This window comes from Arachis hypogaea, chromosome 17 (genome assembly GCF_003086295.3).
Source record: "Arachis hypogaea cultivar Tifrunner chromosome 17, arahy.Tifrunner.gnm2.J5K5, whole genome shotgun sequence".
NCBI classification, from domain to species: Eukaryota; Viridiplantae; Streptophyta; class Magnoliopsida; order Fabales; family Fabaceae; genus Arachis; species Arachis hypogaea.
Window position 1 is genome coordinate 80,151,543 of NC_092052.1, and position 72,089 is coordinate 80,223,631.

Sequence of the window (72,089 nt, forward strand, 5' to 3'; positions counted from 1 at the left end):
TATTTCTTGTGCTCTTTCTATTTTTTCAAGCTTCCTCTCCATCCTCTAAGCCATTCCTCCCCTATATAGCCTGTAAATACTTAACGCACAGATCATGGCATCGAATGGTATAAAGGGGATTTAAAATACACAATTTAAAGGCTTAGAAAGCAAGTTTTCAATTATGGAACAAAACTAGGAAGGAATTGTAAAACCATGCAATTTGTATGAATAAGTGTGTAAAGACTTGATAAAAACCACTCAAATTAGCACAAGATAAGCAATAAAATAGTTGTTTATCAAACTCCCTACACTTAAACATTAGCATGTTCTCAGGCTAAGCTCAAGGAGATAAAAGGAATGAATGGGGGAAAGTAAGACTTATGAGATGCGACCTATGAATGCAACTATATGCTAAGATGCTTCTGTCCACTTAGTTAAAAGTAAACAAGTTCTCCAAGACAAACATAAACCAGATTTCACTAATTCAAATCATGCAATAAAAGACAAGTAAACTTGTAGGAGGATAGCTCATGAAAGCAGGAAACATAAAATCAAGCATTGAACCCTCAGTGGTAGTGTATATGCACTATAATCTCTCAAGTGTCTAGGGTTAATTACTCTACTCTTCTCTGGTCATGCTTTCTAGATTTTGTTCTTCATCTAACCAATCAACTAAAATTTAATATACCAATGCAAACATCATGAGGTCTTTTCAAGGTTGTAATGGGGCTAAGGTAAGGGTGAGGATATATGTATGGGCAAGTGAGCTTAAATATGAATCTTTGACTAGCCTAAGTTCTCACCTAACATACACACACACTCTATATAATTCCAAAATTCATGCCTAGCTACCCATAATTCCCACTTTTGTATCACATACTCATGTATCAAATATTTCTTTAGTTTCACCACATATGCAATGATCTTTTATTAAACTTAGCATTGGGGTAATTTTATCCCCTATTTATTTATTTATATTATATATATATATATTGATTTTTTTAATATAGAAGTAAACATAACATATCAATGCACATAGATTTTTAATTTTTCTGGTCTCACATGAGTAGGTACTCAAATTCCCAATATTTTATCAATAAAATACTGTACACTTTCATCAACCCAAGTTTCCACAGTTCCCCACTCTTAATTGGCACACAATATCTTTCTTAAGCTAACCAAAGATTCAATTGGGGTAATTAATTATTTTTTTGCTTAAGGCTAGTGATGTGGTAAAATACAGAACAAATGGGGATTAAAAAGCTCAAAGTGGCTAACAAAGGTGATTGAAAGGGTAGGCTATTTGGGATAAGTGAGCTGATAATAAATGATGGCCTCAATCATATGTATGCATGCAAATACACTAAATAATGGACATATAGAATGGAACAAAATATAGATTACAATCATAGAGAAGGAAACACAAAAGAATACAATATTATGGTTAAATAGTATAACCATGTAATTAAACTCAAATCTCACAGGTTGTGCGTTCTTAGCTATAATTCATGTTCCAAATTACAGTCTTCAAATAAGTTTAACACAAATTTTCAATTTAAATTAGTTAAATGCTATAAAAGGTTTCTTGAAAAAGAACTTATCACTCCAACCAAGTAGTGGTAGAAGAACATGCAAAAAATCTAACAAACATGCAAATGTAACAACTAATTTAAGAAGGAAAATTAGACATTGGTGTTGAAATAGGAAATACTAACCCACGGAAGTCGGTATCGACCTCCCCACACTTAAAGATTACACCATCCTCGGTGCATGCTAAGATGTGCAGGTGGACGGCTTGCTCTAACTAATGCTATTCTCCAAACGCTGTGCAGATGGACTTGTCTGTCGTCCCATTGAGAAGCTTTTCCTTTTCCTTCTCGGTGGCCATCCTGAAAGAAAAGGAAAAAGGAGAAAAATAACCCAAAAATAAAGATAGAAAACAATTAATGTATGGGTGCGTTAATGCCAAATAATGAGGGTCTCAATTACATGGTAGCTACAACATGTGAGTGAGAAAACAGTAGAGGCAAATGGCATATCAATAGTGCAAAAATTGCAACAATGGGGAAGAGATAGTAGGTAATGAAAGACAAGAAAAACTCATGTCAATGAAAAAGGAACACAAGTATCATAAAAGATTGGCATTGATAGATAAATAATATCACCCAACAATATAAAACAAGTCACGAAGCACCAAAATAAAGGAAGAAGAGATGCAACAGTTGAATAAGAACAATTTAACACTAATAGTAAAATAGGAAATTAGAAAAGGGGGTAAAAATATGAATAAAATTAAAATGCAAAGAAAGAAAGTATGCAAATGCAGTATGTAAAAGAGAATGAAAGAGAACAAGGATGAGAAGAAAGTGAGAAAAGAAGAAGAGGGAGTAAGAGAGGGGAAAGAAGCAAAGAATGAAAAACAGGGCGCTACGCGCACGCGGACATCACGCGTACGCGTGAAAACTGAGTTGGCTATTCGACGCGTAAGCATCGCCCACGCGTACGCGTGGGTGGTCTGAAAGTGAAACGACCCGCACGCATCAGGGACGCGTACGCGTGGGGTAATTTTGTGCTTCTAGTACAGTTCCAGCGCGAGGGCAGCATAACTCTCGGGTCAAACACCCATTTACACCGATTTGCAAGGTCACACGTACGCGTGGACTGGTGAAATCGCAAGCGACGCATACGCGTCAGGGACGCATACGCGTGGGCTTGTTTGTGCCTAAAGCACGCTTCTAGCCCTGCTCCCGCGCAACTCTCTGTTCAAGTCTTCTTTGTCTCGCACGCACATATGACGCGTACGCGTCAGCGACACTTGCGCGTCGTGTGTTTTTTTTATATGCAAAATGCAGAATGCAGATGCTGATGTAGACATTATGAATGAACACTAATAAAAATAGAATAAAATAAAACTAAGAATAAAACAAAGAAAAATAAAACTGAGACTGAAAAAGAACGATCATACCATGGTGGGTTGTCTTCCACCTAGCACTTTTAGTTATTGTCCTTAAGTTGGACATTTGGTGAGCTCCTTGTCTTAGTGGCTTGTGCTTGAACTCATCTTGAAACTCCCACCAATGCTTGGACTTCCAATAAGCTCTAACATCTCCAAGTAAATTCCCCAAGCTTTGATGGAGTTCTTCACAAGCTTTGAGCTCCCAAAATTGATCTTCTTGTATGCCGGGATCCCAAATCTTGTTTCTACACCCATCTTCATGTTGATTATCATGATTCCATCCAGGTGGTTCAGCCTTAGAATTCTCATTTAAGCATCCAAATAGTTTTCTAGACCCATTCAATCGAGCTTGACACCAATCTTTGCACTTCAACTTGGAGCATACAATCATATTGAACCTTGCTTGACAACTCCTACCACTAACCATCTCCCTTTTACTCTTATAGCCACAAAGAGCTCTAAGTTACCCATCTGTCTCCAGCAAAGCATATTCAAGTAGGCTAATTAAGCTTAGAGATGAAAGATTTACCCACTTGAATGAAGGAATAGATGGTGATGGCTTTGGAGGAGAGGTCTCCAACAACTTTGGCAAGGTGATTTCCAGCTCCATTCCCTTGAGCTTTTCCTTGACAACTTCCACCTCTTTGCAAGCCTCTTCAACTTTAACCGTAACCGCATCAAATTCTTCTAATTCTTCCCCATCACTCAAGTCATAAGTTAGAGGTTGAGAAAAGTCTACCTCCACATCATTTTCAGAGTCACTTGGGGAAGGTTCTTCAAACTCAAAGGGTTCAATTGTGGATGCAAGTTCATTACTAGGATGGCTTGATTCATGCTCATCATCACCAAGGGAACTTGCCTCTTGATTTATTCCGTCCAATTCTTCATAAGGAACATGCCTTCGAGGTTGTGCACTATCCTCCTCAACATAAATTTCGATCTTCTTGGAAGAATATTGTACAATTCTTGATTCCTATGGAGGTTCAGCATATCCTAAGTCTTCAACCATGATATGCCTTGGAGGTTCCACATCTCCCAAGTCTTCAACCACTTCCTCTTCTGTGATAATTTCAGCTTTCTCCACTTGCCCTAATACAAAATCAAACTCTTTCTTGATGTCTTCCTTCACTAATTCTTCAACCACTCCTTCGCCTTCAAGGGTTTCTACTACCTCCACCTTTAGGGCCTCCTCTAGCTTCTTATGATGTATGGATTTATGAAGACGATCCATTCACTCTTGTTCCATGTCAATAGCATAATTGGGATCACGTTGCTCTTGGATTGATGGATATGGGTATTCTTGCATGGAGGATGGTGGTGCGCTAAAGCTTGAGGGTTGAATATTAGAGGTAGAGGGTTGGTCCCTGCGAGATATAAGATATTGGAGTTTAGAGGTAAGAACAATGAGAGTAGAGATAAGTGTGGTTTGAAGCTCTCCTTGCCCCTGGTGAATAACACTAAGAGTGTTGTTATCCAATGGAGGTTGGGGTGGATAGGAGGGTTCATGTGTTAGGAGAAAGGGTTCATAATATGGAGGTAGTTCTTCTTGACGAGGATATAGAGATGGTGTATATTGAGGTGGTGGTTCTAAGTATGACTCATAAGGCTCTTGGTATGGTGGGTAAGGATTAGGGTCATATGGGGTGTTTGGTGGTAAGGTTCTTGTGAGTATGGTAGTTCAAAGCTATGTTGAGGAGGGGGTTCATAGACGTGTTGTGGCGGGTATTGAGAGTCACAAAAAGGTCCACCATAACCATTGTCTTGGTATGCATCATGGAATGGCTCTTGGTCATAGTATGTTGGTGGAGGTTGTTGCCAAGAGGGTTGATCAAATCCTTGTGTCTCCTCCCATCTTTGATTTCTCCCATCCTTGATGCATGTTCTCATTGTAATCTCCTCTTCCTGCAACATAATTGTAACCAAACTCATAGCCAAAGGGGTGAGAGTTCATAGTAGCTAAAAGAAATAAAAACAAAAACTAGTAAGAACGAGCAACTAATTCCTAAACTAAAAAACTAGAAAACAAGTAAAAAGCAAATATTTACAATAACTAATAATAAGGCACACGTTTGCAATCCCCCAACAACGGCGCCATTTTGACGAACGGATATTTGACGGTTTAGAATTCCACAAATGAATTCTCGTTGTAAGTATAGTTTCTAAACCAACAAAGAATTCTTTCATACAAAAACTTGTTTGTCACTAAAGAAAACCCAATAAAATTAAACTGAAGTATTTAAACCTCGGGTTGTCTCTAAAGGAATTGCAGGGAGGTGTAATTATTATTGGTTATGAGATAGTATATTTTTGGGTTTTTGAAATAAGGAACAAGGAAATAAAATGGCAAGAAATTAAATTAATAACTAAGAAAAGACTCTTGGCAATGTATGAGAACCAGAGGTCCTATCATAGTTATCCTTATCAATTGTGATGAGAATTATCCGTTGCTCCCATTTAGTTAACCCTTACCAAATAAAGGAAAGTCAAGTGGACTAATCAATTTGATTCCTCAAGTACTAGTCAACTCCTAAGGAAAGACTAGCTTTAGAGGGATCCAGCAACCTTCAATTAACAATCAACAAGGGAGTTTGATAAATCAAGAGTCTCTGATCACTCAACCAAAGCCAAGAGGAGAGAAATCTAAATTAAATTGAAAGCATCAATAATATAAATTGAAGAAAGCAATCATAAATCTGAAATACCTCAAATTGCATTAAATAGAGAAATCAAATCTAACAAGAGAATTCATGAAACAAATAGCAACATAAAGTAATCAACAAAGGGAATAAACAATGCTAGAACAATTAAAAGTAGAAGAGAAACTAAATTAAAGGAAAGTAGAAATCTAAAATTGAAAATAGCTAAACCTAAGAATCCTAAAACCTAAGAGAGAGGAGAGAGCCTCTCTCTAGAAACTACATTTAAAACCTAAAATTATGAATAATCAGAAGTTGTGTCAATCCATCTTGAGTCTTTACTTGTCCCCTAGTTTTAGTCTGCGTTTCTGGGCCAAAAACTAGGTCCAAACTCAGCCCAAAATCGCCCCTAGCATTTTCTGCAGGTGGCGCACGTCATGCGTACGCGCCTTTGGAAAAATTCCTTGTCACGCGTACACGTCAGTCACGCATATGCGTCACTTGTCCTCTGCGTTAGTCACGCGTACGCGTCAGGTACACGCACGCGTGAGCCATGCGTGCGCATCGCTTTTCACTGGTTGTCTCCTTTATTTCTTGTGCTCCTTCCATTTTTGTAAGCTTCCTTTCCATCCTCTAAGCCATTCCTGCCCTATATTGCCTGTAAACACTTAACGCACAGATCACGACATCGAATGGTATAAAGGGGATTTAAAATACACAATTTAAAGGCATAGGAAGCAAGTTTTCAATTATGGAGCAAAACTCGAAGGAATTGTAAAACCATGCAATTTGTATGAATAAGTGTGCAAAGACTTGATAAAAATCACTCAAATTAGCACTAGATAAACCATAAAATAGTGGTTTATCATTGATCCCTCACATTATTCAAGAGAAGTGTCTTGATCCGATGAGCGAAGAAGGATTAAGCGGTTTACCACTTCGCCTATGGTAGCCATGAGTTGCCCTTGAGTCCTTCGGAATCCTTCTTGCTCTTGGAGAAAGGCTTGAAGGTCTTGATGGTCTTGGGCCAAGGGTGAGAAAGCTTCACATTGGGGTGATGAATGAGGTTCACAAACTGGGAGGAAGGTTGTATGTGTGGGAGGTGCCTCATGTTGGCAAGTGTTTGAGGGTTGTGGTATGTAGGAAGGTGTATGGTGGTGGTGGTGTGGTATTTGAAAGTATGGGGATTGAGAGTTGTATTGAGGGTAGGGGTCATAGGTATATGGTGGTTGTTCCGAGGGTTACCTGAAACTGTAGGTTGATCTCAGACGAGATCTTCCATGCTGGTCGGCGCTAATGTGTCCAACTCGTGGGTGGTGGCCAGAGTTATTGCGTCCGACTTGTTGGGACTACCAGTGTTGCTGATCCTTCGTCACCGGAGGGTGCCGGTACCTTCAAGGGACTCTGATGCTTAAGTTAGCAAGGGTATTAAGCAGGTTTTTTGTGTAGAATCAGAGTATGAGTTATACCTGGGTGCTCCAGTGTATTTATAATGGTGTGGAGTGACCTTTTTGGAGATAAGATAGTTATCTTATCTTATCTTTGAGTGGAGTTATCTTATCTTTAAGGGGAACCGTCCTTATCTTTCTAGGCTTTGGCTGCCTTTAGATTTGGGCCGTGTTCCTTTGCCTTGGCCTTCTTGGGCCTCTGTAGCGGTTTGGTCGACCTCTTTTTTAAAGAGGTCGGGTCATCCTGGTCAGAACAGTTAAGTCGACTTGTCTGCAGTCAGCCCGGGTTGTACACCTCGACCCAGGACATGAACAGTTCCCCTGCCCAAGCTCGGTCTTTCTTTTGATGTCGTGTCTTTGCTAAACTCCGACCCCTTTTTGGGAAAGTTGAGCTCGAGCATTTTGGTTATTTTTGCTGAAGCTTCTTGAATGTGAAGCGTTTTTTCTTTTACTCCCTTTGGTTGCAATGCGTGTTTTTTTGTTTATATTCTTCTTGGTAATGTGCGAGGGTTCTTAATACCCATTAACTCCTCTTTTTTGCCGTTTCCCTCTTTCGCATTTCATTTTGAACTTCCAAAAGACTTTGCTTCAGTTTCTTCTTCTCTTTGCTTACTGTAACTCCATCTTTACCCTTTCTTATTCTTGCGTGCTTCCTTTTTCTTTCGCTTGAGAGGTGACTTGCTGGTGTCGTTCTGGTTTGCTTGCTTCATTGTTGCTTCAATCTCTCAACATTTATTGTCTCCTCCCTGCTGCAGGTGGGTCTTCTTTCTCTCTTCTTTTTTACGTCGTTCTTTTTTATGCTTGGATATCGTGAAAGTTTTGATCTTTTGCTTGGGAAAAGTTGGAAAGTTTGAATCTTTCTTTGCTTGCTGTGTCTGATCATTTCTGCCATGTGCGCTATTTTAGGGCTTCTTCAATTTGTAGGACCCTTCGTTGTTTCTTGGTAGTTGATGCATTTAGGGTTTTCAAATGTTGTTACTGTTTCTGATTGTATCATTTGATTTTGAGGCTTATGAACTTCTTGATTCTGAAAAAGATTGCGCCTTTGATGATTTTCACTTGACCTGTTTGATGTTGATAGTTTCCTTTGCTAATAGATTTGTAAAAATATGGCTATTTTTGATTACTTTTTGATTCGTGACTTTCTTCTCGGAGTGTCGTTCGTTGAAAGAAGGTTATTTTTCTTGCTGAGTGATGTTGGGATGTAGTCTTGTAGATTTTTTCTAAGTCCTCACTCTGTTACTGCCTCCAAAGGATGCCCCTGGACTTGGTGTGAGTCCTTGGGGTCTCCTTTTACTGTTGTACGATTTAGTCTAAGTTGTATCCATATTTGTCCGAGCTGATTTCTTGATTTGCCTGAGCTACTTTGGTTAGCAATCTATTTTTCTTTTTCATGCTGTAGGACTAGTTGACCATGTCTTCTCGCAAAAATATTGTCGAGACATCCTCCAAAGTCCCCGAGGGCATGTCTGACTGGATGGACTCCCTCGTCCTGATGTGCGTTTCCGTAGTTAACTCTGAATACTGCGTGGAGCTTAGAAAACATCACTGAATCTGTTGTAGTAGGGATCAGGAGAAGAACTACGAGTTGGTAGCGCCAGACTCTGACGAGAGGGTTTGCTTCCCTTCTCTGACCCAGGGGGAACGCCCCTTCTTTTATGCTTACGACTACTTTTTTAGCCAAATGAACATTACCCTTCCTTTTACCTCTTTCAAGACTGATTTGCTGTGGTCATGTAATGTAGCTCCGTCCCAGCTCCATCCGAACTCCTGGGACTTTATTAAGATTTTTTAGTTTCTTTGCCAAGAATTGGATGTCAAGCCTTCTCAAACTCTCTTTCTTTACCTCTTTGTTTTGACTAAGCCTGGGATCTCTTCAAAAAAGAAAACTTCTTGGATTTCCTTTCGATCTGCCCAGGGGAAGAATGTTTTTTCCATGTATGATGAGTCCTTTAGGGACTTTAAGAATTATTACTTTAAGGTCCGAGCTGTTGAAGGAGCTCGGCCGTTTTTCTTGGAGTCGAATAAAGAACCTGCGTTCCCCTTATGTTGGCAAAAGAATGTTGTAGTCTCTAGATATTTGTGGGAGATGCTGGATGAGGTCGAACATGCCTTTGTGAATGTGTTGGAGGAGAATTAGGGGCAACCTCCTCATCTTGATACTAAGTGGTTTTTCGGGGAACCCTCACTTCTCCGAGCTGAGCTAGGAAGTGGTCAACTTCTTTTTACTTGTTTGTCTTTGTTAATTTTGTTCCTTTTCCTACAATTTGTAACTTGTCTATTGCTGATCCCCTTTTGTTTTTTTAGAGATGACAAAGACTAATGATTCCATGAAGGCCTTTAAGAAGGCGAGGAAAGCTACAGCTGTCCAGAACATCTCGGCTAAGGCTGCTGGGGAAGGATCTTCTCAGGTTCCTCCTAAGAAACCGACCTTGAGCACTTCTAGGCCGAGGAGGGTGATTCTTACTCCTCAGGTTCATTTGGTTGATCCTCCCTAAACTTCTGCTGCTACTTCTTCTCCCACTGTCGGCCCTCCTCCAAAAAGACAAAGGACTGTTGAGCCTTTCAATTTGGACGCCCCTGATTTTGATGTTGTGGGGTTTGTCAATCATCAAATTGCTCCTTATGGTGTTGTTTCTATTGATGACGTATCTATTCTTCATTATCTAGACTTCATTACCCAAAGCAGTATTAAGATGGGACACATGGGAGCAGCCTTGTTTCGAACTGCCCAGGATCTTCCTATTCATATGACAAAGGCTTTTATAGAGGAGGCCAAATCGGAATTCGACCGGATCAAGGGGTTGAAGGAGGAGCTTGAGGTGAAGGTGGCAAAGCTGGAAAAAGAGTTGGAAGGTGAGATGACTCGGGCTACTGCTGCGCTGGCTTCTGCAAACCTGGCTGAGGAGATGGCGCAGAAGTATAAGGATAGCTATGTCCGGGCTTATGGTGAGGTGATAGAGCTCAGGGAGAGGTTGGAATCTGCTCGGGTTGATTATGCTGAGCTTTAGGGCCATCTCGTGGGCAGTGTGACTTCTGCTAATGAGAATTTGAAGGATCAGGTCCGAGTTCTTGCTCCCGAGCTCGAGCTGTCTCTCTTCAGTTTGGACAATATTGTGGAAAATGGGAAGATCGTCCCTGCCCCGGATGAAGATGATGATGATGCAGATCCACCTCCTGTCCATCCACCAAGGCTTTTGTTGCCCCAACTTTTCCAACTCCTGCAGCTGAGGTCAGCCACCCTGAGTCGGATCCTGTTGTTCAAATCCTGAACTGGCCAGATGGGAGTGTCGATGCTGTCCCCATTGCGACTCTTCGTCCTTTGCATCGAGATGCTGCCACTGGAGAATCTTTTAATCCTTTGTAGTTTTTGCTTCTTTATCTTAATGGCCCGGTTTGTGGGTCTTTGAACTCTATTTTCTGTAGCTTGTAGTTTGTTTGACTGTGACTTTGTAGTTGCTTTTTTCTGAGCAACTTTATTTAGAAAAACAAATGCCTTTGAACTCTGGAGGTCGACCTTCGAGTGGCCTTCTGAGTGTTGATTATAGTAGCTTTGCATTTCTTCTTGATGTGTTTTGTTTGTAATCTTTTTAGGGCTTCCAGGAATCTTAAGAGTGTTGGAGCTTTTTGCTGTCTGACCTCTTATTTGATTTCCTTTGTGTTGGTTTATTTCCTGCTTGGTCGAAGTGACCTTTTGAGGCTAGCCTTGTTTGACTGTTCTTTTTAGAATTCTCATAGAGCACTTGTGAATCGATTTTGGGAGAGGTCGTGGCTTTCTTTGGGTCGAGCTGTGTCCCTTCTAGCGCACGCCTTCTGCCGGTCGACTTCTTTCGTTGAGTCTTGCGAGTTATTTTTAGTAATCCATTTTTAGTTGGACCTCGCGGGTCTCTTCCTATGGATTTACTTTTTATAACTCTGTCACTTTTGATCGGCCTGGGCCGACTTCTTCATGTCGGTCCCTTCTAAGTTATTTCTAGTAATCCACTTTTGATAAGGACTGATCAGGACTCTTTCTATGGATTACCTTTTATAACTTTTTGTCATTTTGATTAGTCTGGTCCGACTTCTTCATGTCGGTCTATCCCAAGTTATAGCAATCCATTTTTTCTCAGACCTCGTCAGGCCTCTTTCTATGGATTGCTTTTTATAACTTTTTGTTGCTTTGGTCGATTGGTCCGACTTCTTTATGTCGGTTCGTTCTTAAGTTATCAGTAATCCATTTTTTAGTCAGAGCTGGCCAGGCCTCAGCTTATGGATTACTTTTTTATAACTTTGTCGATTTTATCGTGATCGAACGATGAGTTTGATCATCACCTTGCTGACCTATAGATTTGTCTTGATCGAGCAGTGAATTTGGTTTTCACTTTGTCGACCTTTATCAAAATTAAGCGATGAATTCGATTTTCATCGTGGTCGGGCGATGAATTTATTTCTCATCTTTTCGACCTGTAGAGAGGCTTTGTAGAAGAAATCTGAAAAGTTTTATTCCAAATAGAAAGTAGACAAATAGGAAAAATATATACATGTGGGTGTTTACCCTTTTAAGTCAGGTAGTTTATAGATCTTGGCTTGGTGCCTCATTAAAAAACCTTCTCAGGAAAAAGAGTGCACCTTGACCTAAGATCTTTATTACCTCCTAACTATAATACCTTCTTAGATTGTAGGCGTGCCATGACCTTGGTAGCTCTCACCCCTCGAGTTCGGACAGCCTGTAGTAGTCTTTTCCGAGTACCTCTATGACTTGGTAGGGTCCTTTCCAGTTAGATGCTAGCTTCCCATCTCCTGGTTGACTTGTTCCAATATCATTTCGGATTAGGATGAGGTCGTTGTTGGCAAAATATCGCTGTACTACCTCCTGGTTGTATCTTGAGGCCATTCAACATTTTAACGCTTCCTCCCTGATCCGAGCTCTTTCTCAGATTTCTGGAAGTAGGTCGAGCTCTTCCTTTTGAAGTTGGGAGTTGGCCTCTTCACTGTAGTGGATCGTTCTGGGGATCCTTCTTCGACCTCCATTGGGATCATTGCCTCCATTCCGTAAGCCAGTCGGAAAGGTGATTCCCTAGTGGTGGAGTGTGGAGTTGTCCGATATGCCCATAGGACTTGTGGGAGTTCTTCAGCCCAGGCTCCCTTCGCATCTTGTAATCTCCGTTTTAGCCCGGCTAATATGACTTTATTGGCGGCTTCTGCCTATCCATTAGCCTGGGGGTTTTCTACAGAAGTGAATTGGTGCTTTATTTTCAAGTCGGCCACCAATTTTCTAAAGCATGCGTCTGTGAATTGAGTGCCATTGTCTGTGGTAATGGAGTAAGGAAACCAAAACCTTGGGATAATGTTCCTATATAGGAATTTTTGACTTCTTTGAGCAGTGGCGTTAGCTAGGGGCTCTGCCTCAATCCATTTTGTGAAATAGTCTACCCCTACGATGAGGAACTTGACCTGTCCTAATCCTTGAGAGAAGGGCCCAAGGAGGTCGAGTCTCTATTTTGCAAATGGCCAGGGTGAGGTTATGCAGATGAGTTTCTCTGGTGGGGCGATGTGGAAATTAGCATGTTTCTGACATGGTGGACATGTCTTTACGAACTCTGTTGCTTCCTTTTGCATAGTCGGCCAATAGAATCCGGCTCGGAGTACTTTTTTGGTGAGAGCCCGTGCTCTGAGATGGTTGCCACAGATGCCACTATTGTGTACTTCTTCTAAAACTTCCTTTGTGTTCACACATTTTAATAGTGGTGTTGAAATCTTTCTCTTGTATAGAGTATTATTTATGATGGTGTCGTATTGTGCCTCCCGTTTTAATCTCTTCGCCTCCTTCTTATCTGTAGGGAGAGTTTCTGTTTTGAGGTAGTTAATTATGGGAGTCATCCATCCTTGATCCAGACCTGTTATGGCTGGGACCTTGTCTTCTTCCGAGATTGACGGGTTCTGCAGTATTTTCTGGATGAGGCTTCTATTGTTGCCCCCTGGTTTGGTGCTGGCTAGTTTTGAGAGTGCATCAGCTCGAGCATTCGGTTCCCGAGGTATATGGCGGACCTCATATTCCCTGAGTTGTCCGAGCTATTCCCTGGTTTTGTCCAAGTACTTTTTCGTGGTGGGGTCCTTGGCTTGGGAGCTCCCTGATATTTGTGAGGTGACTACTTATGAGTCACTGAAGATGATAAGCTTTTGAGCTCCAACCTCCTTAGCCAGCTTCAAACCAGCTAGTAGTACCGCATATTCAGCCTAGTTGTTCGAAGCAAGGAAGCCAAGTTTGAGGAAGAGTTCGATTTGGGTTCACTTTCTATTATCACGCCCACGTCACTTCCAGTTTTGTTTGAAGAGCCGTCTACGTAGAGATTCCATTCTGTGGGAATTCCCGGAGTGTTAGTGTACTCAGCAATAAAATCGGCCAAATATTGGGACTTGATGGCCATCCGAGCTTCATATTGAAGGTCGAACTCAGATAGCTCGACTGCCCACTATAAAATTCTTCCAGCTAAATCTGTTTTCTATAGAATGCCTTTTATGGGCTGGTTAGTCCGGACTTTGATTGTGTGAGATTGAAAATATGGTCGAAGTCGTCGAGAAGTTAGTATAAGAGCGTAGGCGAACTTTTCTATCTTTTGATAGTTTATTTTGGCCCCTTGCAGGGCTTTGCTGATGAAGTAGATGAGTTGTTGTCCACTCTCATCTTCTCTGACTAGCGCTGAGGCCATTGCTCGATTTCCTACTGTGACGTAGAGTATGAGTGGTTCTCCTTCCCATGGTCGAGTTAGAATAGGTGGTCGTCCCAAGAACCTTTTGAAATCATGGAAAGCCTGTTCGCACTCCGTTGTCCATTCAAACTTCTTTCCTTTCCTTAGAGTGGCATAGAATGGGAGGGATCTTATGGCTGATCCAGCTAAAAATTTGAACAAGGCTGCCGGTCTTCCGTTGAGTTGTTGTACCTCTTTGACACAGGTTGGACTTTTCATATTGAGTATAGCCCGGCATTTATCCGGATTCGCCTCAATTCCTCGTTGTGTTAGTATGAAACCCAGGAATTTGCCAGCTTCTACTGCAAAGGTGCACTTTGCAGGGTTAAGTCGCATGTCATGCTTTCTGAGGGTATCGAACACTTGGGCAAGGTCGGACAGTAATGTCTCCTCGCCTTGTGTTTTCACTAACATGTCATCCACGTATACCTCCATGAGTTTCCCGATATGGTCTGCGAAGACTTTGTTCATCAATCTCTGGTAGGTAGCTCTTGTATTTTTGCGTCCGAATGGCATGACAACATAGCAGTAGTTTTCTTTAGGAGTTAGGAATGAGGTTTTTTCCTGATTAGGTGGATACATTGGGATTTGATTGTATCCTGAATAAGCGTCCATGAACATGAGGTATTTGTATCTGGAGGAGGCATCCACTAGAGTGTCGATATTTGTGTGTAGTGAGATGTATCCAAGTGGTTGTATTGGAGTGTCTCCTAGTCCAAACAAGCTGTTCGGATATGCTCTAAGTTCTTTTTCCTGCAGGCCGAGTTTATCGAAGGCGGGTTTAAACAAGATATCCGCCAAGCTTCCTTGGTCTACCAGTGTGCGGTGGAGATTTGCATTGGCAAAATGATAGAGATGACCATAGGATCGTCATGTCCCGGGATGATGCCTGCGGCGTCTTCTTGGGTGAAAGTAATTGTAGGGAGGTCAGATGATCCTTCTCCTCCCTCGACATGATATATTTCTTTGAGGTACCTTTTGCGAGATGATTTTGAGATCCCCCTCCTGTGAATCCTCCATTTATCATGTGAACGTGTCTTTCTAGGGTGTGAGGTGGTCGTTCTCTTCGTCCGACCTCTTCGTCTCTTCTTCTTTTTCGAGGATCATCCGATTTGTTGGCTAAATACCGATCTAGTCGTCATTCTCTTACCAATTTCTCAATAACATTTTTCAAGTCGAAGCACTCATTGGTAGGATCTCCGTAGATTCGGTGATATTCACAGTATTCTGTCCGGTTTCCTCCTTCTTTCTTACTTTTGAGTGGACGAGGTGGTGGGATCTTTTCAGTATGGCATACTTCTCGGTAGACATCCACAAGAGACACCCAGAGAGGAGTATAGTTGTTGTATTTTTTAGGCTTTTTGCCGTATTGATCTTCTTTTTTCTTGGACTCTTTCTCCTTGTCCCGGGAGGAGTAAGAGAATCTAAATTTTGAGGTTTCTCCTAGCCGAGAGTTTTCCTCCATGTTGATGTACTTCTCAGCTCGTTCTTGCACTTCATTCAGAGATGTTGGATGTTTCTTTGATATGGAGTGACTAAAAGGACCTTCTCGCAGGCCATTGATGAGACCCATAATGGCTACTTCCGTTGGTAGGCTTTGTATGTCCAGGCATGCTTTGTTAAACCTCTCCATGTAGCTGCGAAGACTCTCCCGATCTCCTTGCTTGATCCCTAGAAGGCTTGGGGCATGTTTGGCTTTGTCGTTCTGGATGGATAATCTGGTAAGAAATTTCTTAGCCAGGTCGTCGAAACTTGTGATGGATCTAGGGGGCAGAGTGTCGAACTATTTAATTGTTGTCTTTGTTAGGGTTGTTGGGAAGGCTTTGCATCGAATAGCATCTGAGGCATCCGTGAGATACATTGTACTTTTAAAATTACTAAGATGATGGCTGGGATCCGATGTGCCGTCGTACGGAGTCATATCGGGAGCTTTGAAGTCTTTTGGGATTTTGGCCTTCATGATCTCTTTGGTGAATGGATCTTGATCTTTGTGAGAGCTGTATTCGGGATCAGGTTGATGGTTTTTATTTTAAGGTCGGCTTCGAGCTTTTGGAGCTTGTCCTCTAACTCTCGACGTCTCCTAGTTTCTCTCCGAAGGTCCCTCTCTGCTTCCCTTTGATGTTCGGCCTCTTTTTCGAGCTGCTTGAGGATATCTTGTTGGGCTTGAAGTGCCTCCATGATTTCTGAACTGGGCAAATTCTTGTCTTTGTTTGGTTGAGAAGTATCTTTTGGTGTGGTGTCTGCGTTCTTACGCGATGTCCTATTTTCTAAATCAGAGTCGTGGTCGTTGTCAAGGTTGTCCGCCATGATGATGGGATGACTTCCAGGTCCCTGGCAACGGCGCCAATATTCCGAGGGTTACCTGAAACTGTAGGTCGATCTCGAACGAGATCTTCCATGCTGGTCGGTGCTGATGTGTCTTACTTGTGGGTGGTGGCCGGAGCTGTTGCGTCTGACTTGTTGGGACTGCGAGTGCTGCTGATCCTTTGTTACCGGAAGGTGGTGGTACCTGAAAGGGACGCCGATCCTTAAGTTAGCAAGGGTACTAAGCAGGTTTTTTGTGTAGAATCAGAGTATGAGTTATACCTGAGTGCTCCAGTGTATTTATAATGGTATGGAGTAACCTTTCTCGAGATAAGATAGTTATCTTATCTTTGAGTAGACTTATCTTATCTTTAAGGGGAACTGTCCTTATCTTTCTAGGCTTTGGCTGCCTTTAGATTTGGGCCGTGTTCCTTTGTCTGGGCCTTCTTGGGCCTCTGTAGCAGTTTAGTCGACCTCTTTTATAAAGAGGTCGGGTGATCCTGGTCGGAACAGTTAAGTTGACTTGTCTTCAGTTAGCCCGGGTCGTACACCTTGACCCAGGACATGAACAGTGGTGGAGGTGCATAATCAAAGTGGAATCCACCATATCCTAGGTTTGGGTATGTATATTGGGGAGGGTTAGGCTCAATGTGGTATAGAGAAGGTGGCTCCTCCCAAAATTGATGCTCCAATCCCATGATGCAATCCAAAATTTAAGTTATCAAGCCCTACAAAATAATCACAACCAAACTCCAAACCAAGAGGGTGATAACTCATAGAGAAAATAGAAAATAAAAACTAAAGACATCAAGCAACAAAAAGAAAAAAAAATCCTAATTACCAACAAAAACAAGCAAACAACTTAAAGGTATCTATTCACACTATGGACATATTTACAACAACTAAAATATAGCACTCATGACGCTAGTCCACGACAACGGTGTCAAAATTTGATGTAAGCCTAGAGCGGGTTAGGAATTTTCACAAAATAGATTTTCGTTGCTAGTATAGTTCCAAACCCAACAATTGACCAATATCAAATTCAAATCTAAAAGTGTCACAATCCCAAGCAAATGTAAACCGAGAGTATTTAGACTCCCAAGTTATCTTCTCTAGGAACTAATGCCAATGAGTGCACAATTTTGGTTGTGAGGAAGCAAAAGGGGGGGTTTCAATAATAAGGAAGCAATAGAGAGATAAAAGAACAAGGCAAAATTGTAATTAATAAAGTAATAAAAGAAACAAAGAACTATGTATGTAATATAGACAAGTAATGCAATAAAGTGAAGGAAAATGTGGGTCAAAACATAAATGAAACCTTGACTTGGGATGAGTTATTGAGTCCCTTCCTTACCATAACCACAACTATGATAATTGTGATGGATTAATCTCACTAAGTCAACCCTTAACATCAAAGAGTAAGTCAAGTGAGCATAATTATCATTAATCCACAAATCTTAGCTAACTTACTAATTACCTTAGCAAAAAGCTAGCGTTAGTGGAAACAACAACAACTAACAACCCAAGAATTGTCACTAAATGTTGGACATTATGGCTCTAGTAATCCATAAACTCATTTTCCCCAAGCCAAGGAGTGGAAATTACCCCATAACTATAATTGGCATTTCATCAAACACAGAGTGGGCATTAACATAAAATATGGCAAAATTGGGAAATTAAGAAAGGCTATGAACCACAAATGCTTAAAATCAATAAAGGTAACTCAAACAAACATAAAACAAGCATCAAAAATCAAATTAAACAACTAGAATTCCAAAATTGCAAGACTATGTAAATTAACAAGAGAAATGAAAATGAAAGAAAATGTAGAACAAGTAATATATTAAAAGAGACAATTAAAGGAATACTTACATTGAAAGTTGCTAGAATCCAAAATCAAACTTGAAGTATAAAATGCTACAAACCCTAACTAAAACCCTAAGAGAGAATTTTCTAATCTACACTACTCCTACTCCTACTCCTAATATGTGTTTCTACCCTACAAGTGAGCTCTAAGCCTCCCCCTTCATATATGTTGATTCTCCCTTGATATAGACTCAAAATTCAGCCTTCCAGCCTTCCAAAATGGGCCAAGAGGCCTCCAAATTCGTGCAGCATGTGTTTGATTAATGAAATCACGTGAAGGTACCTATGCGGATGCACAGTCATGTGCGTCCGCACACTCGGCTGAAAGTTGACCTGTGCGTACGCATAGGTGCTTGTGCGCACGCACACTTTGCTGTGTGTGCTTTTCCTTTTTTTCTTCATGTTTTCTCCCTTGTTCATGCTTTCTTCTACTTTTGGCCATCCATTCTTACCTCCAAGGTCTGAAATCAGTCACAAACCATATCAGGGCATCGAATGACATAAAAGTAGAATTAAAAAATCAATAATCTAAGCATTAAAATGCATGTTTTCACATTTAGGAATTAGGGATCAAACACAAAAGTATGCTATTTTGGTGCTTAAGTGTGAGTTCATATGCTAGAATCCATCCAAATCATGCCAAAATATATCGGAAAATATGGACTCATCAGTCGCTTGTCACCACTTTATGATGTTGCCTGCACGTGCATCTTAAACCCTTCAATAATGCATCGTAGTAATTCCAAATGGTTTATTAGGTTCAAGTATCGTGAGTACTGTACCGAGATTAATCTTCCTCTTAAGATTTGAAAGTTTTCTTTGCATTCAGGCATCCACACACACGGTACATCCTGGCATGCCAATGTAATTTCAGGCAATACGGTTGGCAAGAATTAAGGCCCCAACACTCTTCTTGGTGTTGCATATTTACACGGTTCATCTTCTGCATCCAGAGGTCCTGCTCTAAGCAACTAACGTCTTAATGTGTCATATCTAGTAATTGTATCAAATGCTAAACTAAACTCGAGTTGTTTTTCGAAAAGGTATTAGGCTCAAGTGGCAATTAAACAACATAAATGGTGGTCATTAGAAATATAAAGATGTCTTGCACGGTGTTCAGGCTAACGGTGCGCAAAATTAGAAATCACACAACTTAACCGGCAAGTGCACCAGGTCATCCAAGTAATATCTTAGGTAAGTGAGGGTCGATCCCATGAGGATTGTCAGACTGAGCAAGCAATAGCTATCCTGTTGGACTTAGTCAGGCAAACAGTAAAAGATGGTTGTTGTTGAAAACGCATAAAACAAGATAATAAAGAAAAGTAATTAAAGGTTTGGTGTAAAAACAATATGGGAAAACAGTTAAGGTCTCGGAGATATTTATCTTTCCAGATTAAAAATTCTTACTGACTATTTTAGCAATGAATGATTCATTCTATGGCAAAATGTAAGTGATTAAACCCTAATCCCTTAATGATTTAAACTCCTCTGATCCTCATCAAACGCCACTCCCGCGGTCATTCAATTCGGATTGGAGGGTGAAGTTCAGAAAGCTAGTTTATACCACAAAGGCCCTAATCACCCCAGATCCCGGCTGAACAGATGTTGCTTATCCCTGCCAGGTTGTGGATTAGCCGTCTAGGAGGTGTGTTCTCAAGCTGTAGTTCAAGCGACCTCTCCCGAGAATCACAAGGACTCATGTAGAAAAAGGGTCAAACTCCCGTTCTACCCAGTTTCATTATATTAAGAACGAAAACACACCTTAGAATTGAATCAAACATATATTAAAATAGAAGAATAATAATCTTAATCCATAGAAATAAACAAAACTCCTAACCTTAACCAGGAGGTTTAGTTGATCATAACTTACAGAGAAAACAGGGTTCTGAAAAAGTGCGGAAGGCAGAAGATCCTAAACCTAATTGATCTATTCCTTTAAATAATAACCTAATAATAAATGCTAAACCTAAGAGATATTCTTTTAAAATAAAAATTACAAAGATAAAATAAGATAAAACTAATCAATGCTAAATCCACTTGGAGGCCGAATAGTGTGTAACTCGGACTACTTGCTAGTGTTCAGCACCAGGATTGGGCGTTGAATGCCAGAGAGGGAAGCTTGCATTTTGGTCTTTGCCCCCTGCTGGCGTTGAATGCCAGGTTGGCGTTCAGCGCCCAGGGAGGGTGCTGCCAGCATTTTCCTCTCTTGCTCTAGGCTTTTCCAAACTACTCCGAATTTCACCTAAAACCATAAAAACACAAGAAAAACTCAAAGTAGCATCCAAAGGTAAATTTTGCACTAAAATCAAGTAAAAGTAATTAAAATCTAACTAAAAACAATATAAAAATAGCTAGAAAAAGAGTATAAGATGCTCACGCATAAGCTAATTCTTAGAGAATAACAAAATGCACAAGAAAAAAAAAAACTAAAGTGCATCTCAAGAAAGGAAGCCAGACCGGAAACCTTTGATAGCAAGGATAAGGCATGTTGAATCAAGTAAGTTTCAGCTAACCATGAAAGATACAAGGTTGTGAAGAGAGCACCCAACCTTCAGCAAATTTCCAAGACTTAAGAATCATTTGTCTATACCAAAACAAGCTCAGGCTAACCTCAAGATGGACAGATTCAAATATAAATATATGTACGTAAGGGGTTAGAATTTTAGAGGATAAACCATTCGTTATTCGAGGAAAAAAATCTGAAATAAAATTCCAATGTAGGTTACAAAAGGAAAACTAGATCGAGTCACGAAGATTTGCTGGTACTCTCCCTCTCGCATACTATGGTCTTCCTTATCTATTGAGAAAAAAGGTGTTCTCCACAGTGGAGCACTCAGTCAAACAAATTTTTCTTTCATTACTCCCTTCAATCAGATCTTAAGCTTAGCACTAAGCATGACACTTTCAGTCTTACATCCTCACCCCTGACACATGCTATAAATAAATACGGTGTTTCAAAATCAATACTGCAATTTAAATTTTGGTTATCAATTTCCCAATTACCTTAGCCTTGCTGATTCGATCGTCCCCCATCTTGAGTCATTCCCTGCAGACAATTCCTGGATACGTGCCCTGGTAAACCACACTTGTAAGATACGCCAAGCCAAAATGGCACGACCTATCTAGATGGTAGCCACCACACTTCTGACATATCAGCTCCTCTGAAGTAGCCCTTGTTTGTTTTCCTCTACCATTTCTTTGGTGACCGTCATTCGTTCTAACTTGGTCTCGACCTTGGGAAAATTGTTGCTTATTTCCTCTTCGCTTGAATTCTTGATCCCTTTGTGTAAAATTCTAGTTTGCTCCTTTCAGTGGAATTCTTGGCAATCATTTTCTACCACAATAGCCTATCACAAACATTCTTCTGCCACTCTACTCTTGTTCACAAGTTCAGAGAAAACCCTAATCTCCTTCGGCCCAACGGACCTCAGAATGTCACTTCGAGGTCCTCCCTCGTACTTAATAAATTTCCATTCTACAAAATCTTTCGAAGGACCTTGGGAAATTCTGGAAAACTGGCACAATTCTTTAAATTTATTTGTTTCTTCAATAATAGACATCTGACCCTGCTTTAACAGCAGCAGCTCAGGCTCCTTAGCATTTGTGACTGAATTAGGGAAGTATTTTCTGTAGAAATCAGTTCGGAACACCACCCAGGATAACACAGCGCCGTTTGGTTGTAGAATACGCCGTGTTCCCTGCTACCAGTATTGAGCTTCACCCTATAACTCGGTTCTCCTCTCCAACACATAAGGAGCACTTTTATGAGGTGGTGAGCAAGAAGAAAGTGATTCCCGAGTCTGTTCAATCTAAAGGATGACGAGTACCCATAGATCCTATATCAGATTCTGAGATGGGGTTGGAAAGTTCTGACTAATCCCGTGACCTAGGTTGGAGTATTGATGGTACGAGAGTTCTACGTTAATTCTTGGGTGACGTACAAGCATGTTAGAAGCGTGAACCCAGAGCTGAAGAATTGGCGCACCATGATCAGAGGGCACATCTTGGATTTTAGCCCGGAGAGTGTGAGGGTGGCGCTACAGTTACCACCATCCAGAGAGGACTCTCATTTATACACTTGAAGGGTCAACACTAACCAATGGGTGGATTAGGTCCTTGAGGACATTTGCCTCTTCAGAGCTCAGTAGAGGATAGATTCTAAAGGTCAGCCATACCAGCTGGGTAGGCATGACCTTAAGCCAGTAGCTAGAGGATGGTGGGGATCATCCAACATTCCATCATCCCTATGAATAACCGATTTGAGGTTACAGTCGAGTGAGCAGTGATGATTGACTGTATCTTGCTCAACAATGAGGTTGAGGTGCACGAGGTGATACCACAATAGTTTTACAAGATAACTGAAAAATCCTCCACCGCTATGAGGCTGGCTTTCCCTCATCTCATCTACCGCCTATGTGCAGCAATTGGAGCTCATAATGAAGGCGATATCCCAATTGGCATTGAGAGCCAATCACAAAGAAGGGTATGGAACACGCTAGAGAGCATGGGAATGAATCGCAGCAAGAGCCAGTTCCACCGCCTCAACAAGATATTCTGGAGATGCCTCGGGGGATGTACTTTCCTCTCCGTTACTACTGGGATCAGTTGACCACATCTATAAGGGAGCTGACATCATCAGTTGATTAGCTGAGGCTAGAGCACCAGGATCACGCGGCACTCCTCCATCAGATGATGGAAGAGTAGAGGAGGCAACGACATGATATAGAGGAGCTTAAATGCTCCAGAGGATTCCACGGAGGGAGTAGCAGACACCATCACTGAGGTGGTTGAGTTTCATTTTCCCTTCCTTTATCATATTTCCTATTTTTTAGTATCCCCTTCTATTTTGTGTTTTCTTTTCTAAGTTTGCATGATCACTATTCAAATTTTCTTGCTTTCTAGTTTAGATATTTATTTCAGTATTCTATGTTTATTTTAAAAGGATGTCTCATGTATCCTACATCGACCATAAAGAATTAACAAAAGAGAAAGAAGTAGTAAGATGCATGAGATTTTGAGTTATATATTGAGTTGTTCTGATTACTTTGATGTGGTTGCAGGTGCACGAAACTGGCTCCGCACGTTTCGCACAAATAGACTGGCAAGTATACTGGGTCGTCCATGTAATACCTCAGGTGAGTGAGGGTCAATCCCACGGAGATTGTTGGTTTGAGCAAGCAGTGGTTACCTTACAAATCTTAGTTAGGCGGATAGCAATTATAGTTTGTCACAGAAAATGCATAAAATAGAATAAATAAATAAAACGTTACTAGATAGATGGGAAATCAATGGTATGAGAACGGTTGAGGCTTCAGAGATACTTTTACTTTTCGGATTAACTTTTCTTATTGTCTACTTCAATAACTTTCTGATTCATTCAATGGTAGCCGTAAGTGATTAACTCATGTCATCTTATCAAGTTAACCTCCTCTTCTGCAGCAATTCACCATGTTGCATGTGACTCATGTCCTCTCATCAAGCCACCTCTAGGTTTCTCACTGTAGCAGAAGATGAAGCTCTAAGCAATCTAGTCCCCTTCATGATACTACTCAAGGTGCCATAGACAAGGCAGATCTTCTAGATTAGGGAATGTTGCTTCTCAAACTCTAGCCTTAGCACCACAGAGACCTCAGTTACCTACGGTAAACTGGATTTTATGTCACATATCCAAAGTTGCCCAGGTACTCTATTGAAATCCGCAATTCAATCTCAAGCTTTGGTTTAATGCTATCTGGGTCATGACTCATCGGAACCCATGTAGAACAAGGGTGAATGTCACGGGTAACCCTCAATTCATGAGATGAAGAACGAGAATGCATAAGAGAATAGAATCAGACATATTGAACTAGAATAGTAATATTATTAATCCATGAAACTCAGCAGAGTTTCTAACCTTAACCTTAGGAGGTTAGTGACTCATGCTTATAGAAAATAAGCAAGAAAGGTTCGAATGGGCAAGAGTCCAGGTAGAAGATCCTAAACAAGGGTGATATTCTCCTAAATATACTAATCTGCTAATTAAGGATTACAGAAATAAGAAAAACTAGTATTGTAGTGCGAAAATCCACTTCTGGGTCCTACTTGCTGAGTGTTTGGGCTGCGCTTGAGTGTCTTCTACAAACTAGTACCCTTTAGGGGCATTGAGTGCTGGCTGGGGATTCCCTTTTGGGCGTTGGACGCCAGCTACCCTCTCTTGGGCGTTGGACGCCAGGAATGGGGCTGATGGCTGGTGTTGAATGCCAGTTTTCGGCCTCCATTTACCTAGAAAAAGTATGGACTATCATGTGTTTCTGAAAAAGCCCTGGATGTTAGCTTTCAATAGCCATTGAGATTGTGCCATTTGGACTTCTGTAGCTCCAGAAATGATCTTTCAAATGCACGGAGGTCAGATCCTGACAGCATCTGCAGTCCTTTCTCTATCTCTGAATTAGACTTCTTCTCAAACTCCTCAATTTCAGCCAAAAAATACCTGAAATTACCATAAAACACACAAACTCAAAGTAGAATCCAAATATATGAATTTTGCACTAAAACCTATGAAAATATCATAAAACTTAAACAAAACATAATGAAAACTATATGAAAATGATGCCAAAAAGCGTATAAAATATATGCTCATCAGAACACCAAATTTAAACTGTTGCTTTTCCCCAAGAAACCAAAAACAAAGTAGGATAAAATGAAATAGAAGGATACAATAAATCTTAGAGATCTCAATGAAGCTCATTTTCAATTAGATGAGCGGGACCAGTAGCTTTTTTCTTCTGAATATTTTTGACATCTCACTTTCCTTTGAAGCTCAGAATAATTGGCATCTTTAGGAACGTAGAATGCAGATGATATTATTGATTATCCTAGTTCAGTTCTTTTTTTATTATTGAACACAGCTTCATTAGAGTCTTAGCTGTGACCCTAAGTGCTTTGTTTTCCAGTATTACCACCGGATACATAAACGCCACAGACACTTAACTGGGTGAACTCTTTCGGATTGTGATTCAGCTTTGCTAGAATCCCTAGAGAGTGGTATCCAGAGTTCTTAAGCACAGTCTTTACTTTGGACCACGACTGTAACTGCTCGGTCTCATGCTTTTCACTTGACACCTTCACACCACAAGCATATAGTTACGGAAGCAGCTCATTTGAACTGTTAAGGCTAAGATATTTCTTTTAGGCCCTCCTAACCATTGATGCTCAAAGCTTTGGATCCTTGCTCTTGCTTTTTGGTTTAAAGAGCTATTGGCTTTTTCTCCTTTTTTTTCTCTTTTCTTTTTTGCATATACATATATTGTTTTTCTTTTATTGCTTTTTGCAGCTTTTTTTTGCTTTAAGAATCAATTTTTAAGATTTTTCAGATCACCAATAATACTTTACTTATATCATCATTCTTTCAAGAGCCAACATTCTTAACTCCAACATCAAACATGCACTGTTCATTCATGCATTCAGAAAATAAAAGCAGTGTCACCACATCAAATAATTGAACTATTCTTAATATATAACTCAAAATTCATGAATCTTACTATTCTTTTTCAAATAAAATTTTTCTTTTTAAGTAAGGTGAGAGATGTATGGAATATTTGATAGCTTTAAAACATAAAGATGATCATGTATTAGAATAGACAACAATACAAAATACATTGAAAATAGAAAAATAACATGGGCACCAGGGGATTAAGGGAACGAATCCACCTTAATGATGGCAGCTGCTACTCCTTCCGGAGGATCCAATGGAGTGCTTGATTTCTTCTATGTCACGCCCCTGCCTCTGTTGTTCTTCCCTCATGGCTCTTTGATCTTCTCTTATTTCATAGAGGATAGTGGAATGCTCTTGATGTCTCATCCTCAACTGATCCATACTGGAGCTTAATTCTCCTAGAGAAGTATGCAATTGGTCCTAATAGCCTTGGGAAGGAAAACGCATCCCTTGAGGCATCTCAGGGATTTCTTGTTGAGGCAGCTCCACATGCTCTTGCTGTGGTCCATGTGCTTGCTCTCTAGTTTGCTCCATCCTTTTTTTAGTGATGGGCTTATCCTCTTTAATGGGGATGTCTCCTACTATGACAATTCCAGCTGAATTGCATAGATGACAGATAAGGTGGGGAAAAGCCAACCTTGCTAAGGTGGAAGGCTTTTCAGCTTACTTGTACAACTCTTGAGGAATTACCTCATGTACCTCCATCTCACTCCCAATCATGATGCAATGAATCATGATGGCTTTCTCAATGGTCACTTCTGACCGATTGCTAGTAGGGATGATAGAGCGTTGGATGAATTCTAATCATCCTCTAGCTACGGGCTTGAGGTCAAGCCTTCTTAGTTGGATAGTGTTCATACCCTGGGTCGAGCTGGGTGACCCGAGCAGACTAAAGACACAAGTGACCGACCTCTTCAGGTTGGGTCGCCACCGACCTCTTCTCAAAGAGTTCGGCCAAATCACCATATTAGCCCAAAGCAGGCCCAAAACAAAGGAACACAGCCCAAATATAAAGGCAACCAAAGCCTAGAAAGATAAAGGCGGTTCCCTTTAAAGATAAGACGACTTCACTCAAAGATAAGATAAGATAACTAACTTATCTGCAGAAAGGTCACTCTGCACCGCTATAAATACACTGGAGCACCCAGGTATAACTCATACACTGATTCTACTAAAAACCTGCCGAAAGCACGTGCTAACTTAAATATCGGAGTCTCTTGCAGGTACCACCACCCTCCGGTAATGAAGGATCAGCAGCACCACCAAGCCCAACAAGTCGGATACGACAGCTACGGCCACCACTGCAGATCTCGTCCGAGATTGACCTACAGTTTCAGGTAACCCTCGGAACATTGGCGCCGTTTCCGGGGAATCCTGAAGTCATCCCATCATCATGACGGACAACCTTGACAATTACCACAACTCTGATTTGGAAAATAGAACGCCGCATAAGAACGCGAACATCACACCAAAAGATACACCTCAACCGAATCAAGACAAGCAGTCTCTCAACACAGAAATATGCCCTCCGAGAATAGCAGGACTGTCTCAAGTAACTCGAGCAAGAAGCCGAACACCAGCGCGAAGCCGAAAGAAACCTCTGGAGAGAAACCAGGCGACGCCGAGAGCTAGAGGACAAGCTCCTAAAACTCGAGGCTGATCTCAAAGCTAAAATCATTCAGTCCAGTCACGATGACAGCTCCCACAATGACCAAGATCCCTTCACCAAAGAAATCATGAAAGCTAAAGTTCTAAAGGATTTTAAAGCTCCCGACATGACCCCATATGATGGTACCTCTGATCCAAGCCATCATCTTAGCAATTTCAGAAGTAGAATGTATCTGACGCCTCGGATGCCATTCGATACAAAGCCTTCCCAACTACCCTAACAAAAAATAGCAATAAAGTGGTTCGACAGTTTGCCTCCTAGATCCATCACAAGTTTTGATGACTTAGCCAAAAAATTCCTTACAAGATTCTCCATCCAGAAGGACAAAGCCAAACATGCCCCGAGCCTATTAGGGATCAAGCAAGGAGATCGGGAGAGTCTTTACAACTACATGGAAAGATTCAACAAAGCGTATCTGGACATACAAAATCTACCAACAGAAGCAGCTATCATAGGTCTCATTAATGGCCTACGAGAAGGACCTTTTAGTCACTCCATATCAAAAAAGCATCCAACATCTCTGAATGAGGTACAAGAATGGGCAAAAAAAGTATATTAACATGGAGGAGAATTCTCGGCTAGGAGAAACCTAAAAATCCGAATTCTCTTATCCCTCTCGGGAAAAGGATAAAGAGTTCAAGAAAAAAGAAGATCAACCTAGTGAGAAGCCTAGAAAATACCACAATTACACCCCTCTTCGGGTGTCTCTTGTGGATGTTTACCGGGAAATATGCAACACTGAGAAAATCCCACCACCTCGCCCAATCAAAAATAAAAGAGAAGGGGGAAGTCAAACAGAGTACTGTGAATACCACCGAATTTACGGACATCCTACTAACGAGTGCTTTGACCTAAAGAATGTCATAGTGAAATTGGCAAGAGAAGGGCGACTATATCGGTAATTAGCTAACAAAGCGGATGAACCAAGAAAAAGAAAAAAGGACGAAGAGGTCGAACGAGTTGAACGGCCACCTCCCACTCTTGAGAGATATGTTCATATGATAAATAGAGGATTCGTAGGAGGAGAGATCTCTAAATCATCTCGCAAAAGATACCTTAAAGAGGTATACCACGTCGGGGAAGGAGAGAGGTCATCCGACCTCCCCACTATTACCTTTACCCAAGAAGACGCAACAGGCATCATCCCGGGGCATGATGATCCCATGGTCATTACTATCATATTGGCCAATGCTAATTTCCACCGAACACTGGTAGACCGAGGAAGCTCCGCGGATATCTTGTTTAAATCCGCCTTCAACAAACTCGGTTTACAAGATAAAGATCTCAGAGCATATCCGAATAGCTTGTTCGGACTGGAAAACACTCCAATCCAACCACTTGGATATATATCACTACACACAACCTTTGGAAAGGGAACCCGGTTAAAGACACTCAATATAGACTACATCGTAGTCGACGTGAGCTCAGCTTACAACACCCTAATAGGTCGAAAAACACTGAACCAGCTCGTCGCAGTGGTCTCGATTTCACATCTATGCATGAAGTTCCCAACTCCGAAAGGGATTGCCACGATAAAAGGAGACCAAAAGATTGTGCGACGCTGTTACAATGAAAGTCTAAACCTTAAAGGCAATCCCAAAGGAGAGAAAATCAACAATATCGAACTTGGGGGAGTTCGAGCTTGCGAGGAACTTCATCCGCAACCTAAAGGTGAAATTGAAGAAGTCCAGATCGGCAATGCCCGGGATAAGACAACAAATATCAGGGAAACCTTAAAGGGAGGCTTAAAGGAGCCTCTGATACAGTTCCTAAAGGATAATGCCGAGCTCTTTGCATGGAAGGCCGCAGACATGCCGGGCATAGATCCCAAATTAATGTGCCACAAACTGGTGGTATACCCAAGATCTCGACCAGTGCAGCAAAAGCGTAGAAAGCTCGGACCGGAAAAGCCCCAAGCTGTAGAAGAGCAGGTAGAAGCCTTACTGGAGGCAGGATTTATAAGGGAGGTCAAGTACCCGCTATGGCTAGCCAACGTTGTCATGGTAAAAAAGTCAAATGGGAAGTGGCGGATGTACACTGACTACACCGATCTCAATAAAGCCTGCCCAAAAAATCCCTACCCACTCCTAAATATAGACACTCTAGTGGATGCCTCTTTCAGATACAAGTACCTCTCCTTCATGGATACTTATTCAAGATACAATCAAATCCTAATGTATCCATCGGACCTAGAAAAGACTTCATTCCTAACTCTAGAGGTGAATTACTGCTATATTGTAATGCCATTTGGGCTCAAAAACGCAGGAGCAACCTACCAAAGACTGATGAACAAAGTCTTTACAGACCACATTGGGAAACTAATGGAGGTTTATGTAGACGATATGCTAGTAAAAACACAAAGTGAGGAATCCTTGTTTTCTGACCTCACCAAAGTGTTCGACACCATCAGAAAGCATGGTATGCGACTTAATCCCGCAAAATGCACCTTTGCGGTAGAAGCTGGCGAATTCTTGGGCTTCGTGCTCACACAAAAGGGAATTGAGGCGAACCAAAATAAATTTCGGGCTATACTCGACATAAAAAATCTGACCTGCGTCAAAGAGGTATAACAGCTCAACGGAAGACTGGGAGCACTGTCCAGGTTTCTAGTGGGGTCAGCCATAAGATCCCTCCCCTTTTACGCCACATTAAGGAAAGAAAAGAGGTTTGAATGGACCACAGAGTGCAAACAAGCCTTCCAAGATTTTAAAAAGTTCTTGGGGCAACCACCCATTCTTACCCGACCACGGGAAGGAGAAGCAGTCATAGTATACCTCACAGTGGGAAATCAAGCAATAGCCTCAGCACTAGTCAAAGAAGACGAAAATGGGCAACAACCCATCTACTTTATCAGCAAAGCTCTACAAGGGGCCGAACTAAACTATCAAAAGATAGAAAAGTTCGCCTACGCTCTCATACTCACTTCTCGACGACTTCGCCCGTACTTTCAAGCTCACACTATCAAGGTTCGGACTAACCAGCCCATAAAAGGCATCCTACAGAAGACCGACTTAGCTGGAAGAATCCTGCAGTGGGCAGTCGAGTTATCCGAATTCGATCTTCAATATGAAACTCGGACAGCCATCAAATCATAGTATCTAGCCGACTTCATTGCCAAGTACACTGATACCCCGGGAACTCCCACAAAATGGAATCTTTACGTGGATAGCTCTTCAAAGAAAACCGGGAGTGGCGCAGGTGTGATGATAGGGAGCGATCAGGGAACCCAAATCAAACTCTTACTAAAGTTCGAATTCCACACTTCAAATAATCAGGATGAATATAAGGCATTACTGGCTGGTTTGAGGCTGGCTAAGGAGGTAGGAGTTCACAAGGTTACCATCTTTAGTGATTCACAAGTACTTACCTCGCAAATAGAAGGGAGCTACCAAGCTAAGGACCCTACCATGAAAAAGTACCTGAACAAAACTAAAGAACAGCTCGGAAAATTTGGGAAATGTGAGGTCCAACATATACCTCAGGAACATAATGCTCGAGCTGACGCACTCTCAAAACTAGCCAGCACTAAACCAGGGGGCAACAACAGAAGCCTCATTCAAGAAAAATTGCAAAATCCATCAATCTCTGAGGAAGAAAAGGTCCTAACCATATTAGGTCAGGATCAAAGATGGATGACCCCCATAATCAACTATCTCAAGTCAGAGATGCTCCCCACAGATAAGAAGGAGGCAAAAAGCTAGTACGAGAAGCACAGTACTACACCATAGTAGGCAACATCCTATATAGGAGAGGGATTTTGACACCCCTCCTAAAATGTGTGCCGACCTCCAACACAAAGGAAGTTCTAGAAGAAATACAGTGGTATGTGTGGCAACCATCTCGGGGCACGAGCTCTCTCAAAAAAAGTACTCCGAGCTGGATTCTTTTGGCTGACCTTACAAAAAGAAGCGACAGAGTTCGTCAAGACATGCCCACCATGTCAGAAGCATGCCAACTTCTACATTGCTCTACCAGAAGAGCTCATCAGTGTAACGTCACCTTGGCCGTTTGCAAAGTGAGAGCTCGACCTCCTCAAACCCTTTCCACAGGGGTCGGGACAAGTCAAGTTCCTCATTGTGGGGGTAGACTATTTCACAAATTGGATTGAGACAGAGCCCCTAGCTAATGTCACCGCTCAAAGAAGCCAGAAATTTCTATACAGGAACATCATTACAAGAGTGGGGGTCCTTTACTCCATCACCACAGATAATGGCACTCAATTCACTGACACCGGTTTTAGGAAATTGGTAGCTGACTTGAAAATAAAGCACCAATTCACATCCGTAGAACATCCACAAGCCAACGGACAGGTAGAATCTGCCAACAAAGTCATACTAGCTGGGTTAAAACAGAGACTACAGGACACAAAAGGAGCTTGGGCCGAAGAGCTCCCCCAAGTCCTATGGGCATATCGGACAACTTCACACTCTACCACAGGAGATTACCCTTCCGACTTCCTTACGGAATGGAGGCAATAATCTCAGTGGAGATAGAAGAAGGATCCCCAAAATGATCCTCTACAATGAAGAGGCCAACTCTCAAATACAAAGGGAGGAGCTCGACCTACTTCCAGAAGTCTAAGAAAGAGCTCGGATTAGAGAGAAAGCATTAAAGCGTCGAATGGCTTCAAGGTATAATCAGAAGGTAGTCTAGCAAAGTTTTGTCAACGACGATCTCATCTTGATCCGAAATGACATCGGAGCAGGTCGATCAGGAGAAGGGAAGCTTGCAGCTAACTGGAAAGGACCTTACCGAGTTGTAGAGGTACTGGGGAAAATGCTACTACAAGGTGTCCAACCTCAAGGGGCGAGAGCTACCATGGTCATGGCATGCCTGTAACCTAAGAAGGTACTATAGTTAGAAAATAATAAAGATCTTAGGTTAAGGTGCACTCTTTTTCCTGAAAAGGTTTTTGAATGAGGCGCCAAGCCAAGATCTACAAAATTGCCCGACTTAGAAGGGTAAGCACGCATATGTATATATTCTTGTCTATATGCCTATTTTCTATTTGAATAAAGTTTTTCAGATTCCTGATGCCAGGGCATTTTGGCCAGTTTCACTGACCTTTTCTTTACTGTTTTCAGGGTAGTTTCATGCATTTCCTTAGGAAATAAGCTAGTTTTGGGTAGATATTCACTTACATCTTGATTCAAGCATACATTGTGTACTTTACATGATTTCATGAGGATTTTGCATGAATTTAAGGACAAATTGGATGTTGCATTTCCCATGACTTGGACTAGAACTTTGATGCACTTTATTGCTTGATTTCAGGACAAAGGAAGCAAAGAAGAACCACATTAGTGGCTACGTTAGTTACACTAACATTAACACTAACGTGGAATGGGAGTAACTTGCAAAGTTAATGAGAAAAGTAATTGCCAATAACGCTCTCGAAGCCATCATTGCCCACGTTAAGAGTCACGTTAACTAAGTTAACGTGAACTCTAACGTGGAAGAAAGGAAATGGAGCCAACGTTAGTGACACTTAACATTATCACTAACGTTGGACCAAGCTCATAAGTGGCCACGTTAGTTGCCACGTTAACTTAGTTAACGTGGCCTCTAACGTTAAGAAGTAAAGGGGAAGCCAACATTAGTGACATTCAACTTTGTCACTAACGTTGGCCAAGTCACAATAAGCCACGTTAACTTCCACGTTAACCTAGTTAACGTGGAAGCTAACGTGAGGAGACAAAGTGGTCGACAACGTTAGTGACACCAAACATTGTCACTAACGTTGGAAGGAACCCACACAAGTCCCAATAAGCCACGTTAACTCCCACGTTAACTTAGTAAACGTGGAAGTTAACGTGAAGAAGGGAGGTGATCGCCAACGTTAGTGACACCAAACATTGTCACTAACGTTGGAATTAGCCTACATAAGCCACTATGAGCCACGTTAACTCCCACGTTAACTTAGTTAACGTGGAAGCTAACGTGGATAAGGGAATGAAGAGCCAACGTTAGTGACACTCAACTTTGTCACTAACGTTGGAGATGGCTAGCATGGCCACGTTAGAAGCCACGTTAACCTAGTTAACATGGACTCTAACGTGAGAAATAGGGGCACATTGGAACGTTAGTGACAATGGTAAGTGTCACTAACTTTCTCGAAGGTTGGCAAGCCTACGTTAAAAGAGCCACGTTAACTAAGTTAACATGGACTCTAACATAGGGAAGGGGGAGACTTCTCAATGTTATTGGGAAAGGCAAGTCCCAATAACGTGTGCGAAGGACAAAGAGGCAACGTTAGTGGCAACGTTTGTGCCACTAACGTTGAAGATAACGTGGCTCTTACTTGGGTGAGGAACGTTAGTGAAAAAGGTGACTGTCACTAACGTTCTCGAACCCATATTTTAACTGAACGTTAACACCACTAACGTCCTGAGCTAAAGTCTCTGCCCACTTCACACTTTCTCTCTACAAGTAAAGCCAAGCCCAATGAAGAAGAGAACTGCTTCAAACTCAAGATCTAAAGGCCCATACCAGAGACTTGAAGAGCCAACTAGAAGAACAGAAGAGTAGTATATATAGGAGTAGCTTTGAATTAAATTGGGAGTTGGAAATTATAGGGAGCCTCTGGGCATAGAATTACTCTTTGTATTTACTTTCTCTGCACTTCTAGTTTCATCATGTATTCTCCATTTTTGTTTTCATTTTCCAGAGCTATGAACAACTAAACCCCTTTCATTGGGTTAGGGAGCTCTATTGTAATTTGATGGATCAATACTAGTTTTCATTATTCTTCTTCTATCTTTTCTCTTGATTTTACTTGTAAGCTTTTGATCTTCATCTAATTGGGTAGTTATCTTGGAAAAGAAGCTATTCATACTTGGATCTCTTCTGAACCTTGAAAGAGGAATGAATAGATCATGCTAGAAATGTTTTCTCATGCTGGACCAAATTGGGTTTGGATAGATATGTGACTATAATCCTCTCAACACTTGATTTGGGAAATGCATGTGGTATAATCAGTGACCATACTTCATCTCTTCTCATGAGCAATTGACAAAGGAATTGGCTATTGATCAAGATTTGAGAGATTGAATTACAAAAAATTGTAATTCAATCACTTAAGATTGCCAAGGAGATCAATGAGTGCATTGATTGAGGAAGAGATGAAAATGAAATTGATCCAGAGAATGCAACATCTCCTAAGCCCAATGAACTCCCCATTTCTGATCTTACCCATTCTCTTTAATATCTGTCATTTACTTTTATGAGCAATTACCCCATCCCCATTTAAGATTCTTCAATTTACTTTCCGTCATTTACATTCAGCTTTTATTTCTAGCATTTACTTTTCTGTTATTTACTTTTCCGCCATTTAATTTTCTGCAATTCTCAACTCAAATTCTGATTCGCTCAACTAGAATATTCCTCTAATTAAAGTTGCTTGATCAATCAATCCTTATGGGATTCGACCTCACTCTATTGTGAGTTTTTACTTGACGATAAATTCGGTCCACTTGCCGAAGGAAATTTGTTATGAGACAAGTTTTCCGTGCATCAAGTTTATGGCGCCGTTGCCGGGGATTGATTGTGCATCAACAATGATTAAATTAGAGGATAACTAGATTGAGCATTTTATTTTTTGTCTGATTTAATTTTCTGTTTGAGTCATTTACTTTCTGTTTTAGTTAATTTTGTTTCCCTTTCCCCTACTTTTTCTTTGTTATTTACCATTCATTTTACTAACCCACTAACTGTTTGATATATTGCATCACTCACACTAACAGTAATTCTGACAGATATACTTTCTGCACCTATTCTCTTTGCTTGTACTTGTTGGTTGTATGACAGGGAGAAGAAGCGGGGCTTCAACTTCCTTTGATTCTGAACCTGAGAGAACCTTCCTTAGACTAAGGAGGGAGGCAAGAGAAAAATGTGTAGTTGGTGCTGAAGAAGAGGAGGAACACTTTGAGGAATACTTTGAACCAAACATGGAAGAAAATATGGAAAACCATCGTGAAGAAGAAGCTCACAACCATGGCGGAGGAGGATGAGCAAATCATGCTGGGGAGGATAGAAGAGTTTTAGGCTCTTACATCAATCCAAACCCAGAAAACTGTGGAAGTAGCATTTAAAAGCCAACCATCCATGCCAACAATTTTGAACTGAAGCCACAGCTCATCACCCTTGTTCAGAACAACTGTTCGTTCGGAGGGAGTGTCCAAGAGGACCCCAATCAACATCTAACCACCTTCCTGAGAATATGTGACACAGTGAAGTCTAATGGTGTTCATCCTGACGCCTATAGACTGCTCTTATTTCCATTCTCACTCAAGAAAAAGGCAGCCAAGTGGCTGGAGTCTTTCCCGAAGAAGAGCTTGACAACTTGGGAAGATATGGTGAACAAATTCTTAGCAAGATTTTACCCTCCTCAACGAATCAATAGGCTGAGAGCTGAGGTCCAAACTTTCAGGAAACAAGATGGTGAGACTCTATATGAAGCATGGGAGAGGTTTAAAGACCTAACAAGGAGGTGCCCACCAGATATGTTCAATAAATGGGTGCAGCTGCACATTTTCTATGAAGGGCTCTCTTATGAGTCAAAGAAGGCCGTAGACCATTCATCCGGAGGATCTTTGAACAAGAAAAAAACCATTGAGGAGGCCATAGATGTCATTGAAACTGTAGCAGAGAATGACTACTTCTATGCTTCCGAAAGAGGGAACACAAGAGGAGTAATGGAGCTAAACAATGTAGATGCTCTGCTGGCCCAAAACAAGCTCATTACCCAGCAGCTGGCTGACCTCACCAAGAAGATGGAGAGGAACCAAGTAGCAGCAATCTCCACTTCATCAACAAACCAAGAAGAAGTGAATGAAGAAACAGAGGGTAGTCAGGAGCAAGCCAACTACATTGGGAATTCACCTAGGCAAAACCATGATCCATACTCCAAGACCTACAATCCTGGATGGAGGAATCACCCAAACTTTGGGTGGGGAAATCAACAAGACCAAAGCCTTGATCAAAGACGCCCAAATCCCAACAATGCAAGCCACCAACACTTCAAATCTAGACCATATCAACACCCCAATAACAACACCTCTCTACATCCACATCAAAACCAAAATAACTTACCTTATCCTTCCACCTCTAATCATGATCTACAATCATTTGATGACAGACTCTCAAGGAGATTCAAGACAACAAGGTGTTCAAGGAGGAAGTGCAAGCCAGTTTCAAGAACCAGGGAGACACAATCAAGAGGTTGGAATCTCAAGTGGGGTATCTCTCTGAGCAAATTCCCAAACCCACAGATGGATTCCCAAGTGACACAGAGAAGAATCCGAGAGGTAAAACAAAGAAAGTAAGATGGGAAGATTGCAAGATGGTCACTATAAGTGATAAGGAGACTGAGGACAAGCCAAGCAAGCTGTCAGAACAACCTGAAGATACCTCAGTAGAGAAGAAGGAAAAAGATCATCAAGAACCAGAAATCTCACAACAAGAGCTGCTGAAACTCTATGCACCTTTTCCCCAACTGCTCAATGGTGCTGTGGAGAAGAGAATATACTCAAGGTTTCTAGATTTGTTTGCATCTCTGCATGTCAACATACCATTCATCAAGACTATTCAACAAATGCCCGCATACATCAAGTATATGAAGGAGCTGCTTCCCAGGAAAAGCTCACTCAAGGGAGGCCAAACTATAGTGATGAACAAGGAGTGCAGTGCCTTCATTCAACCACAGTTGCCTACGAAAAGAAAAGATCCAGGGAGTTTTCATGTCCCCTGTGCCATAGGGGAAACAATGTTTGATAGAGCACTCTGCGATTTGGGAGCAAGCATCAACTTAATGCCCTTATCCATGGTGAAGAGGCTGCAGATCAATGAGATATTGTCCACAGATGTAGTCATCAGGCTGGCTGACAAAACTCAAAAACAAGCAATAGGGGTGGTGGAAAACGTGTTGTTAAAGGTTGGGAAATACTTTCTTCCCACAGACTTTGTCATCTTGGACATGGAAGAGAGTCACACTCACCAAATCATATTGGGAAGACCATTCCTAGCCACAGCCAGAGCACTCATAGATGTGGAGCGAGGGGAACTAATATTGAGGATCCATGATGAACGACTCAGCTTCAATGTCTTCAAACTCTCACAAGAAGCAGACCAAGAAAACAAAGAATCAAGCAAAGATCATAATGAGATGCTGACAGAGGAAGCAAGCACTGAAGCACAACCAGCCCATCTAGGAAAGCCCTTGGTTGATGAATAAGGAAATAAGCAGTTATCACAACTCAAGGAAAAGCTGGAGGAACCTAAACCACCAGAGACATGTGAAGACAACAACAAAATTCCCTTAGAAGAAGAAGTCACCAAGAGCAAGGCAACATCAAAAGGGACAAAGAAGAAGGTACCAAGGGGGTGGAGGAACAAGAAGATCCTTACGGAAGACTTCTCTCTAGGAGATAAAGTGATCTCAGCTTACTTCCCAGATATCCCCCTAATCTCTCCTTGGAACATGTAGAGATCATTGATACAACCAATGGATATAAGTCCAAGGCAAGAAGGGAGGACTTGAAGAATTATCAACCTCCCTGATGAAGGAGAAACGTCAAGCTAGTGACGCTAAAGAAGCGCTTCATTGGAGGCAACCCATGTATTATGAGCTTTTACTAGTGAATAAGTCAATATTCATGAATTCCAACCCAAACTTGACAAACACTTGGTGAAATTCTTATATTGCAGTATATAGTGAAGAACAAGTTTGGTGTTCAAAGCGTGCCAAGAAAGCATGAATGCAACTGAGAGCATGCTAGTCTTGGTGCTTTGAACAGAACTTTTCATCACAGTGCTCCAAACTAAGTTTGGTGTCACCCCATGGTGCCACCAATGTGCATATAATACACAGTTAGTTAGTTAGTTGGAGTTCATGAATAAACAAAATCTTTTCCTCTTTTTATTATTCTAGTTGAAAATTTAAATTGTTTTTTTTATGATGATTAATTCTTCCTTTTCTTCTTTTATCTTTTTAGAAAAAGGAGAGGAACATTGAAGGAGATTGATTGGACAACTAAATGAGAAGGGTTCGGCCACTTCATGAGGAGAAACTACACACTTGTTCTAAAAAGGGAAGGCATTGGAAAATGTTGCCATGCAACATTGAAAAGAATGGGACCCTTGAAGACCGAGCAATCTCCATCATAAAGTGATGATCCTTGTCCTTTCTCCATGCACAACCCCAACCGTCCATCAAACAACCACTCCATCAATCCACACCCTCCATTCACTCACAACCTCTCTATATAAGTGATCCTTATTCCGTACCCCACTCTGCACACCTCTCCATTTCGGATTCCCCTTCACTCCCTTCATTGCACTCAACCCTAAACAACCAAAAGTCTCCACACCATTGCCAACTTCACACATTAACCCTCATTCATGGCATCCTCGAGCTCTAAAAGAAGGAAGGGAAAGGAACCTATGGAGCAACACCCGTATGATGAAAATAGATTTAGAAGCTTGCACCATGCATTGCAATATAGGTGGATGGTGGATAAGGAGATCATTTATGAGCTGGGATTTCAAGTTAGGAAAACTAAGTGTCCCGAAATCACAAAGAAGGTAGAAAAGAGAAGATGGGAGCTCCTCACTGATCCGGTCATTAAGGTGAATGTAAATCTTATAAGAGAGTTTTATGCAAATGCGGTCCGATATGATAAGACAGATGAGTCATATACAAGCTTTGTGAGAGGAAAGATTGTGGATTTTGGTCCCATGAGTGTCATGAAGGCATTAAAACTATGGTCCATACCGTTTGAAGAAGAGAGTTATCATTCAAGAATGGACAACAACCCTAATCATGACCAGATTGTGCAAGACATTTGTGTACCAGGAGCTGACTGGGAAAGATATGCAGATATAAGACCAAGGTTCATCAAGAGAGCAGATCTCACTCCGGAAGCAAAGGGGTAGTTCGAAATTGTAAGGAGGTCCATCCTCCTAGCAGCGAACAACTCGGAGGTGAATCTCAAGAGAGCCACACTGGTACACTGTATACTCAAAGGAGGAGAGATCAAGGTTCATGAACTCATAGCAGAAGGCATTAGAAAAATGGCAGAGAAAAGCGACTCAAGAGGAACGTTAGGTTACCCCAGCACTATTTACCGACTGTGCAAGAAAGCTGGGGTGGTGTTTGAAGATGAGGACCCCGTGTGGATAAAAGAGGGTATTCCAATAACCGTTCGACGAATGCATGCTATCGCACCCCCCTGCCTCAACGGAAGCAAAGGAAGAGGACAGCCCCTCAAGTAGTGGAAGGACAAGTCTTAGAGGGGCAAGCACCAGCATCCTTGGATATGCACAAATTGCAGGAAGATATTGATGGGCTATCTCGACAATATTTGGAAAGCCAAGAAGCACAGAGAGAGCTTCAACTACAGATGATGGGGTAGCAAGAGGAGTCACGCTCAAGATGGATGACTCAACAAGGGGAGTGGCAAAAACAAATGATGGATCAGCAACTGAGTCAAGGGCAACAATGGAGTGAAACATTCCACAGGATGGAACAAAGGCAAAATGAGCAACAAGAATCCATCCAGAGGCTAATCAATATCCAAGCACATCAAGGTGCACATATACATGAGATGCATCGAAGACAGATAGAACAGGCAGAACTATTGGACGAGCAAAGGGCATTCGCAGAAGGTGTTTACCTGAGCAAGACTGGGCATCATATAAATACTCAAGCCAGGCTCGGTTACTTGGTAGGACAGCTGCCTATATTGCATCCAAGAATCACAAGGTATGAAGAAATGAGGGATGAATTAGCACGAGAAGAAAGACAAAAGGTAGAAGAGAGTCATGAATCAGTGAGGAAGGCACTTGAGGATTGGAAGCAAGCAAGATTGGCACGGATGCGAGGGAATGCAAGAGGACACAAAGAAGACAAACAAGGAGGAAAGCATGGGCATCCACAAGAGTAAAAGGTGGAGACGTTCCTTCTTTGGTCCATCTTTTTCTATGCTTTGAATAAGGAAGATCTTGTTTGAAATAGAACTTGCTTCCATGTTATGTTTAAACCTTTTTAAATTCTGTCTTTTAAGTTTTTATGTTAAAAAGGTCTATGTTTGCTGGTCTTTATGTCACTGCACCCTTACTTTGCTTACTTGTATGTTTGTCCCTTTAAATCAAATGAAAAGAGAATGAGTGTTTTTAAAGACCAGAGAGGAGTTCATACTATGGAATAAGTTCATGAGTTTATGGTATAGTCATAAGTTAGCTAAGTTGGTTCAACCATAAGGTGGGAGGACAACTATCTGTCATGAATACTATGCTTGAGACACACCCCATGAGACTAGCTAAATAAGAAGATCCTAATAAGAAAAAGGGAAAGAACAATCAAAGTTGAGGAATAAAAGAAAAAAAAACAAGCAATAAGGCTAGGCACCAATGGTTTTTAATCTTGAGGCATGTGTCTGTGGTGCTCCTGTGTGAGGAATCTACTTGGATGAATAAGCTCCTAGGGGTGCCTTATCACTTGGTAACTTGGGTTAACTAACTCGGGATTATCAGCTGAAAGTCCACTATCAAGAGTAACCCTCAATACAGAGCATTTAGTAACCCAAAGAGGTGCTGGACACCAAGGTCTCAAGAAAAGAAAATAAATAAACTATGTGCCTGTGGTGTGTATGTATGGGGGAGAGACTTCAGCAAGTAAGTCCTTAGGGGTGCTTCAACACCTAGCAACTTGAACCAACTGGTTCGGGAGTGTTGGCTGAAAGCTTATTTTAAAGAGTTGCCCTTTTACAGAGCACTTAGCTTAAGAACAAAAATAAGCCCTGAAATAACAACAAAAGGATCAATGAATAAAAGTCTCATGGGATGCAACCACAGTGAGTATTCTAGGACATGATAAAGGTTTGAAAGCCAGGAATGAACCTAAGTTGCTATGCATGAAACCACCATAAAACCAGGGACATGACTTCCACAAGAATGACTCATTTCTCTTGGCATTCCATTCATCATTCTCTTGTTCCAGTACTTGCTTAGGGACAAGCAAGCTTTAAGTTTAGTGTTGTGATGCCAGGGCATTTCGGCCAGTTTCACTGACCTTTTCTTTACTGTTTTTAGGGTAGTTTCATGCATTTCCTTAGGAAATAAGCTAGTTTTGGGTAGATATTCACTTACATCTTGATTCAAGTGTACATTGTGCACCTTACATGATTTCATGAGGATTTTGCATGAATTTAAGGACAAATTGGATGTTGCATTTCCCATGACTTGGACTAGAACTTTGATGCACTTTATTGCTTGATTTCAGGACAAAGGAAGCAAAGAAGAACCACATTAGTGGCTACGTTAGTTACACTAACGTTAACACTAACGTGGAATGGGAGTAACTTGCAAAGTTAATGAGAAAAGTAATTGCCAATAATGCTCTCGAAGCCATCATTGCCCACGTTAAGAGTCACGTTAACTAAGTTAACGTGAACTCTAACGTGGAAGAAAGGAAATGGAGCCAACGTTAGTGACACTTAACATTATCACTAACGTTGGACCAAGCTCATAAGTGGCCACGTTAGTTGCCACGTTAACTTAGTTAACGTGGCCTCTAACATTAAGAAGTAAAGGGGAAGCCAACGTTAGTGACATTCAACTTTGTCACTAACGTTGGCCAAGCCACAATAAGCCACGTTAACTTCCACGTTAACCTAGTTAACGTGGAAGCTAACGTGAGGAGACAAAGTGGTCGAAAACGTTAGTGACACCAAACATTGTCACTAACGTTGGAAGGAACCCACACAAGCCCCAATAAGCCACGTTAACTCCCACGTTAACTTAGTTAACGTGGAAGTTAACGTGAAGAAGGGAGGTGATCGCCAATGTTAGTGACACCAAACATTGTCACTAACGTTGGAATTAGCCCACATAAGCCACTATGAGCCACGTTAACTCCCATGTTAACTTAGTTAACGTGGAAGCTAACGTGGATAAGGGAATGAAGAGCCAACGTTAGTGACACTCAACTTTGTCACTAACGTTGGAGATGGCTAGCATGGCCACGTTAGAAACCATGTTAACCTAGTTAACGTGGACTCTAACGTGAGAAATAGGGGCACATTGGAACGTTAGTGATAATGGTAAGTGTCACTAACGTTCTCGAAGGTTCGCAAGCCTACGTTAAAAGAGCCACGTTAACTAAGTTAACGTGGACTCTAACGTAGGGAAGGGGGAGACTTCTCAACGTTATTGGGAAAGGCAAGTCCCAATAACGTGTGCGAAGAACAAAGAGGCAACGTTAGTGGCAACGTTTGTGCCACTAACGTTGAAGATAACGTGGCTCTTACTTGGGTGAGGAACGTTAGTGAAAAAGGTGATTGTCACTAACGTTCTCGAACCCATATTTTCACTGAATGTTAACACCACTAACGTCCTGAGCTAAAGTCTCTGCCCACTTCACACTTTCTCTCTACAAGTAAAGCCAAGCCCAATGAAGAAGAGAACTGCTTCAAAATCAAGATCCAAAGGCCCATACCCAAGACTTGAAGAGCCAACTAGAAGAACAGAATAGTAGTATATATAGGAGTAGCTTTGAATTAAATTGGGAGTTAGAAATTATAGGGAGCCTCTGGGCATAGAATTACTCTCTGTATTTACTTTCTCCGCACTTCTATTTTCATCATGTATTCTCCATCTTTGTTTTCATTTTCCAGAGCTATGAACAACTAAACCCCTTTCATTGGGTTAGGGAGCTCTGTTGTAATTTGATGGATCAATACTAGTTTTCATTATTCTTCTTCTATCTTTTCTCTTAATTTTACTTGAAAGCTTTCGATCTTCATCCAATTGGGTAGTTATCTTGGAAAAGAAGCTATTCATACTTAGATCTCTTTTGAACCTTGAAAGAGGAATGAAGAGATCATGCTAGAAATGCTTTCTCATGCTCGACCAAATTGGGTTTGGATGGATATGTGACTATAATCCTCTCAACATTTGATTTGGAAAATGCATGTGGTATAATCAGTGACCATACTTCATCTCTTCTCATGAGCAATTGACCAAGGAATTGGCTATTGATCAAGATTTGAGAGATTGTAATTCAATCACTTAAGATTGCCAAGGAGATCAATGAGTGCATTGATTGAGGAAGAGATGAAAATGAAATTGATCCGGAGAATGCAACATCTCCTAAGCCCAATGAACTCCCCATTTCTGATCTTACCCATTCTCTTTAATATCTGTCATTTACATTTATGAGCAATTACCCCATCCCCATTTAAGATTCTGCAATTTACTTTCCGTCATTTACATTCAGCTCTTATTTCTTGCATTTACTTTTCTGTTATTTACTTTCCCGCCATTTAATTTTCTGCAATTCTCAACTCAAATTCTGATTCGCTCAACTAGAACATTCCTCTAATTAAAGTTGCTTGATCAATCAATCCTTGTGGGATTCGACCTCACTCTATTGTGAGTTTTTACCTGACGACAGATTCGGTACACTTGCCGTAGGAAATTTGTTATGAGACAAGTTTTCCGTGCATCAATTCCCTAAAATGTTTCCTACCAAGACCCGTTAATCTAAGCTCATAAAAACGCAAAAAATTCATCGTCCGATTACAAAGAGGTCGGCAAGGTGAAAACCAAAATTCAACGTCCGATTTCAAAGAGGTCGGCAAGGTAAAAGCGAGAAAAGCAGATTAATGCAAGAAGTATTAAAAAATTAATCCATAAAAAGCAACCTGATGAGACCTAACTAAAAATGGATTAATAGAAATAACTTAGCAAGGATCGACAGAGAAGTCGGACCTTCAAAAGGATCACTAAAAAGGGACAAAGACATCTCACAACAGCCAGAGAAAGGCCAGGAATGCTTTGCTGAAAGGTACAAAGTCTTGAAAAAAGGCACTACTTAAAAAGCAAACGCACACGGCCAAAGAAGGTAGAAAAACAACCTGAAGCTCGAAAAACATGCGCTAAAAGGGACACGGCTTTACCCAAAAAGCAACGACTCCACGACAAGGCTATCAAAATTGTTCAGACTAACTAAGAAGGTTCTACGAGAACACTAAAAAATTGACCAAAAAATTAACCCCAAGGATCACCTCGTCCAAACAGAAAATAGACAAAACAAGAGGAGGTCGGACAGAAAAGCACCAACTCTCTATAAAGATCTGCAAAAGGTTGCAAAGGTACGATCAACAAATCAGAAAAACATATCCACCAAAATAAAACATTAAAAACTCAAAAGGCCATCTAAGGGGCAACCTCAGAGTTTTAAAAGTGTTTTGTTTTTCCAAAATAAAGTTTCATAGAAGCAACTAAATGTCAAGAGAAGTCAAACCATATAAAAGTTACAAAAAACTAAGAGTTCAAAAGTCCACAGGTTGGACTATACAGAAACAGAGATCATAAGGGGTCCAAAGTCTCCCCAGTAGCAGCATCCTGGGCTGAAGGAGGAGGAAGGGTCTTCAAAGGAGTTGCATCTACAGTCCCATCCTCCCAATTTAGAATTTGCACATCAGGATCAGACTCGGGATGGTCGACCTCAGCTGAAGGAGTTGAAGAAGTCGTGGCAGCAGAAGCTTTGGCTGGCGGCACAGGGGGAGGTTCTTCATCTTCATCATCTGGGGCAGGCACGATCTTGCCATCCTCCACCACATTATCCAGACTGAAGAGAGTTAGGTCGAGTTTAGGGGCAAGAACTCGAACTTGGGCCTTCAAATTCTCATAAACATCAGTCACACTATCCACCAAGTGGCCCCGAAGCTCGGCATAATCAGCCTGGGCAGACTGAATCCTCTCCCTGGCCTTCAACAGCTCGCCATAAGTACGAGTATAGCTCTCCTTATGCTTCTTTGCAGTCTCCTCGGCCAAGTTTGCAGCAGCCTCAGCAGTAGTAGCTTGGGACTTCTCTTTTTCCACATCCAGCTCTAATTTTGCCACCTTAGCATCAAGCCCATCCTTCAAGCCCTTGATTCTATCAAACTCCGACTTAGCATCCTCCATAAAATCCTTAGTCGCATGAACCGGGGAACCCTGGACAGTACGGAACAAGGCTGCACCCATATGGGCCATCCGAACACTATTGCTGGTTATAAAATCCAAGTGACGAAGGATGGACACATCATCCATTGGAAGTTGACCATAGGGAGCAATCTGTTCATCAACAAACCCCACAGCGTCAAAATCCGGGGCATCCAAGTCATACGGACCAACAATTTTTTGCTATTTTGGAGGAAGACCGGCAGTAGGAGAGGAGGCGGCACCGGAAGATGGTCGAACTGGGTCAGAGGGGACAATCCAGACCTGAGGGATCAAAATAACCTTCCTCGGCCCAGAAGCATCAGAGGTCGACCTCTTCAGAGGTATTTGGGAAGATCCTTCTCCAGAAGTCTTCGCTGCCATATTTTGCGCAGCTGTCGCCTTCTTGGCTCGACGATAGGCCTTCATGGAATCCGTAAATTTTACCATTTCTGAAAAAGGGAAATACCAAAATCAAGCTACAAATAAGAAAGGAATAGATTGGCAAACAAACAAACAAACAAAGAAAAGCTAAAAAGAAGTCAGGCAACTACCCAATTCAGCATGAAGGAGGGAAGGAGCTCCTAGAAAGCTCTTCGTGTCAAGATGAGGAAGCTCTCCCCAATTTTCCTCTAACACATGCACAAAGGCTTGCTCGACCTCATCCAGACTTTCCCAAGAGTACCTAGCCATTACTACATTCTTTTGCCAGCATAAAGGGAACGATGGCTCATTTCTCATCCAAGAAAAAAAGGTGAACACCCTCAACAGCTCAGACCTTGAAATAGTAGTTCTTAAAGTCCCTAAAGGACTCGTCACACATAGAGAACACTTTCTTTCCTTGGGTAGCTCGGAAGGAAATCCAAGAAGCTTTCTTTTTAGCCACCCCAGGCTTCGCCAACACAAAAAGATAAAGAAAGAGAGTTTGGGTAGTTCGGATATTCAGTTCCTGACACAACAATTGGAAGATTTTTATGAAACCCCATGAGTTCGGATGGAGCTGAGAAGGGGCTACATTTCAGGACCACAACATGTCAGTCTCAAATGGGGTAAAAGGAATGGTGATATTCAATTGACTAAAGAAGTAGTCATAAGTATAGAAAAAGGGTCGTTCCCCTTGAGTCGAAGGAGGAAAACTAACCCTCTCCTCAGGGTCAAGTGACACTAACTCATAATTTTTCTCCTGGTTCCTACTACTACAAATCCTATGGTACCTCCTAAGTCGCACACAGTACTCAGGGTCAGCCACAGTAACACACATTAAAACTATGGAGTCCAGCCAGTCAAACATGCCGCCTAGGATCTTAGTAGACATCTCAACAATATTTTTACAAGAAGACATAGGTCAACTATTCCTACAGTAAGAAAAAGAAAAATTGGGTTACTACCAAACAACTCGGGCAAACATGGAAACAACTCAGACAATAACAGCAAAACATCAAGTGACAGATATGGTAATAAAAGGGAAACCCCAAGTCTCACACTAAAGCCCAGGGGCACCCTTTGAAGGCAACAACAAGGCAAGAATCCAAAAAGAGGAAATTTGACAGTCTATCTCTCAATAAGAAAAACACAAAGAGATCAATTCTTTTCTAACAAAGACACTCTACACAAACAGCAAGAAAAGCCATCATCAGCAACTGACCATGCAAAAATAAAAAATCATCAAAACTACAACCTTTCCTACCAATAGTTTATCTTCGAAGCTACAACCCTTCTCTATGAACCGTTCAAAAGCTTTGTACAGAAAGAAATTATGCAACCATAAACAGGAATAGTGGCCAAACAAAAACCCTAAAAAGAACGCATTTTTCTCAAAAAAGGAGCAAGTAAAGGGAATCACAGCATTAATTAAAAATAAAAGATGCAACCATTAGCAAAAAGGATCAAGCTTTTTCAAAACAGACTTGGTGAAAACCAAAGTTTTGCAGATATGCAATACCAAGGCAAACCATCGAAATGAAAAATGGAGGAAGAGATACCAACCTGTAAAGAAAGAGGAAATAAAAGAAAGGGCAACGATCGAAAACTGCACCGGCGAGCACTCTCGAGCTGAAGAAGACAGAAAAGTTTCGAAGCATGAGAGAAATAGAGGGAACGAAGCACTTCAGTGGATGACGAAGCGAAGGGCGAAGAGAAAGGAGAAGAAGAAACTGAAAGCAAGTCTTTTAAAATTCAAAATGACATGTAAAAGAGGGAAAGAAGGAAATGGCAAGAGGAGTTAATGGACATTAAATCCTTGCACGTTTCCAAGGAAACAAAAACGCGCACTGCAAATAAGGGAAGAAAGAAACGCTTCGCATTTTAAAAGCAAGAGGCTAACCTAACGGGAGTTCTACAAAAGATCGATAGAAGGCAAAATGCTCGAGCACGGCTGATAAACCCATATTTTATGAGTTATTTTGTGCTTAGTTTGAGTAATTTATTCAATCCTTCACCCACTTATTCATATTAATTCCATGGTTTTACTTTCCCGTCCTTATTATGTGATGTATGTGAAAAACATGTTTCCCAATCTTTAAAATGAATTATTTTAATTACCTTTATTTCCATTCGATGCTGTGATTAGTGTGTTGAGTAGTTTCAGATTTTCTAAGGCAGAATGACTTAAAGGATGGAAAAGGAAACGTACAAAATTGGAAGGAAAGTGCGAAACGGAGTTTTGCAGAAACTGGTATCCACGCGATCGCATGGACGACGCGATCGCGTGCCAGAAGCAAAGAAGCAGCAACGCGACCGCATGACTGACGCGACCGCGTGCCTTAAGTAGAACGCATACGACGCGGACGCGTGACTGATGCGACCGCGCCACAAGGAAAACTCCAGATGACGCGACCGCGTGACCCACGCGGACGCGTGACAGAGGCCACGTATCAGAATTTATAGAATACGCCCCCAGCGATTTCTAAAGCCCTTTTGGCCTAGATCCAGGTGCAGAACACACAGACTAGAGGCTATAAAGTGGAGGAATGCATCCATTCAAAGCGAGCTCGCATTTTTTATTACTTTCCATGATTTAGATTTAGTTTTGAGAGGGAGATTCTCTCCTCTCTCTCTTAGGATTAGGATTTAGGACTTCTCTTAGCTTTTAAGAGTGACTCTTGATCCAGGTTTAGTATTTACTTTAATTTGTGTTCCTATGCTACTTTTACTTTAATGCTTTTATTCGTATCTACAGATGTTGCCCAATTGGCTTATGAATTATTCCATGTTACAGATTGTTATTTGAATTAATGACTATTTGAGGTATTTCAGTTATTGATTGCTTTCTCTTTAATTTGTGTTACCATTGCTTTCCATCTAAGGACATTTTTATTCCTGCAATTTTACTTCTTCCCCTTTTGGTCTTGGTTAAGAAATCAGTAACTCAACATTATCAAACTCAACATAACTGATAATCGCTATCTTGCTAATTGAACTGAACTTCAATAATCCCAACTTTTTCTTAGGAATTAACTAGGATTCGAAGGTCAAACTAATTAGTCCCTTGACTTTCCTTTGCTTTAGTAAAGGTTAACTAAGTGAAATTTAGATTCAACTTTCATTATTGTTGAGAGAGATAATTAAGTTAGACTTCCAATTTCTCTTACCTTGCCAGAAGTTTGCTTTACAGTATTTATTTATTTTAATTGTCATCTAATTTACTTGTCATTTAAATCATTTGCTTCTCACCTTCTAAACCCCGATTACAACCTTTATAGCCAATAATAAGAACATACTTCCTTGCAGTTCCTTGAGAAGACGACCCGAGGTTTGAATACTCGGTTAACAATTTTTAAGGGGTTTGTTACTTGTGACACCCAAAACGTTTGTACGAAGGGATTTTTGTTGGTTTAGAGACTATATCTACAACGCGACTGTTTTTATGAACTTCTTTACTGGCAAAAATCCTAACGTCAAAATGGCGCTGTTGTCGGGGAACTGCTAACGTGTGCCTTATTATTGGTTATTGTAAATATTTTTCTTTTACTTGTTTATTTATTTCTGCTTTTCCTTTTTATTTTTCAATTTCTGCCATGAACTCTCACCCCTCTCGCTTTGAGTTTGGTTCTAACTTTGTTGAAGGAAATAGAAGTTACAGCAGGAATATGCTTCAAGGTCAGACCAATCAAGGATGGATGGAGCCAAGAGGATCCAATCAACCCTTTAGGCAGCAACACCCTCCGAGATATCCTGGACAAAGACCATTCTACCGTGCATACCCAGCTGAAAGATATGGTGGACAGCCTTGTAACTACCAACAAGCCCCACCCCGTGCATATAAACCATCCTTTCAACATAACCTTGAACCACCTCACTCACAAGCTTCTCTTCACCATTCGCCACCATATGATCCTTCCTTACCCCAGTACCAATCCAATCACTCCCAATCACCACCACTTTCCTATGTATCATGCCCAAGTCCGGCAACCCGAGAAGCAGAGGTTCGCCTAAAGGAAACAGTAAATAAACTCCAAACAACCATTCGACAACTGGAGCAAACAATAATTTAATGGGTTTCTAGGCACTCAAATACACAAGGATTAGCCACAGCCCCATGTGAACAGTCTAACGAAGAGCGTAGCATGAAGGAGATACCAAAAACTCCAGTGGACAAGACAGAGAATGAATTCGTACTAGAACAGGTAGAAGAAGCTGTCATTGTTCAAGAAGAAGAGTTGGTTGAAGATCTAGGAGATGCTGAACCTCCATGGGAACCCAGAACTGAGGAGAACTCCGTCAAAGATGCTACAGTTGATGCTAAGGAGGATATTGTACAATCTCCAAGGCAAGTTGTTTATGAAGAATCAGACGGAATAACCCAGGACACAAATTCCCTTGATGATGATAGTCACAAGTCAAATTCTCTTAGTAATAAATTTGCATCTGCAAGTGAATTCTCTGAGATCGAAGAATCTTCCCCAAGTGAATATGAAGACAATGCGGAGGTAGATTTCTCTCAACCTCCAATCTATGACTCAAGTGATGAGGAAGACATAGAAGACTTTGACCAGGACACAAATACAATTGTAAAGCCTTGCAAGGAAGTGGAGGAATTCACAGAAGAGCACAAGGGAGTAGAACTTACAGAACCACCAGAAACACCTACCCCAAGGCCATTACCACCTAATACAAGCTTCGAGTGGGTACAATCCTTAACCTATAACTTTACTTATTCACTTGAATATGGTTTGCTTGAAACAGATGGCCAGCTTAGAGTTCTTTGCGGCTTTAAGAGTAAGAGGGAAATGGCTCGTACTCAGAGTTGGTGCACAAGGTTCAATAAGGTTCCACGCTTCACCTTGAAGTACACGGATTGGTATCGTGCTCAATCGCATGGATCACGGAGAACGTTTGGTCACCATAGTGAGATTCTACTTTTTAAACCGCCCGGATGGAAACATATAGATCAAGACGGACGCGGATTTAATAGCAAAGATTGGGATCCTGGAATCTATTCTGACATTCCTCACCCCGGGAGCCTAAAAATTTGTCTGAAGCTGCTCAGAAGCTTTACATGCCTAGTATGGGACCCCGGAGGCTATTGGCATTCCAAGCACTGGTGGAGATTTCTGGATGAATTTAAACACAAGCCACCATAACAGGAAGCCCTTCCAATGTCCAACGTAAGGACTTTAACTAAAAGTGCTAGGTGGGAGACAACCCACCATGGTATGATCGTTCCTTTTTGCAACTTTAATTTTATTTTGTTTTGTTTGTTTTTGAATTTTATTTTTATTTTATTGAACCTGGAATCATGCATAGCATTCACATTAAGCATTGCATCCTGCATTCAGTTTAAAAAAAAAAGGGATGCACGACGCGACCGTATGCCCTATGCGATCGCGTCATACTGCGAAAACACTATCCACGCGACAGCGTCATCCATGCGGCCGCGTGACCTGGAGATCGGCGTAAACATCCAACGTCCAGAAAGTTAGGCTGGAATCGTGCGGCCCTTGTGGGTTTTGCACAAATTGGCCCACGCGATCGCATCCCCCATGCGATCGCGTCACTTGCAAAATACCAATCCCACGCGACCGCGTGAGCGACGCGATCGCGTCGCATGGATTGCACATCACCCCAGAAGGAGGCAGAGAGTTGCGCTGAAATGGTGCTGGAGTCGTGCGTTTAGCACAATTTCCTGCGACGCGATCGTGCGACCCACGCGATCGCGTCACCCCATTATCACCCCACCACGCGACCGCGTCCCCCACGCGATTGCGTGGATTTGAAAATATAACCCCCCAGCCACGCGAACCCTATCAGTCGCGCAGCCCCCCAACCCTCTTCTCCCTCTCTTCTTCTTCTTCTCTCAACCACCACCCAGCCACCATTGCCGCCGCCCCGACCACCGCCTGACGCTGCCGCCGTCCCGATGCCGCCGCCACCTACCCCCTTCCTCCCTCCTCTTCTTTCTTCCTCTCTTCGCCCCTCTCCGCCACTGCCCTTCACGAACCACCACCCACCACCGCCGGCCATCCCAGCCGCGCCACCCCCTCTCCCCTATCCAACCCCCTCCCCTATTTCACCCATTACCCTTCCCAAAGCCCCTACCCCCTAACAGCAGCAACCACCGCCAGCCGCCGCGCTGGACGTCACCACCAACCACCGCGCCAACCACCAGACGCCACCATCACCACCACCCAACCACCTTCTTGCCTACTCCCCTTATTCAGCCTTCCAGGTTCCGCAACACGCAGTCCCTTTTATCCGTTCGTAGTTCTTCTTATTTTTTCCGTTTCTGTTCATAATTAGGATAGGTAGTCTTGCATGTTGCAGTGGATTTTAGGTTGTTAGGTAGCCTAGGCTGTGGTTAGTGGATCTAGGTCTGTTTATCTGCACTGTTCTTGCTTTTGTTTTATCATATTTGCGAATCTGCTGTTACTGTAATCTTGTTCATATGCTGTATTTCTTGTATATTGCTGCTCTTTACATTGAATTTTCATGTTTATATTATATATGTACCTGCAGCTTGGCTCTTTAATTCATATGAACTGCCTTGTTTACTGTTTATTTTCTGGGACAATCCAATTTTAGCCGGAATGCTGCCCAAATTTTTTGTGAATTATTTTCATTCATGTTTTGGTTTGAACTCTGTTGTCCTCTGCCTTAACCAAATCGTTTCATGAATGCTATGGCAGACTTTCTTATCCTCTTTGATTTCCTGGTTTATAAACTGCATCTGTGATATTCTGATTCCAGTTCTTGCTTTCTTTATATCTATTTGAATCAACCTCACCCTGTTTTCCTTGTTCGGTTATGAGTTATTTCTAGTCATAATTGTGAATCCTTGTTACATGGACTATTTTCTTTATGCCACTTACTTTAACCCACATTTTACTGACTCACTAATTTCAATTTACTAACTTCTTTTTCAAATTCTAACTATACTAACTTTTCCAAATCTCTTTTCTGATTTTTTTTTCTCATTTACCTCTAACTTTCTCACCATGGCATTATGACAATTTCTCTATTTAACTTGGATTCTGATACATTTTGGATTGTAAATTCTTCCTTTCAAACTTTTAAACTACTATACAATCCTTAATACACCATTACTTATCTCATTTACCTATTTCCCATTCTCCTTTGCCGCTTTGAGTTTTCTTTGTTTAATTGCCTATTTGCTTCCCTATTTTTATCTATAACCTGGTTTTCCATTTTTCAGGATGTCTGCCTCACAGAGGAAAGGAAAAGGCAAGGCTACTGGCAAGCACAAGAGAGGAGATTCCTCCCAGTCCATCATTGCCCTAATGCATGATTCCTCATGGCGGGAGAAGAACTTTACACAGCAGGAAAAAGCTGACCAGCTGCTCCCTGCAAATGATTCAATAAAATTTGCAAACCGATACTGCGAGCTGAAGTATCCGGCATTTGCAAACTCCAGGAATCTATACCTGGAGAGAACTCTACCGATTCCAGAAGCACTCCAGTAGTACACCACTGAGCAAATCAAGCAAAGAGGCTGGTTCTTTCTGGAGAGAGCACTGACAGAGGTCAATGCATCTTGGGTCAGGGAATTCTACTGCAACTACTACATCACCACCCTCGATGCAGTGAACCTAAGAGGAAAGCAGATTCTGGTCGCTGAGGAGGCCATAGAAGACATTCTCCGGCTCCTAGCCAAGTCCAATCAGCCTGATGGTTATACAAAGGCTGAGGAGGACATGCGCCTGATGTAGTTTGATTGGGATGCTGTAAAGGCACGAATAGCTCTCGACCCGACTGTTCCTTGGGAGATGGGTCAGGACACGACCATGCCTAGAGGGATCAAGAGGGCATACTTAAATGATGAGGCTCAGTTATGGCACCAGATCTTGAGCAACTATGTGATGCCGAGTACTCATGAGACGGAGATCCCAGCTGCTATGATCACCCTCCTATGGTGTGTGATGGAGGGTAAGAACCTTTATCTACCACGCTTTATCCGGCATTATATGGCCAGGGTCCACGTCCGAGGCACCCTCCCTTTTCCATATCTAGTTACACAGCTAGGCCGTCGAGCTGACATGCCATGGGAGGATGCCGATGAGAGACCACCAGCGGCGGATTGCAGGAAGATCATTCCTCACAGCAGGAACTTCCTAGCTTTGGGCTACAGACCACCACCCTTCACTGCTACTGATAAGACAGCCCCACCGTCTGCTGGACGGCTGCCCCTGCTGCCCCTGCTGCATCCACTGCACCTCCACCTGATTCTGAGCCCGTATACCGCCTCGTGCACCGCCTATTCCGACAGCTTGATCAGATGGAGCGCCGTAACCGGCGCCGGTATGAGAGATTGGAGCGTCGCAGCCAGCGACGCTATTCGCATCTAAAACTGATGATCCGACAGGGTGGTGACATCCCCTCCGAGCCCGACACACCATCAGAGCCATCAGAGGAGGAGGAGTATAAGCACGAGGAGGAGACTCACTTCCAGGAGGAGACCCATCAGCAGGCAGACACAGAGCAGGCTGCACCACATTAGGAGGTTACGCATCAGATCGAGGCTGCAGATCCGGAGATCCCGATCCAGTCAGCACCGCCTCTACAACAGCCAGACGCTCAGCCCACCACCACCACAGAGCCTCCAGCTACTATCCCTACCAGTGATGACACCCCTTCACACCCGGCTTGACTGAGCATCAGGGACGATGCTTCATTTTAACTGTGGAGAGGTCGCCATCTCTGGCGTTTTATTTTGGTGAACCACTACAGCTCTTTTTTCTTTTATTTTGGATATTTTTCTGTATTTTTCTTTTTGCTGCTTTTATGTATTTTTACTCTATTTCTGCATTTTGCATTTTTAGTTCATATTTTTAGTTATTTAGTTTAGTTTGCAATTCTGACTTATTAGTGGATTAATTAGTATAGTTTACCCTTTTTAGCATAAGATAGCATAGTTTAATTTGAAAAATATAAAAAGGAAGTAAGCTAGGAAATTGAACATAACAGATTTAAATCCATAAACCTTGTATATATAGCATTACATCATATAGTTAAGTTGACAACATTTCATCAAGGAGGAACATTAAAACTTTAAAGGCTACCCTAAATAATTTTTTATGAGAATAATGAGAATTTTTAACTAAACCTGCATAACATATATGAATGATATATGATGCTTGAGTTAGAGAACACACAGCCTGTGAGTCTTGAGCTTAGTTGTATGGTTGCATTCAAACCATAATTTCATTTTTGTTCTCTACTTTGCTTTAATCTATATGTCCAATTATAGAATATAGAATATAGATACATACCAAAAGAATGATTGAGGCCATCATTTGATTTTAGCTCACTTACCCTAAAAATAACCTACCTTTCACATCACCCTTGTTAGCCTCTTTGAGCCTTTAAAATCCCTTTTATTCTATTTAGCCACACTTCTAGCCTTAAGCAGAAAAACAAAATAAAATCCCAAGTTGAATCCTTGGTTAGCTTAAGATAGAAAATTATGAATAGATTAAAATGTAGGAAACCTATTGGGAACATGGATGATAGAAACAAAAGGTAGAAAAGTTGAAAGAAATAAAATAACTCAGAAAATTTGGGAAGCATGCTCATGAGAAATCAAAGTGATTCAATTACCATGTGCATTAAAAAAAAAATTATTTTTCAGCATTTAATAAAAGAGGATACAAAAGAATTCCTCAATGCAAAATAAAAGCAATGCACATAGGATAAAAATAAAATTGAAACAAGTGGGATAATATGGGAAAATTGGTAAAGAAGTTTCGTTCTACTAAATATGTATGTTAGGTGAGATCTTAGTTTAATTAAGGATTCACTTATTAGCTCACTTAGCCTTATAAATATATCCTTACCTTTACCTTGGCCCCATTACAACCTTAATTAAAGACCTCATGACTTTTGGTATGACTGTACTCTATAATTGTTGATTGGTTAGATGAAGAACAAAGTTATAGAAAGTAAGAATAAAGAGAAAAGTAGAGTGGATAAACCCAATAAACACTGAGTGACTAGAGGGTAAACACAAAATCCAGTGAGGGTTCAATAACTCATCAACATATATCTGTGCTTAATTTACCAATTGTTTTGCAAGTTTGTACAATATTTTTATTTCCCATCTCATTTGCTAAAATGCTTTATTATTTAAGGGTTGGCTATATATATATATATATATATATATATGACTCCTTGAGAATGTGAATTAATTTGACTACATGTAAGCTTTATATATGAGTGGATAAATTGGAATTGCATGACTCATTTAGGTAGATGCATTTAGAATAGGTTGCATTGCATAACATTTCACCACTTTAACCTTACCTTATTCTTTACCTTAGATTTAGCATGAGGACATGCTATTGTTTAAGTGTGGGGAGGTTGATAAACCCATATTTCATGAGTTATTTTGTGCTTAGTTTGAGTGATTTATTCAATCCTTCACTCACTTATTCATATTAATTGCATGGTTTTACTTTCCCGTCCTTATTATGTGATGTATGTGAAAAACATGTTTCGCAAGCTTTAAAATGAATTATTTTAATTACCTTTATTTCCATTCGATGCCGTGATTAGTGTGTTAAGTAGTTTCAGATTTTCTAAGGCAGAATGACTTAAAGGATGGAAAAGGAAACGTACAAAATTGGAAGGAAAGTGCGAAATGGAGTTTTGCAGAAACTGGTATCCACGCGATCGCATGGACGACGCGATCGCGTGCCAGAAGCAAAGAAGCAGCGATGCGATTTTTGAAGCCCTTTTGGCCCAGATCTAGGTGCAGAACACACAGACTAGAGGCTATAAAGTGGGGGAATGCATCCATTCAAAGCGAGCTCGCATTTTTTATTACTTTCCATGATTTAGATTTAGTTTTGAGAGGGAGATTCTCTCCTCTCTCTCTTAGGATTAGGATTTAGGACTTCTCTTAGCTTTTAAGAGTGACTCTCGATCCAGGTTTAGTATTTACTTTAATTTGTGTTCCTATGCTACTTTTACTTTAATTCTTTTATTCGTATCTACAGATGTTGCCCAATTGGCTTATGAATTATTCTATGTTACAGATTGTTATTTGAATTAATAATTATTTGAGGTATTTCAGTTATTGATTGCTTTCTCTTTAATTTGTGTTACCATTGCTTTCCATCTAAGGACATTTTTATTCCAGCAATTTTACTTCTTCCCCTTTTGGTCTTGGTTAAGAAATCAGTAACTCAACATTATCAAACTCAACATAACTGATAATCGCTATCTTGCTAATTGAACTGAACTTCAATAATCCCAACTTTTTCTTAGGAATTAACTAGGATTCGAAGGTCAAACTAATTAGTCCCTTGACTTTCCTTTGGTTTAGTAAAGGTTAACTAAGTGGAATTTATATTCAACTTTCATTATTGTTGAGAGAGATAATTAAGTTGGACTTCCAATTTCTCTTACCTTGCCAGAAGTTTGCTTTACAGTATTTATTTATTTTAATTTCCATCTACTTTACTTGTCATTTAAATCACTTGCTTCTCACCTTCTAAACCCCGATTACAACATTTATAGCTAATAATAAGAACATACTTCCTTGCAGTTCCTTGAGAAGACGACCCGAGGTTTGAATACTCGGTTAACAATTTTTAAGGGGTTTGTTATTTGTGACACCCAAAACGTTTGTACGAAGGGATTTTTGTTGGTTTAGAGACTATATCTACAACGTGACTGTTTTTATGAACTTCTTTACTGGCAAAAAACCTAACGTCAACGGCTTCCCAAAAGGGGTCAAAGTCTAAAAAATACGGCCTCAAAAGAAAGACCGAGCTCATGCAAGGGCACTGTTCATACCCTGAGTCGAGCTGGGTGACCCGGGCAGACTAAAGACACAAGTGACCGACCTCTTCAGGTTGGGTTGCCACCGAACTCTTCTCAAAGAGTTCAGCCAAATCACTATAGGAGCCCAAAACAGGCCCAAAACAAAGAAACACAGCCCAAATCTAAAGGCAACCAAAGCCTAGAAAGATAAAGGCGTTTCCCTTTAAAGATAAGACGACTTCACTCAAAGATAAGATAAGATAACTAACTTATCTCTAGAAAGGTCACTCCGCACCACTATAAATACACTGGAGTACCCAGGTCTAACTCATACACTGATTCTACTAAAAACCTGCCTAAAGTACGTGCTAACTTAAGCATCGGAGTCTCTTGCAGGTACCACCACCTTCTGGTAACGAAGGATCAGCAGCACCACCATGCCCAACAAGTTGGATACGACAGCTCCGGCCACCACCGTAGGTCTCGTCCGAGATCGACCTACAGTTTCAGGTAACCCTCGGAATAGATAGGCTTGCCTTTAGCATCTCTCTTCCACTGAGCTCCTTCTACAGAAATGTCTGAAAGGACTTGGTCCAGCCTTTTCTAACAACTCTAATTTTTTTACTAACACGAGTTTCTCTTAAAATAAAATTTTAAAGCGATTAGTTTTATTTTGACGAGCTGATTTCAAACCCCGAAGTAAAATAGATGGTAATATTATTTTATTATTATCTTCTTTATCTATTTTACTTGCTCCAAATATAATTAAGCATGGATAATAATATTAATATTATTACCAAGTCTGACTTTTACCGATAAAACTAACTATTGGTATTTCTTGATGAGCTTAGAATTGCTAATTGATGAACGGATATTTGCTAGTAAAGAATTCACAATAAAGTCTCGTTGCTAGTATAGTTTCTAAACCAACAAAGAATCCTTTCATACAAAAATTTGGTTGTCACTTAAGCAAACCCAATAAAAATTAATAACCGAAGTATTTAAACCTTGGGTCATCTCTCAAGGAATTACAGGGAGGTGTAGTTATTATTGGTTATGAGATAATATATTTTTTTGGGTTTTTGTAAAGGTTGAACAAGGAATGTAAATGACAAGAAAATAAATTAATAATTAAGAAAAGTCTTAACGAGTATTGAGAATTGGAATTCCTATCCTTATTATCATCATCAATTATGATAGTAATTGTCCATTGCTCCCACTTAGTCAACCTCTAACTATGAAGGTAGATCAAGTGGATAAATCAATATGAATCCTGAAGTCCTAGTCAACTCCCAAGGAAAGACTAGAGTTAGTAGAATTCAAATCAACTAGCAAGTCTCAAATAGCAATCAATAAAAGACCTTTGATAATTCAAGAGTCTCCAATTAATCAATCCATATTAATAATATAAAAATAGAAGAAGCAATAAATATAAAATACCTCAAATTGCATTAAATAGAAAATTGAATCTAACATGGAGAATTCATAAACCAAATTGGAAAAAAAGAGAATCAATAAGGAAAATAAATAAACTAGAATGCTAGAATAAATAAAATTAGAAGAGAAACTAAATTAAAGGAACATTGAACCTGGAATTGAAAATAAATAAACCTAAAACTAGGAGAGGTCCTAAAACCTAGAAAGAGGAGAGAGCCTCTCTCTCTAGAAACTACATCTAAAACCTAAAATTATGTAAAATTGATGAATGAATGTATGAATCAATTCTCCCACTCTGTAGCCTCTAATCTATGTTTTCTGGGTCAAAAATAGCCCAGAAATCGCCCTGATACATCCAGCACGTGGCTCTGTCACGTGTACGCATCGTCCACACGCACGCGTGGATTGAACTTTCGCCAGGTCATGCGTACACGTGATCCATGCGTGTGCATTGCCTAAAAGCATGGCAACTTTGGCAAATTATATATCATTTCGAAGTCCCGGATGCTATCTTTCCAATGCAACTGGAACAGCCTCATTTGGACCTCTGTAGCTCAAGTTATGGTCAGTTAAGTACGAAGAGGTCAGGCTGGACAGCTTAGCAATTCCTTCAGTTTCTTGTATTCCTTCCACTTTTGCATCTTTTGCATACGTCCTTTCCATCCTCTAAGCCATTCCTTCCCCGTAAAGCGTGAAAACACTTAACACACAGATCACGGCATCGGATGGTATAAAGGGGAATTAAAAATAAACAATTTAAAGGCTTAGGAAGCAAGTTTTCAATCATAGAACCAAATTGAAAATGAATTGTAAAATTATGCAAATTATATGAATAAGTGAGCAAAAAATTGATAAAAACCACTCAAATTAGCACAAGATAAACCATAAAATAGTGGTTTATCAATCTCCCCACACTTAAACATTAGCATGTCCTCATGCTAAGTTCAAGGAGATAAAAGGAATGAATGGGGAAAGTAAGACTCATGAAATGCAACCTATATATCTAACTATATGCTAAGATACTTCTGTCCACTTGGTTAAAAGTAAACAAGTTCTCCAAGACGAACATAAACCAGATTTCACTAATTCAAATCATGCAATAAAAGATAGGTAAACTTGTAGGAAGATAGCTCATGAAAGCAGGGAATATAGAATCAAGCATTGAACCCTCACTAGTAGTGTATATGCATTCTAATCTTTCAGGTGTCTAGGGTTGATCGCTCTACTCTTCTCTAGTCATGATTTAATTTCTAAAGCTTTGTTCTTCATCTAACCAATCAACAAATATTTAATGTACCAATGCAAACATCGTGAGGTCTTTTCAAGGTTGTAATGGGGCTAAGGTAAGGGTGAGGATATATGTATGGCCATGTGAGCTAAAATATGAATCTTTGACTAGCCTAAGTTCTCACCTAACATACACACACTCTCTATGTTTTTTTTCTCTTTTTTTTCTAAAAAAATAAAATTAAACATAACATATCAATGCACATGGATTTTTAATTTTCTCTGGTCTCACATGAGTAGGTATCGAAATTCCCAATATTTAAATAAAGAAAAAACACAATACATTCCCTATTAACCCATGTTCCCACATTTTTCCCACACTTAGTTGACACACAATCTCTAACTTAAGCTAACCAAAGATTCAAACTAGGTAATTACTTGTTTTTCCGATTAAGGCTAGTGATGTAGTAAAATATAGAACAAATGGGGATTAAAAGGCTCAAAGTGGCAAACAAAGGTGATTGAAAGGGTAGGCTATTTGGGATAAGTGAGCTAATAACAAACGATGGCCTCAATCATATGCAAGCATGCAAATACACTAAACAATGGACATATAGAATGGAACAAAGAAAAGATTGCAATCATAGAGAAGAAAACACACAAGAATAAAATATTATGGTTAAATAATGTAACAATATAATTAAGTTCAAAATCTCACAACTTGTGTGTTCTTAGCTCAAAAACCATGGTCTAATTTACAATCTTCAAACAAGTTTAACACAAATTTTTTAATTTAAATTAGTGAAATATTATAAAATAGGGTCTTTAAAAGAATTTATCACTCCAACTAAGTAGTAGCTAAATGCACAAAATCAAACAAATATGCAAATGCAACAACTAATTTAACAAAGAAAATTAAACATTTGTGATGAGAAGAAAATAACTAACCCACGGAAGTCGGTATCCACCTCCCCACACTTAAAGATTGTACAGTCCTCGGTGCATGCTTAGATGTGCAGGTGGATGGGTTGCTCCAACTAATGCTGTTCTCCAAAGGTTGTGCAGATGGACTTGTCTGTTGTCCTATTGAGAAGCTTTTTCTTTCCCTTTTCGGTGGTCATCCTGAAAGAAGAGGAAAGGAAAGAAAAGTAACCTAAAAATAACGATAGAAAATAAATAAAATATGGTTGGGTTAATGCCAAATAATGAGGGTCTCAATTACATGGTAGCTACAACATGCAAGTGAGAAGACAGTAGAAGCAGATGGCATATCAATAGTGCAAAAATTACAATAATAGGGGAGAGAGTGTGGGTAATGAGAGACAATATAAATCATGTCAATGCAAAAGGAACACAGGTATCATAAAAAACTGGCATTAACAGATAAATAATATTACCCAACAGTGTAAAACAAGTCACTAAGCACCAAAATAATACCAGAAAAGATACAACAGTTGAATAAGAACATTTGACACCAATGAAAAAAGAATAACTTTAGAAAACAAAATTAAAATGCAATGAATGAAAGTATGCAAATAAATTATGTAAAATAGAATGAAAGTGAAGAAGGATGAGAAGTTAAAGAGATGAAGAAGAAGACAGTAAGAAAGGAGGAGGAAAGAACGAGAAAGGATAGAAGAAAGAAGTAAGAATTTAAAAACAGGGCGCGACACATACGCATGCATCACGCGTACATGTGAAAACTGAGTTGGCCATTCGACACGTAAGAATTGGCCACACGTACGCGTGGTATGAGCTTGTGCCTCTAGCACAGTTCCAGCACGAGGGCAGCACAACTCTCGGATCAAACACCCATTAACGCCGATTGCCATATCCACACGTGCACGTGCTTGACGCATACGCGTGGATTTCCCAAGTTGCAAGTGATGCATACGCGTCATAGACGCGTACGCGTGGGTCAAATTGTGCGCAGAGCACACCAGCCGCACGATTCCATCACAACTTTCTGTTCGTTGGATGGGATAACAAATTGGGAATCGACGCCCACGCGTGGCCTACGCACACGCGTGGCCTACGCACACGCGTGGGTTGCCCTTTTTTTATGCAGAATGCAGAAATTATGGATGAACATGAATAAAATAAAATAAAACCAAGAATAAAACAAAGTAAAATAAAACTTAGACTAAAAAAGAACGATCATACCATGGTGGGTTGTCTCCCACCTAGCACTTTTAGTTAAAGTCCTTAAGTTGGACATTTGGGGGGCTCCCTGTCATGGTGGCTTGCACTTGAACTCGTCCAGGAATTCCCACCAATGTTTGTGCTTCCAATAGCCTCCGAGGTCCCACACTAGTTGCATAAAGCCTTCAAGCAAGTTAAAGTAACTGACAAGGCCCCAAGAGTATTGATTGTTGGAATGAATTCCGGGGTCCCAAACCTTGCTTTTGCACCCGTCTTCTTGTTGATCATTAGTGTTCCAATCGAGTGGCAAGCAATCTGAAATGCAGAATGCAGAATGCAAAATGCAGATGCTGATGCAGACATTATGAATGAACACTAATAAAAATAGTATAAAATAAAACTAAGGATAAAAATGAAAGATCATACCATGGTGGGTTGTCTCCCACCTAGCACTTTTAGTTATTGTCCTTAAGTTGGACATTTGGTGAGCTCCTTGTCATGGTAGCTTGTGCTTGTACTGATCCTTGAATCCCCACCAATGTTTGGACATCCAATAAGCTCTATTAATACCAAGTAAATACCTCAAACTTTGATGGAGTTCTTCACAAGCTTTGACCTCCCAAGATTGATCCCTATATATTCTCAGATCCCAAATCTTGTTTCTACACCTGTCTTCAAGTGGATCATGATGATTCCATCCGGGTGGTTCAGCCTTGGAATTCTCATTTAGGCACCCAAACATCCTCCTAGACCCGATTAATTGAGAATTATACCAATCCTTGCAATCAGGCCTTGAGCTTCCAACCATAACGAACCTAGGATGGTGTTGCCAACCACTAACCATCTCCCTTTTGCTCTTAAAACTGCAGATAGCTCTAAGTTGTCCATCCATTTCAAGCAGACCATATTCAAGTGGGAAGGTACAGTTCATGGATAAGAATTTTACCCACTTGAATGTTGTGTTGGATGGTAACGGCTTGGTGGGAGGTATCTCTAGTGGCACCCTTTTGCCAATGTATGCTTCACTATTTTGGGCTCCTTTTGATGGTCTCCACCTCCTTACAAACCTCTTCAACTTCAACCTCTTCCTCTTTGTAGTTTTCTTCCAATTCAATCTCTGCTTCATTGCTTACCAAGGGCATGGGAGGCTGTGTATTTTCTTCTTTAATCTCCATCTCTTGATCGATCTCTGCAAAGTCTTCAACCATGATATGCCTTGGAGGTTCTGCATCTCTGACGTGGTGGAAATTGGCGAGTTAGGAAATTATTATAAGAAATATGTTACAAGTACAGTTCTTAACCAACCAGAAATTCGCTTATCAATTTAGAAGGGTTGTCACAAAATTTAAATTAAAATAATGGGAGTATGAATCCCAGGTCGTCTCCCAATGAGTTGCAGAGAGATGTGCTATTTTATTAATCAGATGTTTTCAAAAATGTTTTGAGTTGAATAACAGGAAATTAAATTGGAGAATTTATGTAATTTTAAATAAAAACCTTGACGGGGAGTAGATTAGTTGGAAGCCCTATTCTTGTTGGAGTACTCTCAAGATTAACTGATAATTGAGGGTTGTTCTGTTTAGTTATCCCTTACTAGGTAAGGGAAAGTCAAGCAAGTTGGAAACCTATTTCTATTCACAAATTTCAATCCGCTCAATTGAAAAGGATTGGTGTCAGTGACTAGAGGGCAATCCAACAATAAACCCAATTACAATTTTTCTTTCAAGCATTCCAACTCAAGGTCATCCTTTCAATCAACTCCCATCCAAGTTATGGAACTACTCGCTCATTGTAAATGTAGAATTCATAATATAGGAAAGGGAAATATAGAAAGACATGATAAATAATAATCAAAGGGATCAATTAGAAATAAAAATAGTTCTTGTATTAATAAATTCTAAAAATAATCCAATAATAATTCTGAGTAAACAAAGGACATGGAAGAGTAAGAGACAGGTAAAGAAAACAAACGAGAATGATGAAGTCTTGCTGAGGTAATAACTCTTCTCAATATCCCAATGCGAAAAGCAATAAAAATAAAATCCTAAGAACTATGAATGTGTAGAGAGAAAACCTAGAGGAGGAGTAAAAACTAGATCTAAAACTGAGAATTGCCTGTAATGAATGTTCTCTTTCGTTTCTGCATGTTCCCTGGCTCTGGTTTGCCTTTTTGGGCCAAAAACTGGGTCAAAACAGGGCCCAAAATCGCCCCCAGTGAATTCTACAGATTCTGTAGATCGCGCGTGTCACGCGATCGCGTCATTCATGCGGACGCGTCATCTGGCGTTTTGCCTTGCCACGCGTGCGCGTCGTCCACAGCTCCACATCACTTGTGCAATTCCGATCCGCGCGGTCGCGTGAGCCATGCGTCTGCGTCACTGCGATTTGCTCTATGTCGCGCGGTCGCGTGAGCCATGCGTCCGCGTCACTTCTCGCTGGTCGTCTCCTCCATTTCTTGTGTTCCTTCCACTTTTGCAAGCTTCCTTTCCAATCTCCAAGTTATTCATGCCCTATAAAGCCTGAAACACTTAACACATAGATCACGGCATCGAATGGAATAAAGGAGAATTAAAATACATAATTAAAAATCCCTAGGAAGCAAATTTTCAATCATGGAATAATTTTGTGAAAGAATTATAAATGCATACTAATCATATGAATAAGTGGATAAAGAATTGATAAAACCATACAATTAAACACAATATAAACCATAAAATAGTGGTTTATCAACCTCCCCACACTTAAACATTAGCATGTCCTCATGCTTATTTGAAGGAGATAAAATAAGTGAGTAGGAACATGTAAAACTCATGCAATGTAATGCAACCTATATTATGAATGCAACTATATGATTCTTGTCTACTTGATCAAAAGTAAATAGGCTCTTCAAGACAATCACAAATCAAACTCCACTAATTCAATTCTTATACAGTAAGAACAGATAAAAATGCAAGAAGGTAGCTCATGAAAGCAGGGAACATAGAATTTAAGCATTGAACCCTCACTGATGATGTATGTATGCTCTAATCTCTCTAGTGTATAGGGCAATCACTCTATCCGTCTCTAATCATGCTTTCTAATTTTTGTTCTTCACCTAACCAATCAACAATATTAATATACCAATGCAAACATCATGAGGTCTTTTCAAGGTTGTAATGGGGCCAAGGTAAGGGTAATGATACATATATGGCTAAGTAAGCTTACAAATTGAATCTTTAATTAACCCAAGCTTCAACCCAACATATATATTCTATATAACTTAAATTTCACACCTAGCCACCCAAAATTTCTCTTTCACATTCTATACTCATGCATCAACTTTTATTTTAATTTTATCATATATGCATTGATCCCTGAATTTAAACTTAGCATTGGGGGAATTTTGTCCCCTTATTTATTTATTGAATATTTTTGGATTTTTTTTAATACAAACATAAAAATAACATAGCTTATCAATGCACATAGATTTTTAATTCTTATAGTTTCACATGAGTAGGTACCCAAATTCCCATTATATTATCATGACACATTCCCTTATTATCTTTTGTTTCCACAATTTCCCATACTTAATTAACACATACAATTATATCTTAAGCTAATCACAGATTCAATTGGGGATATATAATTGTTTTTCCGCTTAAGGCTAGTAATGCGGCAAAATACATAACAAATGGGATTTAAAGGCTCAAAGTGGCTACCAAAGGTAATTGAAAGGGTATGCTTAATTTGGATAAGTGAGCTCGAACAAATATATGGCCTCAATCATATGCAAGCATATAAATATATTAAACATTGGACATATAGGATGAAACAAAATATAGATTACAATCATGGAGAATTAAACACACAAGAATAAAATAATTATTTTTAAATAATGTAACCATGCATAAAGGCTCAAGTCTCACAGGTTGTGTGTTCTTTAGCTCAAAAACCATGTTCCAAATATAACTTCAAGCAAATTTAACATAAGAGTTTTGATTAAAATTAGTGGAATTTTGTTCTAAAAATAGGGTCTTAGAAGAAACTTATTGTCTTTTCAATCAAGTAGAACATGCATGCAACTAACCTATTACTGTGCAATTTATCCTATTCTACAAAAGAAAAACTAACTAAATATCCTAATTTATTGGTGTTAGGGAAGAGAAATTACCTCCGGAAGTCAGGTACTGACCGACCTCCCCACACTTAAGGCTTTGCACCGTCCTCGGTGCCATCTGTCAAGAATAAGGGTGGGCTGGTAGCAGTATCTCCATAGTCCGGACCGTCATGGCTCCCTGTGCTGGTAAAGGAAGTGGAGTCCAGGGTGTCTGAGTCCTTGAATTTTCCCATAATCAGCTCATTGAGGTATGTGAATCGGCGCTTGTTATGACGCTCTCTCATCTTAGCTTTGTGTTCCTGTCGATCTAACCTTTCGAGTATCTGATGGAGCATTTGGTTTGTGGTAGGTGCTTGTGGTGCTGAAGGAGGAATTTCCTCAGCTGGTTCAGTAGGCTGGCTAGTAGTGGCTGCTGGGAGTCTAATATATTTCCCGTTAGGGACGTACTGATCATCCCGTGGAAGCATGGCTTTAGTGTCCCCAGCTCTGTAGGAGACTCTGGCTGTTGAGACAAGATCTGAGACCAAGGCGAGAAAAGGTAAGTTGCCCGCACTCTGTACGTGTCCATGGAATTCCGGATGTGTCTTGGTAGGTTCAGAGGCTGGTCTGTAAGGATGCACCATAGTAGAACGGCCATGTCTGCAGTGAAGGAGGACTCGTGAGTGCTCGGAAAGACGTAATGGGACATGATCTGTGCCCATACGCGAGCCTCCAAGGTAAGTACTGAAGCCGATATTCCCTTAGGGTGGGAACGATGGTATCTGTAGATCCATCTGCTGTCAGGTTGTGCGATAACTCTGAGAACGGCGTCCCAATCAAATTGGTACATCTGGCGCTTGAGTGCGGCTTCTTGAAAGGCATCCAATTCTTCTGGAGTAGGGGGAATATCTAGAGCTTGTTGAATGGCCTCTTCTGTAATGGGGACTTGCTTCTGACGGACATAGACAGACTGCAGGGTTGGCAGGTGGAAATTAGAGTAGAACTCAACTACCCAAGAAAGATTAACCTGCCTTGACTGTCTCTGTAGGAAACCCCATTGTCTTCGGGCAATTTGCGGCTCAACAAAGGTAGCAATATTGGGCGGGAGGATAAGAAGATATTCGTTGTTGTAGCTCCTGTTCTGCCAGGATAGGGAACATCTGCTCACAGTAGCGATTGCGAAATCGCACAGTGTCCTTTGCTGGGAAGGCTTTCTCTTTTTCATCAACCTTTATAATCCGCTTAATTCTCTTTGTTGAGGGCTTTACTGCAGTTGAAGAGGGTTCTGCCACTAATGCTCTTTTTGTTCCTCTTCTTGCTGGTGGTTTAGGAGTAGCTTTCCCTTTACCTTTCTTGGTGGCCATCCTGAAAAGGGAAAAAGAAAGTAACTTTGAAGTTAAAGGGATAGAGCAAGGAAAAGGGTGGTACAGGTGATAATAATGCACAGTAAAGAAGGATGTTGATGTGCGGAAAACGATCCGACACAAAACTAACCGGCAAGTGCACCGGGTCGCATCAAGTAATAATAACTCACGGGAGTGAGGTCGATCCCACAAGGATTGAAGAATTGAGCAATTTTAGTTTAGTGGTTGATTTAGTCAAGCGAATCAAGATTTGCTTGAGAGATTTGTGATTTGCAGAATTTAAATTACATGGAAAGTAAAGGGAATGGGTAATTCACATGAAATTAAAGAGCAAAGAAAGTAAATAAGCTGAATCTTAAAGTGCAAGTAATATAAATTGCAGAAACTTAGATCGCAAGAAATGTAAATTGCAGAATCATAAAGTGCAAGAAATTTAAATGGCTTGAATTGTAAAGGGAATTGGGAATTGGATTTGCAGAAATTAAACAGAGAAAAGTAAATCTCAACAAACAGAAGAGTAGAAGATGCCTTGGATTGAATCGGATCTAAAACAGAAATATAAAAGAGCTTGAAAAGCAGTAAACAGAGAATTCGAAAATGGGAATCCAGATCTCAGGACTCAAGAGACTAGATAACCGAGTCTAGATCTCAATGCCTTCCTAGATCCAACAAGAGCAATTGCAAAGGAAATGTAAATTGCAGAGAAAGTAGAAGAAGAAGCAATTAACAGAAAGTGAAATTCAATGATGCGGAAAATTAAACAAGATTCCAAGGTGAGATTGAAACAGAATTTCTTCAATTCTCCACCCAAGATCCGAAGCAAGAAAAGTAAAGAGTATTCAAGCAAGAACAAGGAAGAAGAGAGATCAATTCTCCTTCTCAAATTCTCTTGAATTAAAACAACAATGCCAGAATGTAAAAGTGAGCTCTCTACAAACTACCAAATCAAAACCGAAAAAGAAAGCTTTCTAGAATCTTAAATCCTAATCTATTTATACACTTTCTTCAAATGGTCTTCAAGCCTTGAATTGGGCCTTTGCTCTTGATGGAATTGGGTTGATAGAGGCCTTGGTTGATTGCTCTTGGAGTTGGAAAGAGAACCGAAGTGAACCGGGTTGGGAATTATAAAAGCTTGAGTAAAAGTTTGAGTAAAAGTTTGAGGCAAACTTTTACTCAAACTTTTTACATCAGCAACCCCATTCTTGCTGCTACCAACGTTTGAGCTAAAGTTTGGGGTCAAACTTTTGCTCAAACGTTGGCCCCCTTATGCACACTCATGGTGCCAACGTTTGCCAAAAAATTTGAGGCAAACGTTGGCGCAAACTTTTTGTCTCCAGGGTGTGTTGCTGATGGCGCCAACGTTTGCCAAAAAGCTTGAGGCAAACGTTGGCGCAAACTTTTTCTCTCCAGGGTGTTGATTTGTGATGCCAACGTTTGCCAAAAAGTTTGAGGCAAACGTTGGCTCAAGCTTTTCTCCCAAAAGTTTGAGCTAAAGTTTGAGGCAAACTTTTGCTCAAGCTTTTTTTTTGTTCCCTGGTGTGTTTTCACTTGTCCGAAAGTTTGAGCTAAAGTTTGAGGCAAACTTTTGCTCAAACTTTTTGTTCTCTTTTGCTCCTAGCCATTCCTTCTTGCTTCAACCTTTCTCCAAGCTTTCTTCACCTATCATTAATCAACCAAACACATCAAAGCTATGCTCAAAATCATGAGTTTGTCATTCTTTAATAATATGTGGTAATTATAGCATAAATCCTCATGAAATTGCATTAATTCATCTATGGTTGATTAAATCAAAGGAAACATGGAAATCTACCCAAATTGGCTTGCTTATGGCTTAAGAAAGTGGATAAAATCAATTGAAAACAAAAGAAAAAGGCTAGTGAAACTAGGCTAAGATGACTTGTCATCACAACACCAAACTTAAGGCTTGCTTGTCCCCAAGCAAGAAAAGAATTATTGAGAAGAAAGAATGAAATGGAAGAGGATGTTCATGCTAGCAGAGTATTATTGGTAGTTCATGGGGTTTTATGTGGATATGTAAACACTCACTTCTTATTGACTTTTAGGCCTAGAAAGTCTCCTTCAAACATCAAGCAACACACTGCTATAACCTCTCATTATTCCTTTGTCCTTGACTATTGTTTTTCTCTATAAGCTTTAGTTCAGTGTCATGTGTAACAAGTTCTTTTCTTTCTTTATACTTGACACATTATTCACTATAGACACTTGGCTCACATTCCTTCTTAGAACATTGATGCCCAGCACCTCTTTGGGTTACTAAATGCCTTGTATTTAGGTTGCTCTTGATAGTGGACTTTCAGCTGATGATCCCGGGTTAGTTAACCCAAGTCACCGAGTGTTGATGCACTCCAAAGAACTTAATAATCCAAGAAGATCCTAGTACAGAGACACCACAGGCATATATTCTAAGGTTCAAGCTATTGGTGTCTAGCTTTACTTCTTTTTTCTTTTATTCTATTGCCAATTTTTGGCTTTTTCTTTTCTCTGTTTGTTTTTCTTTTTAACCAAGGACTTTTATTTGATTGAGATTCATAGACAGTAGGCCACTTTCTACTTAGAAGGAGACATCCTAGTTCTCTTATTCACTAAAAGTAAGCTATCATACAATCACATATAAATACCACTACTTACTTTTATTGTACTTCTATCTAACAGAGAACTATCTCACTTCACATTCAAACATTTCTTTTATTGAATTAAAGATACAGGGGACAAAGCATGATTTTTGTTAAGTGAAAGTAAACACTCAAGCACACACTTAGACTAGCTTACTTATTTTAAGAGTGATTCTACTTGTACTAGATGAACACTTTAGCAAGACACAAGTCAAAGCATTTTTCAACAGCAAGAGTTAAGTGTAGATACAACCTATTGATTTGCAGTTTCTTTGTCCTTCCTTCTGCTGTGCCCTTTTGAGTTATGATGCATAGTGTCTTCAAATGGTGGTGAATTCCCTGCAAAATTCTCAAAAGTTGCTTGCTTCTTAAGCCCTTAGGTAATTGGTTAGTGTGCAAGACTTTCTTGTAGGCTTTTGAACTTACTTTGGTGTGTGAACACCAAACTTAGTCCCTTGCCACTGCCTCTGATGCATCAAGTTAACCACATGTGAAATCCTTGTGTCTTTGCTAAAGGCAATAAAACTAAAAACTAGAAACAGACAATGATTAAATGATTCATCTGATTGCTTAGAGCTAGCAACCCTTTATGCAGAAGGTGAGAATGTGTTTTTAAATGAGATTTCGGTGGAACACCAAACTTAGAATCCTTCATTCTCCCTTAAATTGTTTTGGTGTGTAACACCAAACTTAGCTCCTTACAATACAGGTGAATCTACTTAACCTTTTTATTGAACTAGCTATGAAAAAAAAGAACTACCTCAGGTTGGGTTGCCTCCCAACAAGCGCTCTTTTAATGTCACTAGCTTGACATCCTTCATTCTTTGATCATGGGGGCTGAAAATCATAGTGCCTCAACTTTTCTCCTCTTACTGTGAACTTCCTTCCAGTCTCCTCTTTGATGATCTCTAAGTGTTCAAGTGAAAGGACCCGGTTCACAGTGTAATATTCAAATAATTATGGAGACATCTTCATTGGTTGTGTGTTTAACACTACTTTATCCCCTGGTGAAAAGCCTTCAGTGGGGATTTTCTTGTTTTTCCACCCTTTTGGCCTCTTCTTCTTTTCTTCTTTCTTAGGAGATGATTCATGCCTTGGTGGTTCTTTATCTGGAATGTTGAGGTTCTCATCTGGGGGTTTTGGATCTAGTTCCTCCTTGATTTCTTTAGTCTGTTGCACCATCTCTACTTCTTTCAAGCATGGATGTAGAAGTCCTGGAGTTAACTCATTGAATGCCTCCTTCAAGCTTTGATCCTTGGCCTTATCCTTCATACAATCTTCTTCTTGAGTGGGCTCATGTGGGTTTTTAAAAACATGGAATGCTAGGTGCTCATCATGCACTCTCAGCAACAATTCCCCTTTTTCAACATCTATCAGTGCTCTGCCCGTAGCAAGAAAAGGCCTCCCTAGGATGATGGGGGTGTTAGGGTCCTCCTCCATATCCAGAATGACAAAATCAGCTGGGAGAAGGAATTTCCCCACTTTTACCAGTACATTCTCTACAACTCCAACTGCTTGCTGGATGGATTTGTCAGCCATTCGAAGGAGTATTCGTGTGGATTTCAGCTCACAAATTCGAAGTTTCCTCATTAGTGACAAAGGCATCAAGTTTATGCTTGCACCAAGGTCACAGAATGACTTTTCAATTGTTATGTCTCCTATGGTGCAAGGTATATAAAAACTCCCAGGATCATCTTTCTTCTCTGGTAACTCTCTTTGGAGAATAGCACTACATTCCATTGTCATCTCAACAATTTGTCCTTCTTTTAGGGACTTTTTCTTTGTCAGCACTTCCTTCATAAATTTGGCATACACTGGCATCTGTTCAAGTGCTTCTAAGAAAGGAATATTGATGCTGAGGTTCTTGAATATGTCCAGGAACTTTGAGTATTGCTTATCCTCATTCTCTTTTTTGAACCTTTGAGGGTATGGATGTTTGGGGAT